The sequence below is a fragment of the Miscanthus floridulus genome, chromosome 6, assembly GCF_019320115.1.
Source record: "Miscanthus floridulus cultivar M001 chromosome 6, ASM1932011v1, whole genome shotgun sequence".
Classification (NCBI taxonomy): domain Eukaryota; kingdom Viridiplantae; phylum Streptophyta; class Magnoliopsida; order Poales; family Poaceae; genus Miscanthus; species Miscanthus floridulus.
Genome location: NC_089585.1, coordinates 117,020,004 through 117,090,855, shown reverse-complemented (window position 1 = coordinate 117,090,855; position 70,852 = coordinate 117,020,004). Strand labels below are relative to the sequence as shown.

The 70,852-nt window shown below is 48.9% G+C and overlaps 4 protein-coding genes and 1 pseudogene across 7 annotated transcripts in view; 2 read left to right on the top strand and 3 right to left on the bottom strand.

Annotated features, from left to right (window-relative positions):
- Positions 1–25,631: 25,631 nt before the first annotated feature.
- Positions 25,632–29,269, top strand: LOC136459224 (uncharacterized). The gene is made up of 2 exons (XM_066459104.1): positions 25,632–26,033; positions 27,549–29,269. Exons 1-2 carry the CDS (start codon positions 25,970–25,972, stop codon positions 28,511–28,513), a joined length of 1,029 nt encoding a protein of 342 aa, XP_066315201.1. The 5' UTR covers positions 25,632–25,969; the 3' UTR covers positions 28,514–29,269.
- A 3,775-nt stretch (positions 29,270–33,044) lies between these two features.
- On the top strand, positions 33,045–42,148 carry LOC136461080 (probable methyltransferase TCM_000168; annotated as a pseudogene).
- Positions 42,149–43,581: 1,433 nt separating this feature from the next.
- Positions 43,582–44,451, bottom strand: LOC136459223 (ABC transporter B family member 15-like). The gene is made up of 3 exons (XM_066459103.1): positions 44,303–44,451; positions 43,797–44,143; positions 43,582–43,721 (listed from the first exon to the last, which is right to left on the bottom strand). Exons 1-3 carry the CDS (start codon positions 44,438–44,440, stop codon positions 43,637–43,639), a joined length of 570 nt encoding a protein of 189 aa, XP_066315200.1. The 5' UTR covers positions 44,441–44,451; the 3' UTR covers positions 43,582–43,636.
- Positions 44,452–46,074: 1,623 nt separating this feature from the next.
- LOC136456703 (DNA-(apurinic or apyrimidinic site) endonuclease, chloroplastic-like) lies at positions 46,075–63,106 on the bottom strand. Of its 3 annotated transcripts, none has more exons than XM_066456644.1 (8): positions 63,012–63,106; positions 61,154–61,580; positions 60,910–61,017; positions 60,609–60,746; positions 48,254–48,301; positions 47,978–48,058; positions 46,754–46,907; positions 46,075–46,493 (listed from the first exon to the last, which is right to left on the bottom strand). In XM_066456644.1, exons 2-8 carry the CDS (start codon positions 61,535–61,537, stop codon positions 46,372–46,374), a joined length of 1,035 nt encoding a protein of 344 aa, XP_066312741.1. In that variant the 5' UTR covers positions 61,538–61,580; positions 63,012–63,106; the 3' UTR covers positions 46,075–46,371. The 3 variants fall into 3 exon arrangements, with proteins under 3 accessions (XP_066312741.1, XP_066312739.1, XP_066312740.1); XM_066456642.1 differs by having other exon boundaries at positions 62,996–63,049; XM_066456643.1 differs by lacking the exon at positions 63,012–63,106 and adding an exon at positions 61,941–62,073.
- A 5,367-nt stretch (positions 63,107–68,473) lies between these two features.
- The window catches only part of LOC136456702 (DNA-(apurinic or apyrimidinic site) endonuclease, chloroplastic-like), a 6,005-nt gene continuing 3,626 nt past the window's right edge, over positions 68,474–70,852 (bottom strand). For both annotated transcript variants that reach the window (XM_066456640.1, XM_066456641.1), the window contains 5 exons: positions 70,845–70,852; positions 70,716–70,763; positions 69,762–69,842; positions 69,151–69,310; positions 68,474–68,925 (listed from right to left, as the gene is read on the bottom strand). The exon at positions 70,845–70,852 is cut by the window's right edge and continues 130 nt beyond it. In XM_066456640.1, the coding sequence (XP_066312737.1) occupies positions 68,804–68,925; positions 69,151–69,310; positions 69,762–69,842; positions 70,716–70,763; positions 70,845–70,852 (419 nt within the window). In that variant the 3' untranslated portion in view covers positions 68,474–68,803. The remainder of the gene's footprint in view (positions 68,926–69,150; positions 69,311–69,761; positions 69,843–70,715; positions 70,764–70,844) is intronic.

Sequence of the window (70,852 nt, the reverse complement as noted above, 5' to 3'; positions counted from 1 at the left end):
CACACACGAGTGGAGCTTCTATTTATAAGGCAGCCTGAAAAACGAACCGTTATGAGCTTCTGCGGGGTGACCGGATGCTCCGGTCAGTTCAACCCATGAACCAATGAAAATATATTGACCGGACGCTGGCAAGGTCTGGTCACCATTGACCGGACGCGTCCGGTCGCATTAAACCCTTACTGGAACCTTACCGGACTCGATCGGACGCTGAACCCTCAGGGTCCGGTCAGTACTGACCGGACACGTCCGGTCATAGATTCCCTTCTCTGGAACCTTACTAGAGTCGACCGGACGCTGCCTTTTAGCGTCCGGTCACTTAACCTCTCTAGCGTCCGGTCGCATCGAACACAGTCTATTGATCAAATGAACTGACCGGACCCTACGGCCAGCGTCCGGTCGCACCGGGGCCAGCGTTCGGTCAGCATTTGACCCTTCATTCACTTCCAACTCTCAATAATGTGTGAATGAAGTTTGCTCCAAAGGATCTTAGGCATTCATAGGAGCTACCTAGAGCTAGTTTTAACAAGTGTGCACCACACCTAACTCACTAGACTCAACTAGGTCAAGCTACCCATCCATACCCCCCTTAATAGTACGGCCAAAGGAAAAACAAAGTCCTAAACTACTCTAAGTGTCTCTCCAACTCCAATCGACACTTAGAACTAGTCATCCTTAACCTTGTCATCCATCCTTTGAAAACCAAAATGATTTCCATCGTAGGGGCATGACAACTTTGATTGCCCAATCAATCTCCATTACCATGACCTAACTAATTGCATCTGCAAAACACATGTTAGTCATAGTAATCTTGTATTGTCATTAATCACCGAAACCCAACTAGGGGCCTAGATGCTTTCAAGCTTGCTCCACGTACCCGTCAGCACCACACGTTCCTTGGAGAGTTTGGGATACCTACACTCTTGTGGAGAGTGCTCAGCTATGTAGGCTATCCTGATGAAATAGAGCCCCACTATTTCTAGACAAATGAGCAGTTGGGGGAAGGTCTCTTGGTTACTGTGGAGGCCGTTGTTCATCCCTGAGGTGATGGTTCTGAGTGGACTGGTTGGCGTTATGAGTCAACTGGCAGGACCACTGAAGAAGCAGCTGACAGGGCAGCCTTTGGGATACTGAGGGATATCATGGATTGTTTTCCTCAGGAGTTGGCAGGCACCATAGTTGGAGTCTTTCTGAGGGGCAACCCCTCCACTAACTCGTGGTAGCAAGCAAGAGGAAGATCTCTGGAGATTGGTGCAGCAGAAGGACAGAACAGTGATAACCCTGCTATGAGCGCCATGTTCACAGTGATGAAGGCTTTCGATGGAGTAGAAGGTAGCCTAAGACATGTGTCAGGTGCTCTTGGTTAGGCCCACGATGACCAACGTCAGCTTCAGAGGGATCACGACACCGAGATTGAGAGGCTCTATGCAGAGATGGCTCAGTTGACTCGTTAGAGGGATCAGGCAACCTAGAGGACTAGAGTCTATGAGGGAGACGTACGTGCACTGAGAGAGCAGGTTGAGCATCTGACCACCGCCAACAGGAATGCTGAGCGCATGTTGATCCATGTGCTCCACCAGAGGAATGAAGCCTGGTCTGCAGAAGATGTTTTGAGAGCTCGACAGGTTGAGCTGGAGCAGCAGCTGGCCAATGCAGAAGAGTACAACGACAACCTATATGAGGAGGTTCATCAGCTGAATAACTAGCTCCACCCTTATGTTCCTCCTAGAGCAGCAGAGATGGACCTAGATGAGGACGAGGATCCCGAAGAGCCTGAGGCACCAGCTGATGATGACAACGATGATGTGGATAGTGACAATGTCGACATCTCTGACTTAGACAACGACCACGATGAGTAGGCTAGTAGTTGTTGCGCTAGCTACTAGGGTTTTGTTTGCGATGACCTTTTGCATGGTTGGCATGTCTGGCATGTAATAATGAGTAGAAAGACTAAGACCTTGAGGTAATGTTGGAAAACTTGGATGTGTTTGTGGCAATAGCTGAACGTCAAAAGTCCAGTGTATGTATGCTGGCAATTTGGTTGTAATGGGCACGATGTGTGCGCTTAAGTAATCTAATTAATGATGTTGTGTCAATTGGAATGACTTATTGTGCCCCTATTTTATTGTATGAATTTATTCTCTCTAGTGAATTCAGTACGGCATAATTTTTCATTCACCTGCAATTTCTACAACATCGCCTAATAATTACTATTGCTGAAATATGCAGATGCCGAACACTCACCGTACCGTGTATGACACTGCTGAGGCAGGTGGCAGTGCCACTGGGAATGAGAACCGTGATCCACCACCACCACCTCCTCCTCCACCATACACCGCGGAACAGTTCTTCGCACAGTTCCTTGGAAGTCAACGCAACATGGAGGGCATGCAACAGAACATGGAAGCTGCATTGTGCCACATTGCTGACAACACCCGCTGTGGGTTAAACCCAGGTGGACATGAAGCGAATTAGTATAGCAGTTTCAAGGACTTTATGGACACCAGACCACCAATTTTCAAAGAAGCGGCAGAGCCATTGGATGCAGAAGAGTGGATAAACACCATGGAAGATAAGTTTTATGTTCTAAGGATGACCGAAGTGTTGAAGACTGAGTATGCAGCTCATCAGCTATAAGGCCCTACAGGAATATGGTGGAAGCACCACCGTACCACTTTTCCCCCAATGCCCACATTACTTGGAGGGAATTCACTGAGGCTTTTCGTGGAGTTTACATTCCACCTGGTTTGACAGAAATGAAGTTTAGAGAATTTCTAGCACTGAATCAAGGCACCAAGACTATGACATAGTATCTACATGCATTCAACAATCTAAGTCGCTATGCCTCTGACATGGTGAATACCGATGCCAAAAAGATCGCTAGTTTTAAGAGAGGTCTGAATCCCAAGATGATGAAGCATGTGGGTACCAACACGAGAACTGGTTTCAATGACTTTGTTAGTGACTGCTTAAAGCAAGAAAAGAACAACAATGTATATGCTATATCCAAGACTCACAAGAGGGCTTTTAAGTCAGGTCTGTCCCAGCCAAGGGCCCCGATGGCAAATTGTTCTACGTATCATCCGCCTGCCCCTGGTGCAAGGTTTAGGCCACCCTAGCGGAGGAATTAGAATGCCTAGCAACCTTAGAGGAACCAGAAGCCATTCAAGATGGCGGTGCCACAAGCCAAGACCGAACAAGGCAGTTCATCTGGAGCTGCTACTCAAGTAAAAGGATCGTGTTTCAACTGCAATCAACCTGGGCACTTTGCGAAGTTTTGCCCATATCCCAAGAAGCAGTAGAATCAGCACCAAGCTCGTGTGCACCACACCACCATTGATGACATCCCGGAAGGAGAGCCCATGACAGCCGGTATGTTTTCTATCAACAATCGTCCTATAGTCGTTTTGTTTGATTCTGGATCATCTCATTCATTCATAAGTCAAGCATTTGCAAGAAAGTATGAGCAAAAGATAGTTGAATTGGAATGTGTTTATCAAATAAGTTCAGCTAGGGCTGATCTGTTAACTAATCAGATAATCCAGGGGGTAACCCTGAGTATAGCAGACAGGCAGTATAAGCTTAACTTGATAGTTATGTCAGGGCTAGTTCTGGATGTGATTATGGGAATGAACTGGATGAATAAGATGGGAGTAGTAATTGATGTTGGAGGAAGAAGCATTTCTCTCAAGGAACCTGTTGGAGAAGGTACATTTCAAGTAACCTTACCTCGGAGAATAGATCTGGCCAGTACAACTTGTGCAGTCCAAACTACTCTTCTAGCCAAGATTCCAACTTGTGCAGTCCAAACTACTCTTCTAGCCAAGATTCTAGTAGTGTGCGAGTTTCTGGACGTGTTTCTAGATGAGTTACCCGGTCTCCTACCGGACAGAGATGTTGAGTTTGCCATTGAGTTAATCCCTGGAACACCACCGATCTCAAGAAGGCCTTATCGAATGCCTCCAAATGAATTAGCCGAGTTGAAGAAACAACTCTAAGATCTATTGACTAAGGGTTTAATTCGTCCAAGTTCATTGGAATGGGGATGTCCCGCACTGTTCATGAAGAAGAAGATGGATAACTCCTTACCGATGTGCGTGGACTACCGGCCACTGAATACGGTGACAATTAAAAACAAGTATCCTCTACCTCGAATTGATATCTTGTTTGATCAATTGTCAAAAGCCAAGGTGTTCTCCAAGATAGATTTGAGATCAGGGTACCATCAGATCAAGATTAGACCACAAGATATACCCAAAACTGCGTTCTCCACCAGATATGGTTTGTATGAGTATCTTGTCATGTCCTTTGGTTTGACAAATGCTCCTACATACTTTATGTATCTTATGAATTCGGTCTTTATGCCAGAGTTGGATAAGTTCGTGATTGTGTTCATTGATGACATTCTAGTATACTCAGAGAACAAACAGGATCATGCAGAGCATCTAAGAATTGTCTTGACTAGACTTAGAGATCACCAGCTGTATGCTAAGTTTAGTAAATATGAGTTCTGGCTAAAGACAGTTCCTTTTCTCGGTCATGTGTTATCTAAGAATGGAATCTCAATGGATCCTAGTAAGGTACAAGAGGTTATGGATTGGAAGGCACCAAGCACAGTTCATGAGGTTCAGAGTTTTCTTGGATTAGCCGGTTACTATCGTTGTTTTATACTGGACTTCTCGAAGATTGCCAAGCCAATGACAAGTTTGCTACAAAAGGATCATAAGTTCGTTTGGACAGAGGAGTGTGAGGCAGCTTTCTGCACCTTGCAGAATTTGCTAACCACTGCTCCTGTTCTGGCGCAACCGGATATAGAGAAGTTGTTTGATGTGTTTTGCGATGCATCAAGGAATGGTTTAGGATGTGTTCTGATGCAAGATGGAAGGGTCATTGCTTATGCCTCATGTCAGTTGAGGAAGCATGAGGTTAACTATCCTATGCATGATTTAGAGCTTGCGGCCGTTGTGCATGCTCTAAAGATTTGGAGACACTACTTGCTTGGAAATGTGTGCAATATCTTTACAGATCATAAGAGTCTCAAGTACATATTTACTCAGTCTAAGTTGAATATGCGATAGAGAAGATGGTTAGAGCTGATAAAGGATTATAATCTAAATGTGCACTATCATCCAGGAAAGGCAAATGCAGTAGCAGATGCCTTAAGTAGGAAGTCACATTCTCTTGCTGTGCAACCATTATTTGAAGATGGGTTCAATTTGTTGCATCCTGCTGTGTTGCATAATATTCAAGTTAGTTGTACCTTGGAGAGCAAGATCATTGAGGGTCAGAAAACAGATAAGGGAATATTCCATATCAAGGAGAAAATGAAGAAAGAACCGACCAAGCACTTTAGAGTGGATGAACGAGGAGTGTTATGGTTTAAGGACCGTCTAGTTGTACCTAAAGATCAAGAGCTCAAGAACAAATTGATGGATGAAGCTCATCACTCTAAGTTGTCTATCCATCCTAGAAGTAGCAAAATGTACCAAGAATTGAGACCTCGTTATTGGTGGACGAAGATGAAGAAGGAGATTGCAGCGTATGTTGCTCGTTGCGACATGTGTTGTAGAGTGAAAGCTCTTCACATGAGACCCGCAGGAATGTTGCAACCTTTGTCAGTACCAGATTGGAAATGGGATGATATAAGTATGGATTTTATCACCGGTCTTCCCACCACACCAAAGGGGAATGATTCGATTTGGGTGATTGTAGACCGCCTTACCAAATCAGCTCACTTTTTACCAGTCAAGAACGCTTTTCGACCCCCTCAGTATGCTGAGAAGTACATTGCAGAGATTGTCCGATTACATGGTATACCAAAGACTATCATGTCTGACCGTGGGTCATACTTTACTACTCATTTTTGGGAGCATCTTCATAAAGGTTTGGGTACTAGCTTGGTTCGTAGTACAGCTTACCACCCATAGACAGATAGGCAGATAGAGTGAGTTAATGCTATTCTTAAAGATATGCTTAGAGCTTGTGTGTTATCATCTAAGGGTTCATGGGAATCATGGTTACCTTTGGTAGAGTTCGCTTACAACAACAGTTACCAAGAGAGTATCAAGATGGCTCCATTTGAAGCATTGCATGGCAGGAAATGTAGGACACCGTTGAATTGGGTTAAGCCTAGAGAGAGAAGGTTTTACGAAATCAATTTTGTTGACGAGGCTGAGAAAAAGGTCCGTATTATCCAACAAAATAGGAAAGCAGCACAGTTATGTCAGAAGGGTTATGCCGATAAGAGAAGGAGACCGCTTGAGTTTGAGGTAGGTGACTATGTTTATCTGAAGGTTACTCTAATGAAGAAAGTACAACGGTTTGGAGTAAAGAGAAAGCTCGCTCCTAGATTTGTCGGACCGTATAAAATACTAGAAAAGAAGGGTCCAGTGGCTTACAAGTTACAGTTACCAGAAGCGATGGGTTCGATCTTTCCCGTCTTCCATGTATCATAGTTGAAGAAGTGCTTGCGTGTTCCGGAAGAGAGAATAGAACCTCAGGGCATTCGGATCAAATCAAACTTGGAATACCGTGAGCAACCGGTTCGAGTTTTGGACACTAAGGACCGAGTCACTCGGAATAAAGTGGTGAGAACATATAAGATATAGTGGAGTCATCACGATGATGGTGATGTGACGTGGGAAATAGGAGAATATCTGCAAAACGCTTATAAGGATTTTTATAACAAATGGTTCGTAACTCAAAATCTCAGGACGAGATTCTTATAAGGGGGGAGGGCTGTAACACCTCGGTGTTAAGCATGCATTAACCTTTTGCAAATCATGAGCATAATCATTATTATGCATTCATAAGCATGACATGAAATATAGAATTGAAACATACTAATGAAACATGTATGTTGCATAGTTTTGTTTTAATAGATCGGATGCTATGTTTGTTTTGCCATGTGTGTATCTTGGTTGATCACTTAGACCACTTAGAAGTAATTAGGATGCAATTTGGAGCAAGGTGTATATTCAAAGTTTTCTCAAATTTTGCTTTTAAAAATAATCTTCTAAAATAGGGTTTTTGTGATACTTTTGTATAGGGTTTTATTTAATTCTTGTATTTGTTGTTATCTTAGAAAATATCTAGTAAATAGAATAATTATTAGAAAAATATGGTTCTAGTTTTGTTAATCTCCTTTAGTGATGTACTTTGTAGGAAAAATATACATCATGCATGTTCTGTAGAAAAATATTGATGTGTAGTTCAAGTGCCTTTAATTGATGATTTTTGTTATTTTGATAGAGAGCAAAAATTGTATAAAGCATGTGTATGATAATTTTTGTGCAGTGATTGTTTACTGTGTAGAACATATGAAAAATATTAAATCTGTTGTTGGAAACTTTTCATAACACAAAGTATTTTCATGCTCATATTTATGCCATTGCTTGTCATTTTTGTGTAGGCTATTTTACTTATCCAAATGCCATGAAAATTTTATGGTAGTCTACTTAGAGTAGTACTATGCTACTATAATTTTCTCAGATTTTTCTGTGCTACCAAAATAGGTGTTGCTGTTCAAACCTAGTTTCAATTAGGGTTTAATTAACCTTTTTAATGCATGTTTAGTTAATAATGTTTGCTTTGGTGTATCTTTGAAGCATCTTAGCTTGCTGTGGTGACTTGGCATGTTAGTACAGTGGTTGTAGTAGTAGTATAGTAGTATATGTTCTTGGATGATGTTGGCTACCTTGTAGAAGAGCTTTACTTCTACTATGTCCAATAAAGTTAAACATGTTCATCTACATTTCATGCATCATGATCATTACATGTCATCTCTCCGATGCACCTATGCATGAGCACTTATACATCTGTATCATACAGGATCACAGGAGGAGTTGCTAGTAGCAGTTCAGAAGAGCAGACCAGGACAGATCCACAAGAAATCTAGGCGCAGGAGGTGCCAGAGGAAGAGGAGCAAGGAGAGGACTTGCCCGAGTGCGTGGATCATCAACCTAGTTCATTCGAACGAGGCAAGCCCTGGAGCATTCTAAGTCTCCTACTTTATAAAAGCAAATTCTTTCTGTATATGAGTTTATATATTGTTGCATTAAGTTGTAGGAGTTGATTGAAACCGTTGATGCATTTATTACTATCTTTGCCTACCTTATTACCTTTTTACCCTGTTAGGTCGGGATCGAATAACTGCTTAGCCTTGCTTAGACCGGTAGCGATCGGTGATTTCTGGTCACCTACATTTATAGGTGATTACTTGAAGAATTTAGCTATGGAAAGAATGATATCCTAGAATTAACCATGTGTGATGGATAATTGGAGACCGGACGGAAAAGTTGGAGGCAACCAGACAGGGTTTTGGGGTGCTGTTAATTTTCCGTCTGTGTCGATTAAGGACCGATCGTTGCTCATCCCTCTTGTCATGTTGAACATATGCCTCACATTTAGCTAGCCGAATAAAGAACCTTTCGACCGTGAAGCTAGTGACACTATTCGAGCTGGGATAAACTCGGATTGACAGACTGGTGCTAAAGGGGGTATGACGGGGACGCAAAGAGTGAGCCCAAGGTGCGTCCTAGCTATCGGGCGGTCCCTGGGTAGTACGGTCCATGACTGTTATCCCGCGGCTACTTGGAAAGTGTCATTAGTGATCTGTAGCTCACTTGATCAGTGAGTGTGGTTTGTGTGAGGAATAAATCACCAGCTGGTTAGGAATCGAATCGAATCGCCATCGCTCCTGGATAGTGAGCACTTGACTCGAGCTACAACATCGTAGTAATTATGATGGAACACTTATGGTTATCTGGATGGTATGGGATATGCTAAATCTAAGTTGGTAACTAGATGTTATTGGTTAATCAAGTGATTGCTATAGTATAGGTGCTTACCTAGATGGATAGGTCATAATAAAGATGATGCAAAGTACTTAAAATGATTTCTTCATGATAGCTTATGCTTTTCGCAAAAGAGTCAGCTAGCCCACTAAAGAAAGTCTTGCATAATCCTTGGTGTCGCTTTATTTTGGTTTAAGATGAGTAAGTCTAGCTGAGTACCTTCTCGTACTCAGGGCGTTGTTCCTATTGTTGTTGCAGATGGTCAAATGTATTATGGCTATTGCATTAACTGTCTGTACTCGACGATGGGCGACAACTAGGACCAAGGGCAATGGTCACTCCGTATCTCTCATCTGAAGCTTTTGTTGGAGATGACTACCTACTGGTACTGTATCTGAACCAAAAGTGTGTGTGTGGCTTTAAAACTATTTGCTTCCGCTATTTCAGTTTGAACTTGGGTTGTAATAACTTTATGTTCTAAACTCCGATGTATCCAACTGTCATTGCGAACTTTATATAACATGTGATAGTGATTGCTAAACTTGTACGATCTTGGTTTGTATGTCGATTGGTTTGAAATCCTTCGTGGTTTCACGGACTACCGGGTTATACGGGCTTAAGTTTGCTAAATTATCTGCTTCGGCGGAAGATTTCCTTACTTAATCTCGTATAATTGGTCGGTTCTGTTACAGGCTCCACCTCACCCGACTTTAAGGCCACGGGCTCCGCCTCGCCCGACCCTTGGGTTTGTGCTCTGTCTCGCCTGACCCTTCGGTTTGCCCTGCGCCACGTCCGACCCTTCGGTTTGCGCTCTGCCTCGCCCGACCCCAAGGCCACAGGCTCCGCCTCGCCTGACCCTTAGGTTTGCGCTCTGCCTCGCCCAACCCTTGGGTTTGCACTCTGCCTTGCTCGACCTATGGGGGAGGACTCCGCCTCTCTAGACCCTAAAGTCGCGGACTCCGTCTTGCTCGATGGAGACCCATGCTGCCACCAACCACTTTAGGTCCTAGCGTATGGGCCTAGGTCAAAGCTCTGACACAAGGGAAGAGACTGGCACATGCGCGATGTAACCTGTGGGCACGGGGGGCTATACTGGAGGGTTCACATCAAGAACAGCGTCGAGCATACCGGTGCTATTCTACCTAACCCCCGTACGAACACTAGTAGACGCATCAGCTCACCACGACATCCACTACGACGAAATGGAACACCATGACCGGCAGACGACGCTTGCGCATGGCGCTAGTGGTGGACGGGGCCACGACGTGGAGCTATCTCTGTTGACATCCTACAGGGTCGATGGGACCCACATGAAGGATAAGAAGGACCTGGCGGTCTTGAGGGCCGTCCTCTCCCTCTTGTTTCTTCTCTTTTCCTCCGCTGTAACCCGTGCTTTCCCTTGGTCTATAAAAGAGAAAAGCAAGGCATCCCATGGAGGGGGACTAGCATTAGATCGATCTAGGCTAGACCCGATCGAACCATCATGAACCCATCAAACCTTGAACCGATCAGAACACAATAGAAGTACATGACTGAGCAGCAATCGAGCTCTCGGCACCCGTTCACTCTTTCCACCGGAGACCTAGGACTTGTCCCTCTCTCGCCCATTTGTAACCCCTACTACAAACTTTCGGTGCTAGTAACATGAGCAACAGCGACGAAATGGACGTAGGGACATTCTGCCCGAACCAGTATAAACCTCATGTCCTCTAAGCACACCATCCAAGCCAGACACACAATACTAGAAATTTACTCACTGGTGGCAACTCGAAACACCGATAGTTGGTGCGTAAGGTAGGGGCCTTTTACGTGTTTCGACATCCACACCAAGCCTCAGATGGCTAGTCACAACGTCAGCTAGGTCTTGGGCGTGCACGTGCGCTTCAGGGACCTAGACTTCATCGTCACGATGAGGGAGAGTTGGTTCTAGCTCTCGCCATCATCCAACCTCTCTACTCCACTGGCCTCGATGCGATCGACGAGGCGCTTGAGGAGCGTAGGTCCACGCATCGGAGGCCCGTGCCCCCGGGAGCGACTAGCTCCTTGGCTTTGACTACAGGAGGTTAGAGCACTAGCTCGGTGCCTTCTTGGGACCCCGACCATCCTGGGAGGACCTGCGCCACCTCATCTTCTCCTTCGCTAACGTCATGGCGTAGCTTGCTGGAGGAGAGCCGCTCTCTCTAGAATACCTCATCCAGAGCGCCTCGACAGCGCTCCTGTTTGGTCTCCGCAACACCGCAGAGATCGTTGGCCACCTTGTGGCACAAATGCACCTCGACTATGGATCATCAAGGGTCAGGGCGTATGACGAACAGGGAGCCAAGGCATCCCTCAAAGATGCCATGGACTAGTAAGATGAAGCACGTGATGTCACCCTCCTTCACTCAGCCAAGTATCAGCAAGTGTTGCGTCGGTACCACAACCATCGAGTGTGGGGTCGGGCCTTCAACGTCGGGGACCTGGTGCTCCGCCTCATCCAGAGCAACAAGAACTGCCATAAGCTCTCTCCGTCGTAGGAGGGACCATACATCATTGCGAAGGTGCTCCGACCAGGCGCCTGCAAGCTCAAGACTATCGATGACAAAGTCTTCGTTAATGCCTAGAACATTAAGTAGCTATATCGCTTTTACCTTTAATAAACGCACACTTTCTCTTATTAGTTTCGCTTTCAAACTCCCTAATCTTTAGTGACATCTAACCCCAGCAATGGTGAGGGGTCAGGCCTCGCTCGGGGGCTAATAAGAGCATATCTATCCGGTAGATAGTCTCTACGTTTGACCCTTTCTCACATTACGACCCAGAAGCGAGGGTCACGAAAACGAACAGAGTAAAACTGGTCGGACTACGAGAAACCTATGCCTCGGCGGCTACGGCGTCTTTGCTCACCAGAGTGATCAGAGTTTTTTTTGCACCCCAGGCTTTTTGGCCTTAGCCACGAAAAGAGTCTGTACGCATTTAAGAGTCTATCTGCTTGGCAAACATTCTCTGTGCCCGACCCTCTCTCACGTTGAGGCCTAGAAGCTAGGGTTGCAGAAAAGAACGCTCAGTAAAACTAGTCGGACTGCAAGAAACCTACGCCTCGGCGGCTACAATGTTTTTGCTCATCAGCGCGATCAGAGTTTGTTCACCCGCACCCTAGGCTTTATGGCCTTAACGATAGAAGGGGTCAAAACACACTAACCTTTTTTATACGAAAAGGGGAGAAGGGCTAAAAATCTATTAGGCCATAATGAAATTTAAGAGCTTGTCCACTTATTATAAGTTCACCGCATGGCTCATCTGCCTAACTAAATTCTTGGGGGGATGATCTCATCCTCTATCTCCATAGGAAAGCCCTATGTCAGCGGGTCACACAAGTCGATCGGATGGCTTGGCTGCTACCGAGAGATGAGTAAGGAGCAGTAGAATGCCCCATGCGGGTTATCCCTACTCCATCACGGACAACGAACTCGGATTCCACTCGAACATATCTGATAAGAGCTCCCCGAACCCATCACTCATGCCATCGAGGTAAGTCCTATGCCAGCGGGTCACCCAAGTCAATTGGACGGTTTGGGCCTCTGCCGAGAGACGGGTCACCCCTAATTTACGCACGTTCTCCCTTATTAATTTCGCTATCGAGCCCCTGACCCCAGCAACGGCAGGGGGTCAGGCCTCACTCGGGGGCTAGCAAGAGGGTCTATTCGGTAGACATTCTCAATGCCCGACCCCTTTTCTCACACTAAAACCTAGAGGCAAGGTGTACGGAAACAAACTCTGAGTAAATCTGATCGAACCACAAGAAACGTTTGCCCTAGCGGCTACGACATTTTTGCTCACCAGCGTTATCAGAGTTTTTATCCCCACACCCTAAGCTTTACCCTTCGCCTTCCTAGGAAGGGTTCGGAGGGGCCCACCTACAGAATCTCCATCAAGAAGAGGCCAGTAGGTCACCCAAGTTGATCGGATGGGTCAGGCCGCTGCCGAGAGACGGGTAAGGAGCAGTGGGATGCCCCATATAGGTTATGCCAACTCCATCACAAACGATAGATCTAGACCCCATACGGACATATCCGGTAAGAGCTCCCCGAACCCGTCACTCGAGCCATCAAGGTAACTTTACCAACCCCAAATTTTCTTTTTCAGTGCATGATCATTCATTCATCCATTCTCATGCATGCATTCATACATTCATTCATTCATTCATACATACATTCATTCATACATTCATCCAAACATTCATCCCATACATCCAAGCATCGCATATGCAATTATTGCATCACAACGCTTCACGTCGTGTCACGAAGCGGTAGTCGTCTCATTCAATATGAGCGGTGACCGACCAAGGTTCAAAGGTCGGCCCGCGAAGGACTCGAGGCTACCTCGCATCAAACAGAGCCAGGGGAGAAAAATGTAGATGAGCCCCAGCGGCCCTTGCTTGACCCCGCTCAGAAGTGGATAGGGAAATCTCAACCTTTCTCGTTCGATCCTAACCTCGAGCCAAGCCCACAGAATCTCCATCGAGGAGAGGCCAGCGGGGCACCTGAGTCGCTCTTTGGAGCGACACGAGCATCTATAGGGAAGTGGTTTAAGCAGCAGTGGAATGCCACATGAGGGCTATGCCAACCCTATCAGCGAACGATGGACTTGGATTCCACTCGGACATGTCCGTTAGCGAGTTCACCGAGCGCGACACTTGAGCCATCAAGGCAAGTGTCATTAGCTCAGCCCCTCTAGTTGCAGAAACCATGGACAGGGTGATGCATGAAACACGGCCAACCCCTATCGAGCCCAATGGGGCTCTGGGGTTGAGCCACCCAACCCTAACTCAGGAATCCAACTGACCAAGGTTCGAAGGCTGACTCACGAAGGGCTCAAGGCCGCCTTGCATTGAATAGAGCCAGGGGAGAAAAACATAGATGAGCCCCATTGGCCCTTGCCTGACCCCACTCAGAAGCGGATTGGGACATCTTGACCTTTCTCATTCGATCCTAACCTTGAGCCAAGCCCATAGAATCTCCATCGAGGAGAGGCCAGCGGGCCACCCGAGTTGCTCTCCGGACTGACATAGGCATCTATCGAGAGGTGGGTTAAGGAGTAGGGGAATGCCACATGAGGGCTATGCCAACCCCATCAACGAATGATAGACCTAGATTCCACTTAGACATGTCTGTTAGCGAGCTCGCCGAGCGTGACACTCGAGCCATCGAGACAAGTGTCATTAGCTTAGCCCCTTCGGTTGTAGAAACTATAAACAGGGTGATGCATGAAACATGGCTGACCCCTACTAACCCAATAGGGCTAGGGGGCTCGAGCCACCTAACCCTAACTTGAGAATTGAACTGACCGGGGTTAGAAGGCTAGCATGCGAAGGGCTCGAGGCCGCCTCATGTGGAACGGAGCTAGGGGAGAAAACATAGATGAGCCCTAGCGGCTTTTGCCCGACCCGCTTAGAAGCAGACAGGGTTATCTCAACCTTCTCGTTCGATCCTAACCTCGAGCCAATCCCACAGAATCTCCATCGAGGGAAGGCCAGCGGGCCACTTGAGTCGCCCTCTGGAGCGACACGGGCATCTGTCGGGAGATAGGTTAAGGAGTAGTGGAATGCCACATGAGGGCTATGCCAAGCCTATCACGAACGATGGACCCAGATTCCACTCAAACATGCCCATTAGCGAGCTCACCAAGCGCGTCACTCGAGCCATCGAGGCAAGTGACATTAGCTTAGCCCCTCTGATTGTGGAAACCGCGGACAGGGTAACGATCATAAAGACGAGCCGACCCTCAACCGGACCCCCACTATGCGTGGGGGCTTAAGGAAAGTTGGAATCGCAAGGAGACCGAATACATGGTCGTAGAACGCTAACTCAGATCCTAGGGAGGGGGTATGCGTGAAAACTAAGACTAGTTACGCTATCCTCTCCTCGATCTTCAGTGACACCCATCCCCTACAACGGCATGGGGTCGGGTATTACTCGGGGGCTGATAAGAGTATATATACACCCTTTCTAAAACAATCGTCGTACCTGACCCCTTTCTCATGTTAAAACCCTTGTGGCAAGGTTCACGAAAACAAACAACTGAGTAAGGCTGGTCGAACTACAAGAAACCAACACCCCAGCGGCTACGGCACTCTTGCTTACCAGCACGATCAGAATTTCCCTCCTACACCTCGAACTCTATGGTCTTAACAAATAGAAGGGTCGGAACGCATTAACCCCTTTTCACACATAAAAAGGGAGAAAAAACAAATTTGTTCACACCGAAACAAAAGAACAGATTTGATCAAACGAAATGACAAGTTTGTTTAAATGATACAGAAGGGTCGGAACTTGTCTGCTTGTTCCAAGAATGACAGCCCAACCTATCTAACTAACTAGCCCCTCCGGGGGAGAACTATGTCTTCTATCTAGTCCGCCAGGTCCAACAAAAGGGGAGCCACCGCCGTCTCCATCTCCTCTAGCTCATGGACTTCATAGCCTAGTGCATAACCATGGCTCATTGCCTCTAGATCGATGTTGTCCCCACAAAGAGAACGAGCAATCACGAAGTACTGATTAACCTTGATTCGAAGGGCACTCCTCTCAAGCTGGCACACCTAAGCCGTGATCTCAACGGCTCAATCCACGAGCGAGCTGGTCCCCTTCGACCGCACCACCTGAAGGTCATCGTAGACCACTCCAAGGGCGGAAGTTAGGATACCGAGCTCATCACTCTCCGCCTAAAGATTCCTTCTCACCTCGGCGAGGTCCACAACTAGCCCCGTAGAAATGCTCTTGGCCTCCAACTTTTGGGTCATCGTGCTTTCGAGCTCGGCCTGGAGTGAGCCGACCTTCTGCTGCACGTCGTCGCGCTCTTGGTAGGCCTAGTCATGCTCTCGGAAAGCTTGCTTATGCTCCTCATGAGCCGCGACATGTTTTGAGCGAAGCCTCTCCTTGGTTTGGAGCAGTTCATCCTGCACCTTGCGCAGTCGAGTGACCGCCATGGCCTCTAGGCTTGTCCTCTTCTCTAGGGTCATGAGCTTCTCCTTGGCCCCCAGCTTTAGTTCCCTTTCCTTCTCAACCTTGGCTAGAAGGTCAAGGATCCGCTAGCGGGTCTCGGCGTCCTTCTGGAGCAACTCATCCTGCTCCTTCCTAACCCTGGTGGCTTCCTTGTCGTCCTTCTGTGACCTCACTGACAGGGCCTTGAACGTCTTCTCAGCCTCATCAGCATCTCAATGGGCCTCGACCACCCATGACCGAAGATTGTCCGCCTCCTCGGTGAGGGGAGTTAGCTCAGCCACCCTCTATTGGGCGGCGATAAGCTAAGCTATTACCTCCCCATGTAGCCACGCCTCCTTGATGAGGTGGTCCTAGGCCTCCTTCTACTAATGAAGGAATTGAGATTTCCCCTAGCTGCGAGCTATGTGGGACTGCAGGAAGACGATGCTTAGGATACAAAAAGCATATAGAGAAGGATAAGGGCAAAAAGTAGGACCAAACAATACTCGGTAGGAGGGAACGATGATGTCACACAATGCGCCCATGGCATGGTTCAGGGCCTCGAGCATGGACGCGATCCCTACGTCCAGGCTCTCCCGCTCCATGCTCTCGGCGGCGGTGTCAAGGGTGAAAAGCATCGACGCTGGAACCTCTAGAATCGTCCACCAGAGCAGGGGCTCACCCCGTGTAGGCGAGCCACTACCCACCGATGTTAGGGCTAGGGACGACTCTCCATCGGCTCCAAGCGCCACCGGTCCCTCTCATCATGATGTCCTCATCGGGGCGCCCCCTCCGACGACATAAGGGGTCAGCGGTGCGGACACCGACCCCTCTCCTAGCACCATGACTCCTAGGGACCCCTCGGACACGTCCCCCTCCATCCAGCCCGAGCCAGGCACTGTCACTTGGGCCGTAAATGGCACGGGTGGCTCCGATGCCTCAGGCAGCGCTACGGTTGCGTTCGGCTATGACCCATCTGTCATGGCCGCTGCCACCTCCATCTATGTTGGCAGGGTCATGACCGGCTGCATCGCGCCCATCACTGTCGGTGACACAAGCGCGGTCAGTAGCCCCGTCTGCCCTGTTGTCGGCAGCGGTATCGCGGCCATCGTCGGCTACTCCACGACCTCTACAAGCGCCCCTTGAGCCCCCATGTCCATCTGTCCCGCCGAGGGCACAGGCGCCACCATAGGCAGCACCTGATCGGGGGCAACATAGCCACACTAACGTTGCTCCCGCCCATAATAGGTGCGACACCAGTCGATAGCTACCGTCTCAATTGGAGGGAGATGCTCTTCTTCGGCACCAGCGCCAAAGGATTACGCTGCCTGCCAACGCTGCAAGGGACAAAAAGCATAAGTCACGATGAAATCTGAGCAAAATAGAAAAAATAGAGGAACTGATAACTCATCTCAGCGTGTCGGGCGACAGATGCGTTTGGGGGGTGAACCCCCCCGACCTTTGCTCTGCCTCATCGAAATGAGCCCATTTCAGGCTCGCCCCCTCCTCCTGGGCAAAGGGGCTCGCTCCTCTTGGCTCTTGGGGCACGACGGTGGAGCCACCCGCCTTCGCTGGCACCTCGGGTGCAACGGCAAAGCCGTCCACCTCTGTTGGCTCCTGGGATAGGCCGATGGTATGGACCACCTCCATTGGCTCCCAAGATGTACCCTCCCCTCCATGGAATAGGAAGGGTCCCAACGCATGTAAGGATGAACTGATACCTGTTAGCACATCCTCGTTCTCTAGGTTGTCCCACTCAATGTCGTCGGCTACCTCATCGTCATCATAATCATCACCATCATCATCACAATCAATGTCCTCCCCTTGTTCCTATGCCTGTAGCTTCCACTGCTTCTTCCTTTTCTTGTCCTCCTTCGCCTTCCTCAGTCGCTTGCCCTCAGGGTGATTTGTCGTCCTCATGGCCGAATCCCTCGGCTGGTCCTGCCCCTCTCAAAGTTAGTATCAAGGGGTCAGGAAATTGATTGAAGAGAAGGCAAGAGAAAGAAAAACTTACGAAGACGACGTGGCCTAGATCTAGCCACATCATAGGATGCCCCAGCACTAGGTAAATGAAATCGAGGGGGCACCTACATCGTCCCACGAAGGCTCCATCACCTCTTTGATGCGTTGCGTGATCTCGGAGTTAGGGAGTGTCCCCTCGGCGAGCGTCGTTCCATCGAATGACGTCTCAGGCACCATCGCATATAGCGGGAGCGCACGCATCATCAACGGTGCCACCCTCCTTGCGTGGTAGGCCCCTATGATGCCTGACCCCTTCATGCCACTCTCCTTCAGGATATGGATGGCGGTGATGTGGTCTCGGATCTTCTTCTTGTCCTTCTCTAGGGTGCCCCACTTCCTCCACGGCTCCGGGGCCTCTTCGATCAGGCGCCGATGAACTCTAGCAGAGGGGCAGTGGCGTCGTTCTTGAGGTAGAACCACTAGGAGTGCCACCCCTTATTCGACATTGAGAGCCACATGGATGGGTACTCGCTGACCCAATTGTTCCAAAGTTGGATACTAGCGTACCCCATTGGCATATGCAGCTCTTGCCTGTCACTTTTCTCCCTCTTCTTCTGGAGGGTGACAATGAAGAAGTACCTCCACAAGTCAAAGTGGGGCTGATCCCTAGGAATCCCTAGCATAGGGTGACGAACGCCGCCATGTGCTGGATCTCGTTGGGATTGAGATGCTGCAGCTCGATCTTGTAGTAGTGTAGCAGCCCCAAAGAAATCTATTGGTGGGGTCATGAACCCACACTCGTGGAAGTGGGTGAACAATACAACATAGCCATCAGGCGGCGACGGCAAGTCCTCGCCAGGTAGCAGCAACTCCCCGGCCGAGGTCCGCGCATGGAGAAGACCGCGACGGACGAGGCCCTCCATACACTAGAAGGTGATGTCGAAACAGCACCACATATCCATTGGAGGTGGGGTGGATGGATGTAGGCTCAATGGCGACAGAGATGCGAAGGCAGGAAACCTAAGTGATTGGCAGCGGCGGTCGTGGCTATGGAGGCAAAGAGGCAAAGTATGAAATCCGAGGGGCAAACCCTTTGGTTTTATAGGGGCGACGGGTGCGAGGAAACCAACCACCCGCCTTGATCTTCGTGCCTGCCATGATCTGCCACCACGTCTCACCACGAGGTGCGCGCATGCAACGTCTATCCGCTCCCTCGGAAAACTCATCGGATGTTTCGCCTTCCTGAACAGACCACGACCCGTCGTAGGTAAAAGAGATACGGAGCTAAAAACACTACTACAACCCATCTAGGCCTAGGAGCTTGAAGGTTGGCCCACCAATGGGTTTGACAACCGCTCTGGGCACCTTTAGGGTAAGGGGTGGAAAGGGATGGGCCCACTAGCGGCCAGTACCTGGGCGTACGAGCACTGTGGGTAGCCCGGCTCACTTTCGAGTCTCGGCCAGATACGATCCATGGTTTTTCCTTGAAGAAAGGCAAAGAGCTATTAGGACCGGTTGAACAGACCCAAGAACTATATGGATTGACCGCTGAGAATCTAGAGTCGATCACCAGCTGACCCAAGCTGGATCCCTGTGAACGGGATGCTGGGGCCCCATTCGAACTAACCCATTAACAACTCACCGAGCACCATGGCTCTTCCATAGTGGAAAATCATGGCACGGCTCAACCCCTCTGGTTGTGAAAACCGTGGATGGGGTGACGGTCCTAAAGATGAGTCGACCCTTGACCAGACCCCCGTTATGCGCGGGGGCTCGAGGAAAGTTGGACTCGCACAAAGACTGAACACACGATCGTAGAACAACAGACCCCTATAGGGGTCAAAATAAGGAAAACCTTTTTTCGACCACCTGTAAGGAAAATAGACCCTAGATTTTGGTGTTTGATGATCAACACAACTAAATTGGACTAATGAATTTGCAAGTGATTGCTTTGTAGTTCAATAGGGTGTAAGACGTGACTTAGGCGAAGGTGATGTGATGATCCAATGATCAACACCATAAGCAAGACCCTAGAAGCATAAGAGAAGATTCAAGATATCAAGCAAAGTCCAAGCACGGAGATAGAAACCAAGCCGGACATAAGATCGCGAAGAAACGAGCTCACAATGGTGACCAGACGCTGGTCTTACAGCGACCGGATGCTTCGATCAAGAGGCATGGCAGTAGCAGGCATCAGCAGCAGCGACCGGATGCTAAACAGTAAAGTGACCAGACGCACCGATGGCGTTGTTCATCATCACCGACAACACACTCAGTACTGACCTGACGCTGGCAGCAAATTGACCGAACGCAAGACTGTAGCATCCGATCGAGTACAGAAAGGTTCCAGAGCAGAAAAATTGCGACCGAACATGTCCAGTGGCATGCGACCGGACGCTACCAGTGTCTGATAAGTTGATCACGGCTCTAACAGTCGGGACGATCGGACACGTCCGATCAGGATGACCTAAGCGTTCGGTGAGTAGCAGAAAAGTAGGATTTCATCCCCAACGGCTACTTGCTCAGTGAGGCTTATAAATGGACTCCCAACCAGCCATTTGAGAAGTGTGGAGTTGAGAAAACATATCTAGGGTGTTGATACACCATTTTAGTGATCTCCTCTTGTATAGTGCTTAGTGATTCATTAGGTGATTAGCGTAGGTGCTTTGCGAAGTGCTTAGGTTGATTAGACCACCGCTTATGCGCTTGCTCTAGGTTTAGGCCTAGTGTTTAGTGAGGTTTGCATACCCTTACCACTCGGTGCTTGTGCGCACCATTGTTGTAAATTGGAGGGGCTTGTAGTCTTACGAGATCACACCAACCGCATTTATGGTGTGGCCGCCACCGTGTACCGAAGGAAACAAGGCCCGCGACGGTTTGACTATAAGCTTGATAGTGAAGAAGGTGGGGAGCGGTCCGGGAGAGGCACACCGGAGACCCACTTGCGCATGGGGAAGGCCTAGGGCTATCCACAAAGTTACCCGACCAAGAGCTTGGCCCTTGCGAGGGATTCCTTGTGAGAGGCTCCAACGAGGACTAGGGGAAAGCTTGCACGCTTCTCGATACCTCGATAAAAATACCAGAGTCATTGACGGGAGTTTGCATATCGCTACCTTGCTCTTTAGCTTTCGCATTTACATTGTTTGCATAACTCCTTTTTGTGGTAGATATAGCAACACACTAGTACAACCGTAGTTGCATATTTAGATAGTTTATCTTTTACATATGTTTTGCTAAGGTTAGAAATAGAGGCCATAATTTAGAGTTAGAATTTTAAGTTGCCTAATTTATCCCCCTCTTAGGCGTCATAGTCACCTTCACCACCAAATCTCACGGCTATACCCCCGAGGGGTCCGATCTCGATGAAAGGGAGTCACCATCCTCAGGTCGCGCCGTGGGTGACAAAAGAAGGCAAAGGCCATCAGAGTCCTTCCGTTCGAAAAAGCCTTCGAAGGAGTATTCTACTCCTTCATAGGCTCAGGGGCTACTATCGGGGATCAATACTAGGGTACCCGAAGAGGAGCAGCCAATGACCATCAATATTGATTCATCCGAGCAGTCAAGAGCATGACTATAGCTCCAACCGACTCCCAGGCGTGCAAGCTTCGCCTCGCCCGACCTCTGGGTTTGTGCTTCGCCTTGCCCGGCCTCTAGGGAAGGGCTTCGCCTCACCCGACCCCAAGGCCACGGGCTCCGCCTTGTCCGACCCTTGAGTTTGCACTCCACCTTGTCCGACCCTTGGGTTTGCGCTCTGTCTCGCCCTACCCCAAGGCCGCGGGCTCTACCTCACCCAACCCTTGGGTTTGCACTCCACCTCGCCCGACCCTTGGGTTTGCGCTCCGCCTCGCCTGACCCAAGGCCGCGGACTGTGTCTCGCCCGACAAAGACCCATGCCATCACCAACCACTCCAGGTCCAAGCATATGGGCTTGGTTCAAAGTTCTGACACTAGGGAAGAGATTGGCACACCCCGATGTAACCTATGGCCACGGGGGGCCATACTGAAGAGTTCACATCAAGGACAACGTCGAGCGTACCGGTGCTGTTCTGCCTAACCCCTATATGAACACTAGCAGGCGCGTCAGCTTACCACGACATCCGCTGTGACGAAATGGAATGCCATGACTAGTAGACGACGCCTGCGTGTGGCGACAGTGGTAGACGGGGCCATGACGTAGAGCTGTCCCTGTTGACATCTACAAGGTGGGCGGGACCTGCATGAAGGATAAGAAGGACCCGGTGGTCCTGAGGGCCATCCTCTCCCTCTTGTTTCTTCTTTTTTCCTCCGCTGTAACCCGTGCTTTCTCTTGATCTATAAAAGGAAAAGCAGGACGTCCCATGGAGGATGAGTGTCATCGGATCGATCCAGGCCAGACCCGATCTAACCATCACGAACCCATCGAACCTCAAACTGATCAGAACACAACACAAGCACATGGCTGAGCAGCGACCGAGCTGTCGGCACCCGTTCACTCTTTCCACCAGAGATTTGAGACCTATCTCTCTCTCGCCCATTTGTAACCCCTACTATAAACTTTCGATGCTAGTAACACGAGCAGCAGCGACGAAATGGACGTAGGGACATTCTGACCGAACTAGTATAAACCTCGTGTCCTCTAAACACATCATCCGAGCCAGTCTGAGCCAGACACGCAATAATAAAAATTTAATCGTTGATGGTAACTCGAAACACCGACACTAACTATTAGCGGTTAATGGCTGAAACATGATCTAAAGAAGATGTCAAAACAGATCCGTCAAACGTAAAGATGGCAATGGGGACCCACGACCCGATACCCAACAGGTATTTACTTCATTAGGGTCTAAATATGGACTAAACACACTACCCACGGGTACGTAAATGGACCAAACCCTTCACCCATCGGGTACGCGGGTATGGGTATGTTCTAGCAATTCCCGTACCCGTTTACCCATGGGTGAAAAATACCCGGCCCAAAACTAAATAAGCCCACTAGCCCATGTAAAACCCTAGGTTCACCCGCCGGTCCGGCCTGGCGACTTGGCCGCTGGAGCCCTCGACCGCTCGAGGGAGGCTCGACGCCTGGCCTCCTGTCGCCGAAAAAATAGGCGCGTGAGTAAAGCGTGTCATTACCTCATCTCGACGCTGGTAGCCTAGCACCGCAATCACCACTCGCCAAAAAAAAACGCCACCGCCAATGAAAAAAAACTATGCCGCCCACCCGCCCCTCGTGACCTCGTCTCGGTGTCTCGCGTATTCGCATCGCATCAAAGCACCAGGAACTCGCCACGCCATGCCGGCGATGGAGCAACTCGAGCAAGAACGGTGATTGCCCTGTTCCCCTTCCCCTAATCCCCTTCATATCATATTCTTTGCACTTGCAAGCGCAGCACTACAGAGGTGCTCGGCCCTCCACGCTCTGCGCCGCGCTTTTTTGCCTCTTTCCCCTCGCACTAACCAACTCCTTCACTCCGGCGTCAAGGGATTTCGTGGAGGTCCTGGAGGATGGTGACCACCTGAAGCCGCCGGATCCTGAGCTCGTCGATGCCATGAACACTCTGAAGCTGCAAGATCCAGAGGTCCAAGTTGAAGTCGCCGCCGGTGCTCTTGCAGCGGATCCAAAGAACGACATCGGCGCCGCCAGTACTCCTGCATCTAAGCCCAAGAATAGGAACAGCACCGCTCATACATCCAAGTCCAAGAACACCACCACCAAGGAGAAGAAAAGGACCGGAGTTACTGTGGCCGTGGAGAGGATGAAGCAAAAGGACGGCCGACCCCCTCTTTCTCTAGCTTCACTCGGGAAGGTGCTGCTGCTGCTCCTTCCGGCCGCCGCTCCTCTTCTACAGCCACATCTTCGGGTGGAGGTGGTGCAGTAACTAATACTCGGTCTCCTGGTACTAGCCATAAGTTGCTGCAGCCACCGACGTAAGTAAACCCAAGAACAATAGTGCTAGTGCCGGATTGTATTTATTCTGACCATATGCTTCTTCTAGTTTAAATGAACCAAAACATATCCTGCCATGTCTGTCAAACCCACCATATCACCATGTCTTTAATTTTAGGTTTTGTTTATTGGCATGCCTAAATTTTTTATTTCATCTTGACATACAGAAATATTTTACTATGGACATCATGACGATGCATGCATATAGGCAATATATCATTGCATCCAGTTAGTATACCGCTAAAATAACTTTATTTTTTCCTATTTTTAGTGACATAGCTATCCTAGCTCATCAGTTGTACTGCCGTGTTGTGCAATTACCAATTCTCCTATTGCCATATGTAAGCAGTTCAAATAGAACAAATTGATAGATTTTGCTTGTTTTCCATGTCCTGACATATCTGTTATGTTTGATATTTTTTATAGCATGTCTTTTTTATTAACATTCATTCTTATTATGTCATACAGATTGAAAAAAATGAGTACTAGCAGTGAAGGTGAATGCTCACAAACTGCGGTTCAGATCTCAGAGCCTATTGAAATAGAAGATGATGAAGATCCTATTGAAGAAGATAAGGTTGCTGAAATCATAGATCTGTTAACTGAATTGATGATGAATACCATGTGGAACAAGACTGTGACAATAGCGAATCAGCTGCAACTCCAACTGAAGACATGGAGTTCGTATCTTCATTTAGTGCAAGAGTTGCTAGTACAAGGCCATCTGCTGTGCGATTCAAATCATAACTAGATCGCTACTTAGAAGATGAATTGGTATCTTTGGAAACTAAGGGTTTCAAGGTGCTGGATTGGTGGAAGGTGGCTGGAGTACGTTATCTAACCTTGAGAAGGATAGCAAAGGATATTTATGCAATTCCTATCACTACAGTGGCATCTGAATCTGCATTCAACACTAGTGGGAGAGTACTTAGTGAGCATCGCAGTAGGCTGACTTCAAAAATGATAGAGGCTCTTATGTGCTCACAAGATTGGTTGCAGAACAAGTACAAAAGTATGTCAATTCTCTTGTTTTGTAGTTTGATTCTCTTTACTTTGATTTTATCTAATTGTTGGTTTTCCTTTTTAGTTGAGAACAAGGAAAAAGAAGCTGCCACCTTCTGGTCTTGCCTCCAAGACATTCAAGAGGGTCTACAGGAATTTGAACTTTGAGCAAAGCAAATTGTCTCCAACTCGAAGGAAACCAACACATCAACAAGACATCAATCGACCATCATGTTTGTTGAATTGTTGTCCTATATATGTTCACTGCAATAAACTTAGAGATTTATTTATGTACCCCTTTTGGCTATGTAATATAATGATTTATGACAGAATGACTTTGTGTGATGGTGTAATGTGATTGCTGGTTGCCGAAGATATTATTATATGCTATTATTTGTCTAATTTTATGTGTTCTGGTTAGTGGTGGTTGCTGTTGAATTGTTGATTTTTATGTGTGTGAATAAATTATTGGCGGGTATGGGTGATCCGCTGGAAATGATTTATCCCGCCGGATATGGGTCTAAGAAAAATCCCCTACCCATAACGAGTATGGGTATTCTAATGATACCAAATTTTTATGACGATAATAGGTGAGTGGCATATCCGATGGGATTTACCCATTGCATCCTTAGGCCTCGTTTAGATGCTGAAAAAATTTCAACCCGATGAATAGTACCACTTTCGTCTTATTTGACAAATATTATCCAATCGTGGACCAACTAGGCTCAAAAGATTCATCTCGTGATTTCCAAGTAAACTGTCTAATTAGTTATTTTTTTTACCTACATTTAATACTCCATACAAGCGGCTAAAAATTGATGTGATGGAGAGAGAGTGAAAAAACTTGGAATTTTGGTTGCATCTAAACAAGGCCTTAGTCAAACGGAGGCGGACGGAAGCAGCACATGGAGAAAATCCCAGCGCCAGAGCTATCGGCGGCGGTACACGCCCGCCTGCTGCGGCAAAAATGTGCGGACGCACAATAAAAATCCCAGCTTTTCCTGCTCTTTTAATAATCTCCCACTGCCCCTCGGCGTCGGCGCCGGCCGCGAGCGAAACCAACGACGCCACCCAAACCGGCAAACCGCCTCCTCCCCTTCCTCCCGCGGGCCTTTCGCCGCTCGCCTGAGGCCTGACTCGTTCGCGTTCCCACTCCACGCCGACTTAACCGGGCGCGCCGTATCCGGTGGGCGGCAGCCTGCGCCTTTCGGGTCGCGTCCGCGCACGCTGGGGGTGGAGGCTGGAGGGGAGGGTCCGGGCGCCTTTTCTCGCGTGTTCCGCCGAGGGTTGGGCTGAGGGAGGAGAGGAGAGGTCCGCAGCGGCCGTCCATGGCGGAGAGGCGGCCGATCTACACGGAGCCCGGCAAGCCCCGGCGGCCGCCGCGCTCTCAGGGTACGTTCCTCGATCGCTGCCCGTCCTGTTTACACAGTCTTAGCATGCGTTCTGGTTTGGACTGGGTTAGATTGGTTGCGCCCTTCCTCGGCTTCTGATTTTGTCGAGTGGTTTCTTCTGGATTTTCACGGTTCACATGTAAATTGTGTCCGGGGTTGGGTAGCGAATCCGAAATCCTCCTCTTCCTTCTGGTCCGAGTGTCCCTGCCGAAATGCCAATGCTGGCGAGCAGCGACAGTCCGCGTACAATTGGCTCTCGTGTGACGGTGTCAGTATTTGATGCCGTTTCTGGTGATGCGTTCGTGTGGGTGGCACCGGCGGCTTGCTACCCTCTCTCTTGAAAATGACGTGCGAGGGTACCAACCGTCTTCAGGGAACTCACATCGAAACTCGAAAGAACCTAGTCATTCCATTTACGTGTGCCACCTGCACCGCCTTCAATCCAGAAAAACTAACCTGTATGTTTTTTCGCGTGGGAATGAAATATTTTCCTAATTCCATGGTAGTAATCTTGATCAGTTTATGCGCTTGATCACTACATGTTCTGTAAAGGAGAACCTATTCCATTTTAGCAAGAATGCTTATGACATAATTGCGCACTTTACTAGCGATTTTGGAGACCATTTGGTGAATGATATTGAAAGGGCTTGGTGAGTATTTAAACCGGACAATGGTCAACGGTCATCTGTACACCTACACCCCCTGCCAAAGCTTTAGGAAATACTTTTAAATATTAAACAATAAACAATAATTTTCTTGCCTGACATTGAAATTCAGGAAAGGTGTTAAGTTTGATGTGTTATGATTTTTGTACACATCTATGTTAGTTATTATTAAAAAGGGCGTACTCAGTGCAGAGAGCTCCCGCTCTATGCGAGGTTTGGGGAAGGGTGTTAGTGGCAAGCCTTACCCTCGCCTGTGCAATGCGAGGAGACCGCGACTCGAATCCGGGATCTTCCGGTCACAGGCGGTAAGACTGTACCGCTTGCACTAGACCCGCCCTTTAGTTATTATTCATGCTTAAATTCATGGAAGTTAACACTTCTGAGCCAAATTAATTGGTAAAAGTTTCTTTGCTTACTTTCATATCTATGACTGACCTAAGCTGAACCTGTACTCAGTTTTCCATATAACCCGTAATCCCTACTTGATACTTTACAATTAAGGACTACATAATTGTTATGTTTTTTTTATCCTAAATTTGTCTTTTTCAATATTTTGCTAGCATTTAAACGAAGTATCCCTTGATTTTTCGTATTATGCAGACTAATTACTGCTAGCCCTTTCTCTGACAGCTACTTATTTTGTTCTTTATCTGCTGTTGCCCCATTCGTATTGTAGTGTTTCTTTTTATCAATCTTCTTGTTGTAGTGTTTCTTCTGAATTCTGATTGGTATTCATACAGAGAAAACCACCAGTATTGTGGTGATATAAGTCTAGGAGCAAACAGAGGTTCTTTTTCTCCGCATAGATTAGTTTTATTTACTCACTAAATACAGTTTATGTGTTATTTCAGGCAGTGGAAATTTTTCAGTTCCGTTGTGGGAAAAGAAATTTTGCACTGATGCTTGTGCTATCCCCTGGGCTAAACTGTGTGAGACCAAGAGATTGATGTCTCTGTACAAAAGTGTGGTTGATTGGGATGACTCAGCTGCATTAGAAGCCTTCAATGATGCAAAGGCGCGCTTCTGTGCTGTATATCATGGTCAACGTTATGATATCCCTTTGCCTGACCCAAACATGTTTATCGATATAGTCAACCCAGATGAATATGTTGATCCTGAATTGGTGGCTGATCTGGAGAAATCACGTCGTCGTGTTCCCAGAAAAGATAATGGTGTTCCTGATGTCTGGGACTCTTTTATTTTCTCAGACAAGCCAGTTCCAGTTACAGGATGGGGTGACACGGAGACCAGCTTCACTCATGGCCAGCAGCTCTCTGCAAACTGGGACAATCAGTTAAAACACTCAGTTGAAGCAAATAAGCTGATGTTGGCAAATTGGGATTATTCTGTCAAGCAACCTGCTCAAACAATTGATCAGCAAAACTCAGGGAACTGGGAAGTGTATGAGGAACAGCAGGATCAAACCAGCAGCTGGGGGGAGCAGACGAATCCTTGCATTACCAACTGGATCATGAGGGATGGCTCCCAAGATGCTTGGAAGCATGATTACAGCTGGGCTCCTGCAGCTATTCAGACTGATCCATGGGACAACCATCAAGGTAGCTATGAGGTGCCTGACAGCCAGGGTGTGTCATATGGACACTGGACTCACTGGAGAAGGAGAAACAATGACTTGGGTAGAAGAAACACCAGGAATAGAGGAGGCCCCATCAGCTCAAAGCCAATGAAATCAAAGTACCAAACGGATGAACACAATGGTGCAAACAATGGTCGGAGGAACTGCCGAGTAAGGAATGATATGCATTATTACTCCTATGAGCAAGCTGATTATACCAAGCAGTCACTAGCTATGTGAGTAAGAAGCTAGGGGGCTATGTGAGTAAGAAGCTAAGGGGCTTACGGCATTGAGAGAAGACGGCAAGTGCCCCTCTCTGCCGCCCACTACGCTTTGGAGGTGTCAGCAGTTTTACACCAACAATAGTAATGGTGGACTGGGATGCACAGTGGAATCCTAAGCCAAGGATAGTAACGTGAAGAGAGGCAGAGGAAGATCGAAGTTGACTTGGGTAGAGGCAATAAAAGGAGATTTGAAAGGATGAAATATACCCAAAGACTTAGCCTTAGATAGGAGTGCTTGGAAGACAGCTATTCACGTGCCTGAACCTTGATCGCTTCTGCTGGGTTTCAACTCTAGCCTACTCTAACTTGTTTGGGACTTAAAGGCTTTGTTGTTGTGTTGTTGTTGTTGTAATAGTAATGGTGGACATCTTCAGATGAGGTAGATTAGAGTTAGTACATCATCTGTAGGTTATGTTCCCCCTACCAGTAGATCATCTGTTGGTTATGTTCCCCCTACCCCTAGTCCCCTTAAGCTGCTGTAGGTAGTACTAATTATCAGCCATTTGTTTGTATATATATCTGTCTCGATATCTGTAGTTTGCAGATGACCCGCCCACTACGCTTAGTTTTGGTTTATTGGCTACTTGCAGCTTCAGTGTTGCAGCAGTGAGAATAAGGATGGTGCTACTTTAATTTACATCTTCTGTGGTTATAAGAACAAATGTTTTGACTCATTTGTATGTTGATGTCGAATGTCACGACTAGAAGCTTATATCCTCTACATGGCTACATTGCTTTCTGGTATTGTGATTTTCTCCTTGTACCAATTTCCTGTGGCTCTGTGTTCTGAAGAAACGGCCATGTTCAACGCCTGCAGATTGTGTAGTTCAATTGAGAAGCTGCTAGTCGTATTTAAGTATATAAGATGCTGTGTCCCTTGGTTTGGCACATGCTATGCTTGCTTATAATGCCAGCTACCAACCTTTTCCTATCGGTTTGAGTCTTTTTCTCGAACACCGATCGGTTTGAGTTGAATTAGTCGTTTGCAAGGTATTGGGAGAGCATTGTTTCGAGAGGCACGTGTAATGGTGTGTCTCTGTGAATAGTTGCTACACACAAGTTGGACGAAGACATGTTTTATGTCATGTTTGTAGAGATTGACGAGATTTACAACTTTGTAACTAACAAATTTGTTATCTGGAATTCGTGACAATATATGGAATTGCTATCATTCAGATGCCAAATAAAAAAACAGATGCAAGCTGGTCTTTTTTTTTTAAAAGTAAAGGTAGGAGCTCTGCCACTAAGGAAAAGTGGTTTATGTACAAGAGCGAACATGGTGCCAAACACACCGGTCATAGGACCAAACACAAATAGCCACCGCTCACACACTTGTTGTTTTACCCCGCAATACACATGGTCCTACGCCTTTGAACAATATCTTCCTTGGCCAATGAGGCAACTTGTGCTGACGTTTTGTGCTCATTTTTTAAAATCCTCTTGTTCCTTTCATTCCACAGGTTTCACACAATGTAGATAAACACTCCATTAAATGTTCTGCATTCTTGCTTTGGCACCTTGGTCGCCGCATCCTCCCACCAATCGGCGAGGCACTAGGGATCTTGTTGGGGCAGCTGCACATCAAAATTTTTCCAGGATAACACCTGGCTCCGGACGGCTCTAGCAAAGGGACATAGCAGGGATAGATGCAGCCCTGTCTCCAAAGGTCCATTACACAAGACACAGTGTTCTTGATGTGGCTAGACTCTCTTTTGCATGTTGTCGGCCATGAGGATTTTGTCATTTATTAGTATCCATGCATGCACTTTGCATTTATTTTCAGCCCTTGCTCTTCAAATGAGATCAGCCTGGAACTTGTGATGCAAACCACGGAACTGTATCGTGTACGCTAAACGCGTGGACTAGTTTCCGTCAGCTGTCCATCTCCAAACTATGGAGTCTTGCACTTCGGGCGTCAGCTGCACATCCTGAAGCCTGATCCAAAGGGCGACAACCGACAAATTCTTGTATCTGCACAGAAGTTGTGATTCGTGTCCTGAGGGATCGGATCCGGCTACCATTTTGTAGCTCCTGGCAAACCGTCCTGTTCTTACGACGCACTAACTCGAAAAGGTGGGGCGCTAGGTATCTTGAAGCTCGAAAAGGTGGGGCGCTAGGTATCTTGAAGCTTCAGCCTCTAGCCAATTATGGTGCCAGAAACGTGCCTTGTTACCATTCCCAATTGTTATCGTGGTTGAGGCGTTGAAGAGCAGTTGGTCTCGGTCATTGCACGGCAGTTCCGTCCCCGTCCAAGGTTTTGAGTCATACACCCACTCCTACCACAACCAACGTAGGCGCAAGGCTGTTCCTAATCTTTCCAAATCGGGCACCCCCAACCCTCCCAATTCCTTTGGCCTGCAGACTGTCGGCCAATTTACCGGGCAATGTCCTCCATTAGTGTTCTCCTCCCCTTTCCAAAGAAAAGATCTTATGAGTTTGTCAATTTTCTTTCTTGCCCATACCGCCAGTGGGAATACAGTGAGGTGATAGGTAGGCATTGAGGATAGCACCGAGGTGACCAAAGGAAGTCTGCCCGCTCTGTTGAGCAATCTACCTTTCCAGCCAGGTAGCCTCTGCCCAATGCGTTCGATGAGAGGTTGCACATGGACCTTTTGCAGGGATCTCGTGTGGAGCTACAATCCTAAGTAGCGGCACGGGAAGGATTCTCTTGTCCCTGCAAATGAGGCTAACACATGGTCTGGATCGATGTCCTGGCATCTGATCGGGTGGACTGAGCTCTTTTGCAGGTTTATGTGTAAGCCTGAGACCCTGCCAAATTCCTGGAGGATCGTCGTGATGGAGTCCATGTCTTCCTTGATTGGGTTAGTGAATATAGCCGCATCATCAGCATACATGGAGGTTCTCCACCTGGCCGTAGGTAGAGGAAGAGCAGTAAGAACGCCTTGCTGTGTTGCCATGTCTAGTAGGCGTTGAAGGGGGTCCATACCGAGTATGAACAGCATGGGGGATAAAGGGTCACCCTGCCGAACCCATCTGATATGGTTGAAAGCTTGACCCTGGTGTCCATTTAGCAGCACTCTCGATGGTGCCGTGCGGAAAAGGATCGAAACCCACTCCCGCCAGCGTGGTCCGAAACCTAAGGCCTGCAATACCTTGAGGCGGTAGTTCCAGCTCACCGTGTCAAAAGCCTTTTGTATGTCAAGTTTGAGGTACAGTGCCGGCAGCTTCATCTTTTGCAATGTCCGCACTGTGTTATAGAAAGTTGTCACATCTATGATTAACATACAAAGGATGGTTAATTAGCACTGGTTTGTATGCACGACAGGCTTTGTTGTTAACCGTGTTATTTGATTGCTAATAACGTGTTGCCCTTGCAACTTGATTAGCTCTATATAATTGCTTGCAGCCGGCCGTTGACTAATGGCTCTTACAAGGACGTGGTTCAGGTTCTCTAGTTGAATGCTCTGCAGGTTGTTAACTCAATGCATGAATCTGCAGCTTCGGTCCACTACAATTGTGATAATGAAATAAAATTCATCCACAGGGTCAGATAAACTAATATGGCATCACTAAGTAATACATATAGTAGAGCAGTAGTTGACAAGAATGCGTATAAACTAGACTCCCACACATTGGTTCTTCAGCACAAAGTTCTTGGCAGCTGCGAGACTGTTCTTCGTTGGTGAAGAACTCGAACAGATGGATGCCCAACAAACTCTCCGTCGTCGGTCACCGTCCGCTGTAGCACGCGTCTAGCGGCAAAGTGTGCCTCTCGGGTCCTTAATGCCACCCCTCTAGCACAGAAGGTGCTTGTGTCCAAGTGGAAACTCACCGCCTCACAGCCGTCGGATAACCAGGTAGTGGCAGACTTCCAGTGGTCATTTCAGGGCCTGCTCGACTCCACAAAAAGGGCCGCATTTCGCGCGCTTATGAAATTCGACATGGCGGGGTTCGAGGAGGCTTGCCAGTCTCGTTGGCACCTGCCCAATTGGTTTGCATAACTTTCATGTAATATAATTTAAGTTAGGTTTATTCGGGTCCTGTTGGCTTCCATCCTTCCACTGTAATCTATAGATTACTTGGGGATGTTGTAATCAGTCAAACTCTGCTTATGCTTAATGAAATACGTGTCACAAGGACACGCTCAGGAAAAAAAGAATCCAGTAGAAGGAGAAACAAGCTATGCTCGTAACTCCACATTTCAGGTGCGTCTTAGTCGACAGAACTTGTTTGTTAATACAAAATCTTAAGGTTAGAGGTCAGTTAATATGGCATCACTAAGTAGAACTGGGTAAGATATTCTTCAACTTGATCGATTTCTTAAGGTTAGAGGTTAATTAGCTCATCTAGGTTCTCCCTTTTCAAAAGTCAGCGTTATTTCGAATTCCCTGGTTGATAACAAACAGTTTAACTTCGACCTGTTCGTAAACTGATTTAGACAGAACAAGCCATTAACTCGCTGATTTTGATAAGCAAAAGATGGAACAGAAAAACTTAACAACTCGTGTGCACAGAGTGCAGAGCAGATGAGATTGAAGCCGCAGATAGAAGAGCCCATCATGAAACTGTGTGGCAACTCCACACCCCTTCCCAGAAGCGATGGTGATTGCGGACCTTGGCTGCTCTTGTGGCCGAATTTTTTACTATTTGGCCCTTTTTTCGAAAGTTTCTCTCAAATAGACCCCTGGCGGAAAGAATTCCAGAAATGGACCCTTGGCTCGGCGCCAGAGTGACTGGCGCCGAGGTCCTGGGCACGGCCCCCAGGACCTCGGCGCCAGTCACTCTGGCGCCGAGCCCCCTAAATATCTACCGGCCAGTCCTTCTTCTCCATCTTGCCCTAGCCGCCCCTGCCCGCGCCGTCGCCGCGCCCACGCCGTGCGCGCCACGCCACGCCGCGCCGAGCCCGTGCCGTGCCTGCCTGCGGCCTCGCCTGCCCGCACCCGCCCGCTCCACGGCCGAGCCCGCCCGCGCCGCTGTTGCTTCGCCTGCCCGCGCCGCTGCTGCTCCGACGGCTGAGTCCGCGCCGCGCCGACACCTCCGCTCCCTCGCCCGAGCCCGCACCGCACCGCCGTGCCCTCGCGCTGTTCCCCGTTGGTTGGCTGCAGCGCCGAGCCACCACGCCCTCCACTGCCGTCCTCGCCTTTGTCTCCACCGGTGGCCTCGGCCTCGCCCCGCCTTGCCCCCTCCACCGCCGGCCTCGCCCCGCCTTGCCGACGTCCGCCGCCACCCTCGCCTCGCCCCGCCTCCCGCGCCCGTCGAGCCGGTCTCGCCGCGCGGAGCGCCGGGCACCCCGCGACCGCCGCGCGCCACCTCTATCGTTGGCCGCGCCACCGCAGGCCTGGATCTTCGCCTTGACCTACGCCTATCGTCCGTCGACCCAGAAAGATAAAAAATATGAATATGCAATATACCTATTTAGTTGGTGTTTGTTATTTACTAGTTATACTGTGATGACTTAGTTAGTTGATTTAGTGAGATATATATGTAGATATATAGAAACATAGATACATTAGTAAATAGATATAGTTAGATAGCTACTTAGATATGTAGTTATATTTGTAGTTAACTACATATGATCTAGCTATTTAGTGAGTACACTATAAATATATACGTAGTTATTATCATGATTACTTAGTTTGTAGTTAGAAAGTACTTGTTAGGTACTATCTATCGTCTAATTTGTACTAAAGGACATGTGTTTCGTTACGTTTTTGAAATAGATGGACAACCTAGTGACCATATATCATGGAGGCACGGTTGAAAGCGATCGTTATGGATATGTTGAGTTTCTTGACATGCAAAGCGTGCCTGTGCTATTCAATGATAGGCCATCATTTAGTGATATGGTTGCAAGGGCTCGGGAGGAGCTGCATTGCTTTGGAGATGATGATATTGCAGTTGATGGTGTACTGCACCAAGGTTGTCCTCCGAACATCTTTAGGCGAATGATCTCAATTGGTTGTGTGGATCAGTGGGACAACTATGTGAGATCGGCTATGAAGAGCCAGCTGCAATGTTTGGACGTGGTTGTTCGTCGGGTGTTAGTTGATCCAATCCCTCATGGGTTTACCCCAGCAATGGATCATCCGGCACACATCGACCCTCCCGTTCCGGAACCTTACCTGCATATGCAGATTGCGCCTACGGTTCCTAATGCTCAATCTGCCCCCAATGCGTTATTTGGAGATGGTTGTCATACTCATGTTTTCATGGTAGATCCTCCTTATGAGATCCCTTTGACACAGAATCATCCGAGTACGTGTCTTAACCGTATGGTTTTTGGGAGCTTATCCCGTTCCTTACATCTATTTATTTTATTCTTTCCTCATTTCTGTAATGACGTTGCATGAGACATTCTTGAGAATATGGATGTGCCCCATGTTGCTGCGCAAGTGCACTTTTCAGATGGATTTCATGGCTCCAATAATGTTGAAATTATGAATGATTCGGAGCCATATGAGATGGCTAGGGCTCTTGATTCTGATGATGATCGTCCTGTTGGAGAGTTGACAGAGAGTGATGTTGAGATGATGAGGCGTATCTTTCCCGACCGCCGTGATCCTAGAGTTCATGAGTTTTGTGATCTTGCTCATTCTGATTTGGCGTTTGCAGAAGGACATGATGATGAGCTCCTAGAAGCTCCTGAGGCTAGTCCTAACATGGTAATTGAGGAGGGGAGGGTGTTCAGTGACCTCCTTGCTTTGAAGAGGTGGTTGTAGGCTTTTGCAGTGATACGAAAGAGGCCTTACAGGGTATTGCATTCATATGTGGAGCATCGTTACATAGTTGTGTGTGACAAGGAACGCTGTGGATCTACGGCGAACCCGTCACTTGGTGGATGCGTATACCTGTTACAGCTATGGATGTGGGCTCGTTTTCCAATTGGTCGTCCAGAGGTACTGGCTCGTCGTGAGTGGTTCCAAGGTCAGCCTCCAAGTCGCCAGCCGACGTGGGCGTACCTTTGGGACCAGGTTAGGGTTTCGCACATGAGGATAGACCGAGCGTACATTGAGTACACGAACGAGCTAGATTCGCTGACGGTGTCTAGTGTAAGTAAATTTTATTTTCCATGCTGCTTTTAAAAGGATTAGTATACCATCTAACATCTTATTTGGACATGATGCAGGTGGAGTGGGAGCCGTATGGTGGAGAGGACGCACTTCCTTTTCAGCTGAGCAACATATGTGGGGCCGACGACTACTTCTATAGGATGAGGTGCCCTCTAATCTACTTCTATGCTGTCGAGTACCACCTGCCAGATAGGGTTGCACGCTAATTTGGTATCCACTGTAGCCTATGCCTCTGTTCTCGACTGGCGTTGACTTACACAAGTAAGTGTTTTGATATTTCAAATGTCTCATGATGATGGTCCATTTCTTATAATATGGTGCCACGTACATGGATTAATGTAACGATGACATACGTGCAGGTTGGATCGTTAGAGGAACAAGAAGATTTTTGACTGGGAGAGGCACCACCAGTCCTACATTGAGGAATGGGAGGAGATGCACGACAACCTGGACGACAACAACGAGCCACACACGAACCGTGAGTTCAGGCGGTACCAAGCTTGGTACCAGCGTTCGACAAGGTGCAGGCTCAGGCTACAGTGGACCAAAATTGACTACGCCGACATCGAGTCCTCCGACGATGAAGACACGACGTACGACCGGTCCACTCGTGCAGGAAGGCAGATGGAGGCAGTACAATGCATTAGGCGTTCTTGGACCGACATTAGGAGTTATCTATTGTAGTTATTGCAACCTTCGAGCCGTATAACCCTTATAATAAGTTACATTCTTGTACAAAAGAAAACAAAACTAAATGATATCTGTTCAGAAGTCTTATTATTGAAAACTTTGTTGTAGGGCAATACACTGAGAAGCTCAGTTGAAGAGATCGAGCGCGTTCGGCCTAGAGTCAATGATGACTACATACTTGGCTTCCTAGATGTAAGATTAAAAATATTCTTTCAAACAAATCATTAATACGTTATATTCTTTCAGTTAACATAGTTTTGTACAACAGAGGCTGTCACGTCGTCTACGCCGTGCGGCTGGTCGTTGTGGTTGTAGGACAAACACGACGCATGACGTGTACGATCCTTCCGCAGGAAGAGGAGCCTTGGGTTCCTCTAGTCAAGCAGCTACAGGGGATGAGGAGGAGGACGAGGAGGCCACCGACGACGATGACATGGACACGAGGCACGATGAGCTTGGGCCCTCTCAGCTCCATGATGCTCCATCGACTCATCCTACACCGCCTCTAGGCACTAGGCGACGCCGTCCACGTGACCCTTACACTCCAGGCACCAGCGCTCTGGGTCACAAGGGTAGGGGCAAGAGTAGGAGACAGTGAGGGACGTGGTAGGTGTTACTATAAACTATTGTGAATTTTGTATTTACTTTTCTTTAACTATTCGGGACTGTATGGACATTGTGGACTATTTGGACTTTGCATGACATATTATGTTGGTTGTGATATTCGTTGTGGTTGCATTATGCTTGTTGGATGATTAAATGTTTAGAATATATATTGATGTCTCTGTTTGTAACTGTGGATGCTTCTAATACAAGACCGTATCTTGTGAATTTTTTGCATGAACCTTTAATCATACTACACTTGTACAAAGGCACAAATGTAGTACATAGATTAACTATAAATTTATTACGTTTATAATCCAGGAATATTTGTACATACGCTGTGTAGAAGAATCTAGGATTACCATGCAACAGTGAACGAATCTATGCTTTTTAGACAATAAACATAGACTTTTCAGATACACGGACATCATCATTGATATAGACCTTTCAGATGCACGGACAACATGCAAGGAAGCACAACTAAACTCTATCTCCACCATCAATCTTATGACTGTTTGATCCAAGGGCTAAGGTGAAGAGGCACACGGATCGCTGATATGGCACATTGACAGGCCTCCATTCTTCCTCTCAACCTATAAATAACCACTCACTCTCTCTCATTCACACAAACAATAAGGAAGAAGAGCACTCCTCAGCATTTGTTTTCGTTGTAGTACCAATGTCTAGAGGGTCATCCAGAGGGAGAGGAAAGGGGAAGAAAACTACCTGGGGGTGGGAGGGTCCTCTTGGTCCCGATTTCTTTGAGGAAGCTCTTTATGAGAGGTTCCTAGTTGAGAGCAAAAGTGATTTCACCAAAGAGGCACCACTAACAGGATACGATGAAAGGAAAGAAGAGTGGCCAAAATGCATGCATGGTGAGGACTGCCTAGTGCAGATGTTCACCGAGGGAATAGATGGAGGTCGTCGTTTCTTCAAATGCCCACGAGCATGGGTAATTGCTATTACTATTTGTTTCTTCAATATGTTTATCTTGTATATCACTTACACGACATACTTTTTGTAGTCTTCCTTGGCCGAAGAAAACTATGGGTTCAGTAGGTGGGTCGATCCTCGACCTATTTATCCGCATGCGAAGTACATCTACTACCTACAAGACCGTATCTTCGATCTAGAAAGGGAAGTTAGCAGCGGTTACAAGGATGATGAACAGGACGACAACAACAATGGTGCCGATTCATAGGAGACACTCTACAATGATCCATATTACACTTGCCCTAACCACAAGAAAAAAGGGGTCTCCCCCATCACCCCCGCCACCACCACCACCAACAACGGGAGGCTACTTGGAGAAGGTGCAACACAATTTGCTATGTAGCCACACTACTAGGATGACTTTATCTTTTTCTTGTGGAGAACCCCAGGTTGAATTACCTAAGGCATGTTAGGTTTAATTATCGAAGGCATGGTTTAATTACCTAAGGCATGTTAGATATAGTCAAAGAAAACTATGTACCCAGGTTCGGTACATGTAGTCACATGCCATTTAATGTGTTTCGTGTGTTGATTTCTATAATGTCGTATGTCATTAACTGTTTTTTGCAGCACGTGTTCAAATGGAAATACGTCCGTATCATTAAGCGGAATATTAAGACCATTGATAATGAAAACAACCACATAATAAAAAGTTCGATACTATGTCACATTACACAACATATTAACAGTACAACTAAGTGTCGATAGTAGACAAAGGGGCAAATGCACTTCCAAATCCTCAATCTGAAACGTACTGAGTAAGCAACTCATCATCCGAATACTAGTCCTCTACTACAACCCTGTTGATGTGGCTAGGCTCAACTGCGTTGCTCTGAACTGCCTGTCGCTTGTAGTAAGCGGCCTCCGCTTCATCTGCGGCCGCTGCGGCCTGAGTGAAGAATGCGTCATCATCCTCCTCTGCCTGTAAGCCCGCCTCTGCTAGAGCGATGAGCTCGCTTAGTCTGCCAGTGTCATCGTCAGCCTCTTGCGCCTGAATGCCCGCCTCTGCTAGAGAGATGAGCTCGCTCAGTCTGCCAGTGTCGTCCTCAGCCTCTTACGCCTGTATGCCCGCCTCTGCTAGAGCAATGAGCTCACTCAGTCTGCCAATGTCGTCCTCATCCTCGTTTCCATCATCACATAGCACAATCGGTGATTGAACGGTGCGACCAGCTCGTGATCTATGGCCATCTAACTTCTTCTCCTTATACCTTGCACGAGCCACCTCTACAGCATGTTCCCCGCTGCAACCAATCCCTTGATGTATAAAATGCAATCAGTTAGCAACTCGATAATATTATATTTAAAACCAGGCAACGAAAAAAAGGTTTTTAAACACTCACTGGCACATAATGTAGCAACATGCTCGTTCAAGACCTGCATCTGTACTCTTGTCTCCTCCCTTGCCTCATTCCTTGCCCTCTCCTCCTCTAACGTCGTCCGCCTCTCCAATCCCCATTTGTTAAGCCCAACATCGATCAGGTTACACATATCGTGTTGTCTAGCAAACTCACGCATCTTTTCTTTGTGATGTTTAACGAATAGGTTGACGTAGTCAGGTCCATATCCCCTCTTCCGTGCAATTACTTGCCTCTTCTTCAGTTCATCCAAGAACTTAGCTTGACCATCATAACATTCCCAACTGTATTTCCTAGTGCTCTGTTCAAAACAAATATTATATCATATATGTCTTAGCAAAACAAACAAAATACGATTTCATGTTTACCAGAAAAATAATAAACCTCATCATACTCAATCATATGGCCGCAATAATGACATATTCCAAGCTCCGAAGGGACTAGGCCATAGTTGGATTTTACACCACATTCGCACATGACAGGAGGTGCTTTGTAGATTATCCATTCTTTCTTCTTTTCCTTAACCCTCCGTGGTTCTTCCGGCCATTGGTTCTTAGGACCATACAACCACTCCTTGAAATGACACTTCACCATTGAATACACCTAAATAATGAGACATTAGTACATAAACACATATAGCTCAAGATTTTAACACATACACTTTGCATTTACTTCATGCTTGTTTGGACACACAAACTCCAACGTATTCTCAGGGTTTATCACAGCTCGATCTCTGCAATCGCATAGAGGAGGTTCCTCGAGTCGTCTAACTACGGCTAGGTGCTTCTCCTTAGCCGTCATTGCCGGAGGGTTAGGGGGGTGGAACCCACCGCTTGAAGTGCTCATGTGGATGTCTCCCTCTAAACCAATAGTCGAAAAAGAGGTACCTAGGATCAAACTTGTCTGCACCATCGATTCACTGAAAGAAAAAGCATTTCTCATGGTCCTACCCAACGAGATTCCAATAAAATATTAGTACCATACTTAAACAAATAAAGAAAAAGGATAGTACAAACAATTTCTTACATTAAACCGACTACATGTGTAGAAGCAACGCGCGGCTGTGTCCGAATGTTTCGATTGAAAAACATAGGCCGGGAAACCACAGTCACAGTTAGGGACAGGAAGGTCATGAGGAACGGGGGCATCTTTGCTAGACGCGTCGGGGTATAATTCTCGAGGACGACCCCGTTTTCGCCAAAACTCCTCCCGAAATATTTCTTGCATCTAACAAATAGGATGTAATTTAGCAAACATAAATAAAAACATCACAACAAAATATCAATGAGAACCATAACTACAATACAATCAATTTCGTTCTAAGAACCAAAAGCAGTTAACATTATACCCTAAACCTAGGGGTTTTCATTTCATCCACAACAATAAACCCATAACATAACTACATGCGGCTTGGTTTGCTAACTTTTTTCACGCCTTGAAATGAACCTACGGTTGTATAATACATATATTGAGGGATACAATGAAACCCTAAGTGATGACGATTCTTAGGTTAAAAAATCCGACTAATATGTACCGAATCGATGCGAGAAAAACAAGAAGGTGAGCGAGTATACCTTGCTCTCGAAGATCTACGGATCAAATCAAGGTTTTCAAGGTCCAATATGTCGATTCGTGAGGTAGGGTGAAGTGGCGAGAAAAAAACCCGAGGAGAAATAAGAGGAAGAACGCTCGGGGAAGAAGTGCAGGCTGGGTTAAATGCAGGTGGCTCGGCGCCATTCACTATGGCGCCGAGCTCGGCGCCATTCACTCTGGCGCCGAGCCCCTGGCAGGCCATTTTCTCGTGCCCAGGACCTCAGCGCTAGTCACTCTGGCACCGAGCCAAGGGTCCATTTCTAGAATTCTTTCCGTCAGGGGTCTATTTGAGAAAAACTTTCGAAAAAAAGACCAAATAGTAAAAAATTCGACTCTCGTGGCCCCAGCGCACTCACCTTGGTCTCTGCTGCTGTCGATGCCATTCATCGCCAGTGTCTTGAACTCCAACAGCCACGGCCTGAGCTGAGCCTGCTCCTCAACGATCTTCCCAGGCTCCCAGCAATGATTTCAACACTACAGTCAAGCACTTGGTAGCGTTCCAAGAAAGGAAAAACATTGACAAGGGTGAGCACGGTTTCTCACCATTTGTCATGACTAGTATTGTGCCTGGGTCCTTCTATGGAAGACTGTTCACTACTGGATCGGTGCATCTTGTCCTCTCATCAAATAGCTTGCACTGGCTTTCAAAGCTAGTATCCACATATTCTCTGTTCCGTTACGGTAGTATCAACTACTTTTATTTAAGCTTAATGTTTAAGACGCGGTAACTGGTAGGTACCTGTAGACCTACTGAAGAATGGCATTCCGATGTACCATAGCGACGAGCAACTATGGCGGAAAACACGGCCCGTTGTGCTTGATCCTTATGCCCAGCAATTTAGAAAGGACCTTCTTTTGTTCTTGGAGTGCAGGGCGTAGGAGATGGTTCCTGGAGGAAGGTTGATTGTTTCCTTGACTGGAACACAATCTCCGGCTTCTGCCAGCGATGGATCAGCTCAACAAATATGGGAGTTCATAGCCCGTATTTTAGACGACATGGCATCAAGGGTATGAATTTGCTGGTTTATATATCCTATAAAGGTTTTTTGGACCTCGCTACAGGAAATTCAACTCAATGTTTTATTATTCCTGAGTTTCTTGCTGCAGGGTGTGCTTGATAAGCAAAAATTGAAGGCTTTCTACATACCATTATATTCGCCGTCTGAGAAAGAAGTAAAGGAGATAATAAAAGAGCAGGGATCTTTCTCCATTAATGAACTTCAAGTGCATGACAGTATAGCTGGTGTGAACAAAGCAGTGATCAGCCCCAAGATGATGGCATATGCGCTTAGGGCTGGCATTGAGCCAATAATACTGAACCAATAATCCCTGTTCGTTTGAACTTATCAGCCGGCTTATCAGCTAGAATCTATAATATTTTTCTTTCACAACAAAACAGTTTTAGCCGGCTTATCAGCCGGCTTATCTATCGGTCGAACAGAGCCCGATGAATTTGTCAACACAGCAGAGAAGTTCAACAGTCAAGCTCTCTTACAAAATGAACTTACCAAGAATCCTAGGGTTTTCCTTGCTCTTTCTCTTGAAAGGCAGAGTTGATGACTAATTCAACAGTTTTCCATTTGTGTTGATTTCAAGATTTACTTATCTGGCTTCAAAAATTGAGGGGGTTATTATATATTTATTTCTGTTGTTTTCACATGTTAATAATAATGACTTCATTATACAAACAGGCTTTCAGTAAAAAATTGTGCGTTGTCGTGGCACAGAGAATTATGCCAATTTTTTACTACTAGCTTAAAGTTTTGGGTTAAACTATTAATGGAACTAAGATACGCTTTGTTTGCAATGCCAAAGCTGTGCACTCGTTTGTCTTTATGATGTTATTATCTTATACAGCATGCAAAAAGCGTTAAATATGACAGTAAAAAACGTTAAATATGAACATGGGAAAAACCCTTGTGAAACTTCACAAACATGATAGGGAAGCGATGTAATCTATGTGCCCAGCAGTTACACAATAATTTTAGAGTTAAATGCACCAGAGATCCATTAACTTGTGAGGAAGTTTCAGTTGAGTCCATCAACTTCCAAAGTGACTTTTTAGGTCCATAAACTTTTAAAATGATTCACTGCAGTCCATATCTATTTATTTAACCTTAAATTCAAAGCACATTTGTAGAAAACTCCTTCCCACACGCATGCAGGTGCATGCATGGCCCTCATCCGCGTGCCTTCCTCCCCGCGCAGCAGCTCCTCCACGGCCGCGGCCACCCCGGCGCGCGTCATGCCCGCCTCGAACGGAGCTTGCCTGCTGGGTTGGCGGCGTCGGACAAGAACTCGACGTCGTTGCAGCACGACGGCGGCGGCGGCTTCAAGGACAGCGACGCGACGTTCGTGGCGGATCAGGCAGAGGGCACCGCGACGGCCACGCCGGCGGCGACGGCGACGGCCAGCATTGGGAAGCAGGTGATCGAGGCCCTGGAGAGGGGCAACCGGGCGCTGGCGCAGCATCTGGAGGAGCACAGGCGCAGCTGGGACGCCGACAGGGAGCAACGGGCAGCTCTCCTCCGCGCCATGGACAGGGTCGCCGACGCCGTCTGCAGGATCGACGATAAGCTCTGAGGGTCCGGGACGCCGACGCGAGCTGCATGGGATGCTTCGGTTGCCTTCGCCGTGGACTCAATGAAGAATGACAAATACAAGACATGCATGCGTAGATGCATTCAGAATTTCAGATAGCAGTGCACATGAAGCAAGGACGATATATATATACAATGTTTCTCAATGGAGCTGGAGCCCGTCAGTTCAGGCTTCCGTGGTGGTATGGTAGTAACAGTGAAGTCACTCCATCCTTCACTGCATTTCGACAGACAGTCTCCATCTCCATCTCCACACGTTCAGTGTCCGTTGTCCCACTGGATCTCCATCTCCATCTTCACTGCATGTAGTTATCTGATTTTTGAGAATGAACAAGGCATATATATATGAGGACATGAAGGACCAGACGGCGTACATGATGCCCAGGCTCCCGATGACGGCGCCCTTGATGAGCCCCTGCTTGATGCCGAGCGCCGTGCTCCGGGCCAGGGCGCGCCCGAACCGCTCCAGCGTCTGCCGCTCCCCGCGGTACGACACCACGGTGCGGATGGACGACACCGCCTGCTCGGCGACGCCGCCGGCCTCCTCGTACGCCGCGCGCGCCTCCCCCGCCGCGGCGGCCATGCGTTTGCCCAGGACCACACTCGGGGCCACGAAGAGGAGCGTGAACGGGAGGCCCGCCAGCGCGAGCCGCCACGCGAAGACGAAGGACACGACCAGCGCGCCGAAGAAGAGCGTCATGTTCGCCAGGACGTTGGGCAGCTGCAACATGGACGAGGAGAGATTAAGCGGCCTGGCCCGGCATCGGCGTGCATGCAAGTGCAGGGCGCAAGGAGAGATGGCCCGGACGTGTCGAAGAACTCCACCTGCCCATGCCGGAAAATGTGACAGGGGAACGTACGTTGGTGGCTGAGAACTTACCTTGTCGACGGCGCTGGAGCTGAAGGCGCTGTCGGCGGTCCCGGCGCCGCCGTAGCTGTTGACGATGTCGCCGAGCACGAGCATGGAGAGCGGCTGCATCATGCCGTCGCCGAAGCTGCCCAGCACGCCCAGCTCCATGAGGCACCGGTCCGTGTCGGCGTAGCGGACCAGCTCCAGAACTGTGGCCTTCTCCCTGGTTGCACGTCGTCGCGCATGCCGTGCGCGAGCGACGGCGCCGGGTGGAACGTGCTGACGTTGACGACCAGCATGTCGACGTCACGGGGGCCGAGGCCGAGGCTCGTCTGCCTGGCCCTGGCGAACAGCTCCGCCACGGTGGCGTGGAAGAAGGCGTCCATCTCGTCGAGGCAGTCCTGGTGGGTGGGGTTGTGCTCGCGGCCGGCGATGACGGCCTCGGCTTTGGACGTCCATGACCGCAGCGCCAGGAGCTGGTCGTCCACGTCCGCCAGCAGCGGGTGTGTGTGGCACGGCACGCTCGCCGAACGCACGTGCCCCGCCACTGCTAGCGGAATCGCTGATCTCGCCGGCGGCGGCACGGTCATCGTCGTCGGCGCCATCGATATCGTCGTCGTCACGTATACATCGATCTGTACGTACGTCCGTCCATCTTGAAGAAGCCCCTGAGCGAGGCCAAGTGTGGCACTGGCCGCAGCTCGTCGGCGACGGCGGCGAGCAGCAACAGCAAGCAGCTGCAGCGGGGCGGGTCGTCGTCGTCATCGTCGGGCGGGTCGTCTTTCAGGGCCGGCATCGTCGACGGCGGCGAGCAGCAAGCAGCTGCAGCGGGGCGGCAGAGCACAGGGGCGCCGGAGCATGCAGCAAGCAGGAGCATGCGCCGGAGCAAGCAGCAAGCAGGAAGCAAGCAGCAAGCAGGCCATGGCATGGCATCGCGGCGAGTGGTCGGAACTTTACGTGCCTTTCCAGATCTCGACGTCCTCCGTCAGCTTCTGGTACACCGGCGTGGCGGACCAGACGAAGAAACAGCCGGGGCGCAGGACGCGGTTCAGCTCCAGGAGGAGAGCGCCACCTGCACGGGGACACGGCAATCTCGGCATCGTCAGCAAGGGATCTCGGACAAGGAGGACGCACAGTGGAATGGGGACGGCGGCGTTCGAGGCGGGCATGACGCGCGCCGGGGTGGCCGCGGCCGTGGAGGAGCTGCTGCGCGGGGAGGAAGGCGCGCGGATGAGGGCCATGCATGCACCTTCATGCGTGTGGGAAGGGGTTTTCTACAAATGTGCTTTGAATTTAAGGTTAAATAAATAGGTATGGACTGCAGTGAATCATTTTAAAAATTTATGGATCCAAAAAACCACTTTGGAAGTTGATGGACTTAACTGAAACTTCCTCACAAGTTAATAGATCTCTGGTGCATTTAACTCATAATTTTAATAGCAACTCCATGTGGAGCATAATGCATCAGAGGATGTCGGGAAACAGGGATATGTCGAGGTCGTAGTTTTTTTTCTTTTTTTGGTCGTGTGTTCTCTTCTTTGTTGAAGTGTGAGCTAAGTGCTCTTGTATCCTTTTAGCTATGTATACCCTTCATGGGTATAGAGGCCATACTAATGAATCCATCATATTATATCTAAAAAATGTGGACTAAGAGTAACGCCATGTGGAGCAAAATGCAGAGTTATCAGTTATGTGGACTAAGCTGACCCTTTGTCTGGTGGTCATGAATACGGGTAAATGCAAGTAGACATATATGCATAGGAGAACAAATATAGTAGAACAAAGATAGTTCCTTCGCAAAACACTCTAAATTCAAGATGCCAAATTGGGAATGTAAAACAGTGAAGTTATTCGGTGGGATGTATTCACGAGGTATAAGAACATCAGCTAATTGCTCTAGGCTATATTTTAACTTCACGAACACAACGTGAATAGGCGATCCACTACCTCCACAGACCACAAGAGACCACGCGAAGTACCACCACCTGAGTTTGAATAGTTTTCAGCCTACATAAAATCTTTCTACAAAGTCTTTTTATTTAGGACGATGCTTAAACTTCATGCTTCAGTTGTCAAGTAGCTGAGAGATGCATCGGTGCCTACAACTTCAGCACAAGGCCAATTGGACTGTGATCGCTGAGCGATACATCTGGCAGAGTGTAGGAATCATGGACCTTGTCGGCAATAGACTCTGACGCAAGAAAGTAATCCAGTCTCCAGCCTATTCATATTTAGATCAAAAGGTGAAAACAGATCATTATATATTTCCAGCAAAGAACAAAAAAGCCTACGTAAAGAGGAGATAGTTCTATTACTACAACTAGTAGCCTGTTCAAAATAATAATAATTACGATTGATAGTGTCACCCAAAATAATGAGGCCAGGGGACTGCTCCGTCGTTGTAATTTAGTTGAAATGCAAAGACAACCAAATTTGAGAAATTAAGTTGCTGGATAATCACCCCAACACACTACACGATACCTTTGTTGGTAATGCGCTGGTTTTCACCCCAGAAAGTGTAGGCCACAGCATTCGGGTGTTGTTTACGGAATGTATCAATAAGGCCTTTGCTAGTGAAGTTCTCCTCAAATGACTCCCTCTCTTCAATTGTGAAACCTGCAGCCTCGGTTTTTGCCTAAAAAAACAGATTTGAAATGAGTTATCCACCTAAAGGCCGTGGCAAGGGACTGGTACAACAAGAAAGAAAACTGGGAAGTAAATGGGAACTCAAATAGACTGTTTTATGCACAGATATTATCCTAGAGCAAACAGGAGACTTCCTTGTTTAACTTTTAGCAACAGTGTATATTCAATATCAAGCTATGGAGAACTGACAAGTTCAAGGCTATGTTTTGATGTCAGGTTCTGGATATGCCGTTTTGTAGTATATCTTTTAGAGTTTTCTGTTATGTGTTTATTCTTTTGTCTTTGCTGAAAAAGATTATAAGCTTTGTGTACCTATGATTCTATGAAACATGGTACTGGCATGCTCATGGACAGATCTCAAAGTATTTCCTAGCACCGATATAAAAAAAGTATTTCCTAGCACATTAGAAAAGTTATACTGTAACCCTGACAAGGGAAGATGCCAATAAACACAATTTGTATTTCTGCCGGGCCGGAGAAGGACGCTTGTAACATAAACTTCTGCTTCGTTCTTAATACAAATGATACGCAATGCTCTTGCGTATTCGAGAAAAAAAGTTTCTCCGAAATTTTCTCAGAATGAGGAACCATACATGTCAGAGGACAAAAAACAATTAAGAGAACAATGCTCACAAGTCACAAGGATTTGAAAGGCAATTATGTTTCATATCTAATTGTTCTTTTAGTAGATAACAATATTTAAACACGACACGCTAGAACATCCTAAACAAAAACCTGCTTCTAACTACAGCATGGTATACCTGCCTATCATGTTCTCTAGAGGATATAACAGCTCTTAAGTGAAAGTATGTACTAAAAAACAGGAGGCATATCTCCTCAGAAAGGGGAAAAAAACATCTGCAATTCCCCTTAATTTTTTTTTGTGACTTCCCCTTAAAAAATGGCACCTATAACAATGTACATATATTATATAGATCCCCAAAAAAGTTCCATTGGTCTTTTATGGTATTCTGTCATTGAGAACCATGAAAAGAGAACAGTAGCATGTGCAAACGTTTGGACAATGTTTCTAAGGAAAGGGTGAGCAAGTACACTTACTTGAGGATTGTGAATGTCAATACTTTCACGAGCACAGTTTAGATCCCCAGCAACAATTACTGGTTTGGAACATTCCAGTTTCTGCAGACCAAAAGCTCATCTCAGTTGCACTTTGCAAAGTTATATCTCAAGGGACAAATTGAGAAGTTGGAGTACAAGCCATGGTGTAGAACAACACAGAATAAGAATAAAAAGCACAGTACAGCTCCTCAATTGACATAAAAAATAACAATGGGTCATACTAAATAAGGACATTGGAAAGTTAAGTGGATGCACCTTTATGAAGTCGCTAAAGCATGGATCCCAATCATTGACCCTGTAATTCTGAAGACCAAGAGGCGACAAAACAAAATTAGATATGTGTCGGGGACCTAATACCAGGGTACCCCAGAAGGTGGAACCGATGACCACTGAACGTGAAAAACTTCTGGACGCATAAGGGCTCCATGTCATCCCTTGTTCGAGTGACAGGAGTTCGGTTCCGCCTCGCCCGACACCTTCGGGACGGGCTCGGTCTCGCCCGAGGGCCGAGGGATAAACTCCGTCTCGCCTGACGTCTTGAGGGCGGGCTCGGTCTCGCCCGAGGGCTGAGGGATGAATTCCGTCTCGCCCGACCCCGGAGGGGCGGGGTCAGCCTCACCCGACGCCTTTGTGGGATAACCCTGCCTCGCCCCAAAAGCTCAAGGCTAATCTCCGTCTCGCCCGACGCCTATAGGGCGGGCTCGGTCTCGCCCGAAGGCAAAGGGATGGATTCCGCCTCGCCCGATCCCAGAGGGATAGGTTAGGTCTCGCCCAAGAGATAGGGATTGGTCTCCGCCTCACCCGACGGCCCAGAACGAGCCTCGCCCTGATCGATATCTATCCCTCATAATGATGGGTACAGGACGAGACAAGACGTTCGGGTCAACCATGGCTCCAACGACCATACCCTGCGCCCTGGCAGGAAAAGGACTGCCAGGGAACGACAGGACTGATGCTTTAGACCCTTCCGGGCGCCGCAGAGCCCAAAAGGTATTACAAGTGCGTGCATCTCGCCCTGTAGAGTTGTAGGCGCCGCCTTCAGCTCTGGGACACGGAACCCGACGAAGATATACGACAACCGCTACGCTCCAGGAAAGGATTTGCTATCTCCACGAACGACGGATATTCCGTCACCACGCTGTGGACCCGGGGGAGCGGCGCCCGCTTCCCGACCCCTCAGGCCCACCTAGTCAGAAGGCCTTAGCCACGGCGCTACATCGACCCCCGACCCCGCGTTCCTCCAACGAGGACTCATGAGAACCAGAAGGCGTGTAGAGCAAGGCTAGGGGAGGCTCATAAGTCAAAACCACTGTACTGCAGCCCATACCCTGCGCTAACCTGATATCCTACAGAGACATCGACAACATTGTAAGCACTTATCTTCCTTCGCACTGAAGGACCTGACCGGGTAGACATGAGCCACAAGACTAAGTAGAGTACGCGTCCTAGAGCCCTCACCCTTGTAAAGCCAGCCCCTTCATCTATAAAAGGGGATGCGCTTCCTCCATCGAGGGGGGACGGAAAAGTAGGACCGAACAATAGAACGCACTCATACACACATTCAAGCGGCTACGAAGCTCTTGACGACCTTTCAATCCCTCCATCAGAGACTTGGGACCAGTCCCTCTCTCGACAGTTTGTACCCCTTACTACAGACCGTTCACGGTGCTAATAACACAAGTAGCAGCAAACTGGACGTAGGGACGTTCTGCCCGAACCAGTATAAATCTTGTGTCCTTTAGCGCACCATCCGAGCCTAACGCGCATTACTATAAATTTACTTGCAGGTGCTTGTACGAAACACCGACAGTTGGCGCGCCAGGTAGGGGCTTTGCGCGTTCCAAATCAGGTCTCGGATGGCCACCCACGCAATCACCTGGGCCCCGGGCGCACCCGTGCGTTTCGGCGACCTGGATTTCATCATCACACTAGGAGGAGAGCTGGCGCTGACTCACTCAGCCGCCCCATCTCCCCCTTCGATCAACCTCAGCCGTCTCAGGCTTAGGGGCCCACCGGGCAACTCCCGGGGAGTCCCGTCACCCAAGGAGGTCTCTCACAACGCCACCATGTGTCCGGAAGGGTCCGTATGGAGCGCCCCGATAGCGTTTCCGTTCGGTCTCCGCAACGTTGCGGCAACCGCTGGCCTCCTTCTGGCGCTACGTGTGGTTCAACCACCCACGGACATCGAGTTCATGGGGGCGATTGAGCGGGATACGGAGACCCTCTACGAGCTTCTCAACGAGGAACCTGTATCGCTCTCCAGCTCAGATTCCAGTAGGGGGAGCCACCACCCTTCCCGGGAATGCTACATGACGCAGACCCCCGAGGGTCACGTCGAAAGCGCCTCCAAGGAAGAGGCCACCCCTACAAACAATCCTGACAGCAGATCCGAGGAAGAGGGGATAGCCCCATCTCACCTAAGGATGGAGCAGCTAAGGGCTCGTCAGCAAGAGATCGATGAGGCCAGGCAAGGGCTCGCACGGGAATACGCGGACATCAATCGCGAGATTGAACGCCGCAAAGACGGGGGGCGCGCACGCGCCACAGCCCGCACCGTACATCAAAGGATCCTCACCGACGATGGGGCCTTTCCTCACTTTGCTCGAGCCAGCCAGAACATCGCCGCAGCAACTGCCTTGCTGCATGGCCTCCCGGAGGCCACGATGTCCGAGGATCGACGCGCTTATTGGGAGATTCGCACGTTGCTCGAGCGTGCAGCAGCGCAGCAGGCGGAAAGTTCGTTGTCTCGACGACGCGAACCCGACACCAGCCAGCGCACGCCCTCAGTGCGTCCCACCAAGGACGCATCCGTACACCAAACACCGCCAGCCGGTGGGCAGCCCTCCGTCGTCCCTGTACATCAACGCCTCGGTCGTGGCCGCGACGTACGCAGCATCATCAACGCCCGGAGACGTGCCCACAGCGACGAGGGAGAAGCAGCGCGCCACGGCTATCATCCCCGACGTGGCGGGCGCTACGACAGCAACGAGGACCGAAGCCCGAGCCCTGTCCTGCCAGGCCCTCAGGCCTTTGGCCGGCACATCCTCAACGCTGCGTTCCCTCTAAGGTATCGACCACCTACGAACATTCCTAAATATTCTGGCGAAACAAATCCCGGGCTTTGGCTCGAAGACTATCGGCTTGCATGTCAGGCCGGTGGTGCGAGTGATGATAACTTCATTATTCGCAATCTCCCGCTGTTCTTGGCCGACTCGGCACGAGCATGGCTGGAGCACCTACCGTCCAATGCTATTCAGAGCTGGGCGGATCTGACTGAGATCTTCGTGGGTAATTTCCAGGGCACGTACAAACGCCCTGGAAACCCATGGGACCTCAAGAACTGCCGTCAGAAGGCCGATGAAACCCTCCGCGGGTACATCCGGCGCTTTTCCCGACAGTGCAATGAGCTCCCGAACGTCGCCGACGCCGACGTGATAGGAGCCTTTCTGTCCGGGACGACCTGCGAATCCCTGGTCCACAAGCTAGGACGCAGGGGCCCGCGAACTACCAAGGAACTTCTGGACATCGCCACCAGTCACGCCTCTGGAGAAGAGGCGGTCGGAGCCATCTTTGATCGCTCCGACGGAAAGACAAGGCGGGACGAGGACGCCAGCGAAGGCGCCTCCAACCGTCCCGCCAAAAGGAAAAATAAGAAGCAACGGCGCGACAACTCACTCGTGGCCGCTGCCGACCGCAAAGGTGGCCGGAAGCTCGTGGAGGGCACTCCGAACCACTTCGAGAAAATGCTCGAGGGGCCATGCCCAAACCACGCCTTCCCGGCCAAGCACCTATACAAGGAATGCGGCCTTATGCGCAAATACTTGGCCGAGGGCCTGAACAAGGAGGAGCAGGGGTCGAGCTAAGTACCAACAAGCGTTACGGCGGTACCACAGCCGACGGGTGCGGGGTCGAGCCTTCAACGTCGGAGACCTCGTCCTCCGTCTTGTGCAGAGCAACAAGGATCGCCACAAACTCTCCCCGCCCTGGGAAGGGCCCTACATCGTCGCAGAAATACTTCGCCTAGGCACCTACCGGTTGAAAACCATCAAAGGCGAGGTCTTCACCAATGCCTGGAACATTGAGCAGCTACGTCGTTTCTATCCTTAAAATAAGCTTACACTTTTCCTTATCAGTTTTTGTCTTAACAGAACCCCGATCCTTAGTGACTTCCGACCCCTGCAAATCGCGAGGGGTCAGACCTCACTCGGGGGCTGGCATGTGATCATAACATATGTCATGTGTAATACAAGTATTACGTTTGTAAAAAATCCCTGTGTTATACTTACAAACATTCTCTAAGTTTTCCATTCGCCTCGTAAACGAGTCTCGAGGGCTAAGATCCTGGGAACCAATTCTGAATACAACTGGTAGGACTGCGAGACACCCACGCCCCAGCGGCTGCAACCTCTTTGCTCACCAGTTCAATCAAAATTAGTTCCCAGGATGTTCCTAGCTTCCTGTGACTTAGACCATGAGAAGAGTTGGAAAGCGTTAAAATGACTTGCCATAAGCAAAGGATGTAATTTTGTTCATTTTTTGCACAAATTCACCACTTACAAAGCGATGTCATTACAAAAAAGGAACAATATACTCTGAGGACTGTTTACTCAGGGGCTTCCCCACAACGTTATTTCATTACAGTCTCGGTTCAGCTCTACCACAAGTACTACTGCGGTCGTCGCGCCACGCTCTCCATCGGTGACGTCCGGGGCGTGTACACGGGCCAGCTCGTCTACTGCGGTCGCCGTGCCACGCTCTCCATCGGCGACATCTTCGCTGGATCCTCGAAGGCGCCACCATCTGCGACGCCTCCGCCGGAGCGTCCGGGGACTACGCCATCGTCGTCAGCCGCAACCCCGGCAGCAACGCCACCACCATGGCGTCTGGGGACTATGCCATCATCCCCAGCCATAACCCTGACAACGGCGTATGGGTAGGAAACGCCTCCTGCCAAGGGAGGAGCGCGGCGAACGACGGCGCAGTCAACGACGTACGACGCCCACCGACGCCTTTTTTCCTTCAGCAGCAGCGACTCCTCAGCAAGGGCCGCGCGCACCATCTCATCTATGTTGGATAACCTCCGGCTCGACATCACGCACCAGACTCACGAGCAAGTTTGTAAGTTCTCTATCTCTCTCTGGCATTACTCTTCCTCACTCAGGAACCACCGCGACGCACGGACGCGTTTGGCGGAAAGGAAGAAGAAGGAGAGATAGCGGCTCGGAGGTAGAGGGGGAGGTGGGATGAGAACTCCTCTCCCCCTCCCTATTTAAAGAGGAAGCGCTGTAACTAAGGAAAGGCGAAAGGTCGGACGAAAAACCCTCTCCCTTCCCCTTTTTTAATACGCAATCAATGCTGATTGATATCTGAGGGGACGCGCCAGAGGTGACGGGACGAACCCCGATCTACGAGGCGTCCCTCTTTGGTCAAACTGAACACTGCCTGGGTATGGCTCGCCACTGACCCGCTCCGGACGCGGCGATTAAGGCACCCACATAGGCAGACAACTTTTTCGCCTCCCCATGCAGGACCACGGACGACCCGGCGACGGGACCTTTCAGATCTCCTGGGTCAGCCATTCGGCCCAGAAGACACGACGAACGAACGACCAAAGAAAGATAAGCCTCTCAGCTTTCTCACTTTATGCGTTAAAATTTGTTCGCAAGATTCCGACCCCGTCAAATAGCAGGGACGCGAGCATCACTCGGGGGCTGTCGAGGATGACTACCAATCTAGACATCCTCTCCACCCGACCCCTCCGTACGCTTGAAACTAAGGGCGCGACATACAGGCACAAAGCTTTGAGTAAAACTGGACGAACTAGCAAACCCTACGCCCCGATTGCTACGGTGTTTCTATTCACCAGAAAAATCATGCTCAACGCCCCTCGCGTCTCTAGTTTCGACGTCTGCCTTCCCAAAGAGGGGATCGGAGGGGTCCGCCTACAGAATCTTCCCCAAAGGAGAAGCTGTCAGGTTGCCCAAGTTAATCGAACAGCTCGGATTGTCATCGAGACATGAAAACAAAGAATAGCAATTCTTACGCAGGTTTTTCCAACCTCGTCACAAACGTTAGGGCCCGAACCCATCTGGTAGGAGCTTTTCCGCCACTCATACCACCAAGGTAACGTCACCGCCTTTACTTTCAATTAAATCTTGCATTCAAAACATTTCATATGCAAAAAATTGCATCCCAACGATTCGTGTCGCACCACGAAACGGCTGTCGCCTCATTTCGATATAGGCAACCATAGGCTGAGGTTCGAAGGTCGGCCCGCAAAGGGCTCGAGGCCGCCTCACGCCGAACAGAGCCAGGGAGAGATAACCGAGACAAGCCCCAGCGGCCCTGCCCGACTCCGCTCAGAAGCGAACCAGGACGTCTCGACCTTCTCTCGTTCGATTCTAACCTCGAGCCAAACCCACAGAATCTCCATCGAGGAGAGGCCATCGGGCCCCCTGGGCTTATCGAACGACTCAGGCATCTGCCGGGAGGTGGGTTAAGAAGTTGTGGAGTGCCACCAGAGGGCTCTGCCGACCCCATCAGCAAATGATGGACCCGGATTCCGCACGAACGTACCCGTTAGCGAGCTCGTTGAGCGCGGTACTCAAGCCGTCGAGGCAAGTGTCGTTCTCTCAGCCCCTCCGATTGCGAAAACTAAGGACGGGGTAACACGCAAATAACGGCCGACCCCTATCAGACCCTAACAAGGCTCGGGGGCTCGGGCCAAACAATGCAGGGACAAAGGCCCCACCTTGCCGAGCCCATAAAGTCCCCAATTGGGATTTCTGTTGGAAGACAGGGCGGGGATTATTGCGATGACACCCATTGTCACCAAAACCACGATTCCGGTCTCCAGTAACACCCGACCCCAGCAGGTGCGGGGGTCGGACCTTACTCGGGGGCTGTTAAGGTACGGCTACCTCCTCAATCTCCTCGCATTATAATCAGCGGCATAATTCAGGGGAACATATTGGTAAGACCGTAAAAAATGAAATCGCAAAAAATCAAACAAAACGAAATTAAGACGCAAAAGCACGAAAGGCCTCCAGACTCGAAAAGTACCGACACTTGTCCACATATTACATATAAGCTGTTCTCAAAATTGTTCGATTAATTACTCCCGCGAAGGGAGAACCATTTCTTTCAGACTGTCTGCCAGGTTCTTCGCAAGGGGAGCGACCATCTTCTCCATTTTCTCCAGCTCTTCATCCTCGTAGGTGGATGGAAAGCCTTCGCTCATCACCTTCAGGTTTATTTCCTTCTCATAATGGGCGTGGGCGACGGTGAAGGCCTGGGTAATCCCAGCGTGAAAGGCACTCTCCTCAAGTTGGCCCACCCGAGCCGTGATACCTCCGACATGGGCCGCGAGCGGGCTGGTCTCCATCGGCTCTGTCACATTCAGGGCATTAAGGACCACCCCGACCGCAGCTTGTAGAAGATCGTGCTCATCGCTCTCAACCTGAAGGGCCCTTCGCGTATAGGCAGCCTCTTTCTCCAGCTTGGTGGCGATGTTCTCAGCACTCAACTTTCCTTTCACCGCGTCATCAAGCTCCGCCCGGAGAGAGCGGACCACCTCGACGTCCTCGTCCACCTTTTGCTGGAGGGCTGTGGCCCTACTCTCGGCCTTCCGCCAAAGGTCTTGCTCCATCTCCAGCTCCTTCAGGACTTCGCCGGCCTTCTCATTGGCCGCGGCATTCCTCTGCAGCAGCTCGTCTCGCTCTTTTTTGAGTCTGGCAATCTCCTCTCCATCCAGCTTAGACCTCGCCGACAGGTCCTCGAACATCCCGTGCGCCTCCTCCGCATCCTGACGCGCCTGGGCCTCCCGCTCCTGGACAGTAGCAAGCTGGGCAGCCAAGTCTGCTCGCAGCCGGGCCTCCTCGGAAAGGCGATCCCTCTCCGCCTTCTGTTCGCGGAGGAATTGGGATTTATCCCGGCTACGAGCAACAAGAATCTGAGGAGGAAGAAGACTGATATCAGGAATACGAGAACACAAAAACACATGAAGAAAGAAGAAAGTCCAGAAAATACCTGAGTGGTAGGGATAACGATCTCACGGAGGGCTCCTCTGGCCTAGTCCAGGGCGTTCAGCATGGTCGAGATCCTGATGTCAAGACCCTCCCGCTCCATGCTCTCGGAATGATCATCGAGCGAGAAAAGAGCCGATGTCGGGTCCTGAGCAGCCATCCACTGGAGCGGCGGCTCCCCCCGCGCAGGGGAGCGGCTTCCTCCCGATAAAAGGGTCGGTGGCGGCTCCCTCCTGACCCTGTGCGGCACCACCGCCGCACTCGAGGACCCTCCGGCTAGACCCTCCTCCGTCTAGACCGCTTCGGGTGCCACGGGCGGATCCACATGGGCGCCTGGCGACGCGGATTGCACCACGCCCTCGGGTGCCACCACGACCGCGTCCGGCTGATCCTGGCTTGGCGCAGTCACGACCACCTTCACCGGTGGTATGCGGTCCTCGGCCGGCTATTCCACGTCCGCCACGGAAGAGACCGCTCGCTCAGTAACCTCCACGGGCGTGGGAGCCACCATGGACGCCATCGGTTTGGCCAACGCGGCCCCGACATCGGCACCACTCCTGCCCGAAATAGGGGTGACTCCAGGCGACGCCGTCTGTCCCGCTTGAAGGGCGAGACTCTTCTTGGGTGCCAGCCCCAGGGGGTGACCCGTCCGCAAGAACCTGCGCAAAGGTAATAACCATTAAGTCAAAATAAAAATGGAAAAAGGATGAAAACAGAGGAATCAACAGCTTACGTTGACGTCCTCGGCCGGTGGAAGCGTTTTGGGGATGGATCCCCAGACCCCTGCCCTGACTCATCTGGGCGGGACCATTTCATGCCTGCCCCCTGCTCCGAGGTAGGGGGGTTCATCTCGTCGGGCGCGGCACCGGAGTCGCTCCTCTCCATCGTCTCGTCGGGCGTGGCACCGGAGCTGTCCCCCTCCATCGTCTCACAGGGTGCAGCACCAGAGCTGCTCCCCTCCATCGTCGCCTTGGGGATGGCAGCGACAGGCCTGCCCTCCCCCATCCACCGGTCCTCGGCCGGCATGCCGTGCGAAGCGGCAGACTCGCTGGCCTCCACTGACCTCATCGATCCACTTCCCTCCGCGTGGAAAGGGAAGGGCCCCTGCACGGATGGGTGGCCACTCGTCAGCGTGTCCTCGTCCTCCAGGACGCCCCAATCCACGCCGATGGCTACCTCGTCATCGTCGTCATCATCATCATCGTCGTCGTCGTCACTACTCACGTCCTCTCCCCGATCCCGTGCCTCCTACTTCAGTCGTTTCGCCTTCTTCATCTCTTCCCTTGCCTTCTTGTCCCGCTCGGTCGCGAGTCGATTCGCCGCTGCCACGACCTTGTCCTTCGGCAGTGGAACCGGGCTGTCCTTAAAGACCAGCACCCTCGGCTGGTTCCAACGTCATAAAACAAGTGTTAAAAAAATGGAGATCCAGGAAAAAAGAAAAGAGCATGGGAGAGGAGGGCTTACGAATTCAAAGAACCCAGGCTCCGGCCGCATTGGGGGGTGTCCGGGCACCGGATACACAATGTCGAGGACTCTGCCCGCAGAATCCTTCGTCGGCTCCGTCGCCTCCTTGATACGCTGTGCCACTTCCGAGTAAGGGAGCGCCTCGTCAACAAGCACCGTCCCTTTGTACGACATCCCGGGCATCATCCGATGCAGAGGAAGCACGCGCGCCATCAGGGGTGCCACCCTCCTAGCATGGTAGGCACCGATGATCCCTGTCCCCTTTACACCCCGGCCCTCCAGGGCTTGGAGGGCGGAAAGGAGATCGGTGATGTGTTTCTTGTCTTTGGACTGGACGCCCTAGCCCCATGACTCCGGAACGTCCACAATAAGACGCCCGGTATACTTCGGTAGGGTGGCACTTGCATCATCCTTAACATAAAACCACTGCGAGTGCCATCCCTTGTTGGATGTCGCCAGACGCATGTATGGGTAACCCTTCGACCGTGTATGGCGCAGATGAATACTGGCACATCCCATCGGCGCGTTCACTTCTTTCCCCCCAATCTTCCTCTTCGACAGACTAATGCTAAAGAAATACCGCCACAGATCAAAATGGGGATCGATCCCCAGGAAACCCTCGCACAGGGCAACGAACGCCGCCATATGCTGAATCCCATTGGGAGTGAGATGCTGCAGCTCTACCTCATAGTAATCTAATAGCCCCCGAAGGAATCTATGCGCAGGTACCTCGAATCCCCGCTCATGGAAGATGGCAAAGGAGACGACATACCCTTCAGGCGGCACCGGCTCACCCTCGTCGCCGAGGAGTAACCACTCCTGGACGGCGGATAATGGGCGGAGAAGGCCACGGCGGACGAGGCCCTCTAGACGCCGGGAAGTGATGCTTGATCTGCCCCACAACTCCATTGAAGCAGTAGGGGGGAAGGGCAGGCGCGAGCTTAACGGCGGCTGGAACACGAACGCAGGCCGGTCGATGGTGGCGAAGCGGGCGCGAGAGGCTGGGAAGATTGGCGGCGGATGTTTCAGAACGCAAAGGAAGGGGAGCGAAACACGGAACCCTGGGGGCGAACCCCGCGGTTTTATAGGGGGCGACGGACGCGAGAAGGGCAACTGTCCGCCTCGATCTCCGGGCCTGCCACGCGCGCCTCCACGTCACGTCGCGGGACACGCGCCCGCAGTCCCTATCCTCTCATCCCAAAAAATCTCGGCGGACGGTTCGCCTTTCCCAAGCGAATCCGGACTCTCTACCCACCGGGGAAGCGCAAGCCACAAAGGCCTGTTCTTTTCTCTTTGGCCCACCTAGGGCCCAGCAACTCATCGGCCGGCCCAACTAAGAAGGAATCCACGAACAATCCGCCACCAAGGGCAGAAGCACCAGTTAGGAAGGCCACGAATCAGTCCCCAGCGAACGGGACGCCACGACCCACTCGGAAAAACACCCAGTTGATGAAAAACTAAGTCCTTCAGCCTTACCCGCGAAGGGGCCGATACAACCCCCCGGGCGACTCTACTCGAGTCACCCAGGGGCTCGGGGGCTACACCCATCGGGTGCGCTCGCGCGCACCCTCCGACAAATTAGCTTCAACGAAATCAAAAACACCCTCCAGGCGGTTCTACCCGAATCACCTGGAGTCTCGGGGGCTACTGTCAGGGACCTAATACCAGGGTACCTCAGAAGGTGGAACCGATGACCACCGAACGTGAAAAACTTCTGGACGCATAAGGGCTCCATGTCATCCCTTGTTCGAGTGACAGGAGTTCGGTTCCGCCTCGCCCGACACCTTCGGGACGGGCTCGGTCTCGCCCGAGGGCTGAGGGATGAATTCCGTCTCGCCCGACCCCGGAGGGGCGGGGTCAGCCTCACCCGACGCCTTTGTGGGATAACCCTGCCTCGCCCCAAAAGCTCAAGGCTAATCTCCGTCTCGCCCGACGCCTATAGGGCGGGCTCGGTCTCGCCCGAAGGCAAAGGGATGGATTCCGCCTCGCCCGATCCCAGAGGGATAGGTTAGGTCTCGCCCAAGAGATAGGGATTGGTCTCCGCCTCACCCGACGGCCCAGAACGAGCCTCGCCCTGATCGATATCTATCCCTCATAATGATGGGTACAGGACGAGACAAGACGTTCGGGTCAACCATGGCTCCAACGACCATACCCTGCGCCCTGGCAGGAAAAGGACTGCCAGGGAACGACAGGACTGATGCTTTAGACCCTTCCGGGCGCCGCAGAGCCCAAAAGGTATTACAGGTGCGTGCATCTCGCCCTGTAGAGTTGTAGGCGCCGCCTTCAGCTCTGGGACACGGAACCCGACGAAGATATACGACAACCGCTACGCTCCAGGAAAGGATTTGCTATCTCCACGAACGACGGATATTCCGTCACCATGCTATGGACCCGGGGAGCGGCGCCCGCTTCCCGACCCCTCAGGCCCACCTAGTCAGAAGGCCTTAGCCACGGCGCTACATCGACCCCCGACCCCGCGTTCCTCCAACGAGGACTCATGGGAACCAGAAGGCGTGCAGAGCAAGGCTAGGGGAGGCTCATAAGTCAAAACCAATGTACTGCAGCCCATACCCTGCGCTAACCTGACATCCTACAGAGACATCAACAACATTGTAAGCACTTATCTTCCTTCGCACTGAAGGACCTGACCGGGTAGACATGAGTCACAAGACTAAGTAGAGTACGCGTCCTAGAGCCCTCACCCTTGTAAAGCCAGCCCCTTCATCTATAAAAGGGGATGCGCTTCCTCCATCGAGGGGGGACGGAAAAGTAGGACTGAACAATAGAACGCACTCATACACACATTCAAGCGGCTACGAAGCTCTTGACGACCTTTCAATCCCTCCATCAGAGACTTGGGACCAGTCCCTCTCTCGACAGTTTGTACCCCTTACTACAGACCGTTCACGGTGCTAATAACACAAGCAGCAGCAAACTGGACGTAGGGACGTTCCGCCCGAACCAGTATAAATCTTGTGTCCTTTAGCGCATCATCCGAGCCTAACGCGCATTACTATAAATTTACTTGCCGGTGCTTGTACGAAACACCGACAATATGCTAAGCAATTGCAGCGCAACATAAATGAACACTAACAATATAAAGGAATAATAGATTTTACCAGTCTACGTAAACCACGGCCAGAATTTGGGATATAGGCATTGACCAAGTAAAAATCATCAAACTCCAAGGTAATAAGCCTGCCTTCCTGATCATGCTCTGGTATGCCAAGCCCGTATTGGACTGAGATTGGTTGTACCTGTTAATGCATAGGGAAGAACACGGAAAGTGAGGTTAGATATACTATGTATCAACTGAAGGTATTCGGATCAAAAGATTTATTGCATTGCAGCTTCCCACTGACTTTTAGTCAGTACAAAAGGGAGGTGCTGCGCATTAACCACAGCAAGAAGAGAACATACCCGTGATATCACAGCAGTTCCTGAATAACCAAGCCTTGCAACACTGCATGACCAATAGGTGTAATCATATTCAGGTACCAGGTTCTTAAAAAGGTCAACATTGCGCTCCTGAAAAGAGAACGAAAACCCCATTGGATATATTGGATTATGGAGGAACCCCATGTATTTAAATCAAAGCAACCCACTGCCCAGGATGAAGCTGTACATAAGAGGGAGTAGTAATGGAAACACCAAAACAACTTACCTCCAAGTGTGTCTCTTGAAGGCATAAGACGTCAAAGTTCTCTCTGCCAACCAATTCATCTGCAGAAAACCCTGACTGTACCATAGTTTGCAGTCCATTAACGTTCCAGGACAGAATCTTCATAGAATTGGTATCAGTGCTAAGTGGCGGAGGCCTCATTGTCCTTGGATTATAAGCAACCCATTGTGGTCGTCTCTCTTGGTGGGTAAAGCGAGTCCAGGGCTCAGACTTCCGGGCAGGGTAACCACGCTGAGAAGATGTGGAGCTCATGTTCGCCCCAGACCTCTGGGCTGGGTAACCACCACGCTGAGAAGATGTGGTGCTCATGTTCGCCGCAGACCCCCTCCGGGCAGGGTAACCACGCTGAGAAGATGTGGAGCTCATGTTCGCCGCAATGCGCTTGATTCCAGGAACCAGGTAGACACGACTGCAGAAACAGGAGTTCAGGACCTTGGAATTAACAAGGCACACAGATAAAAACAAGAATGTAGGTGACAGTTGATCAGGAAACATTGTAAATCTGACATCAAGCGATTCAATCTAAGCAGAAGAATCCCGAAGCAAAAGGCAAACTTCATATACAGAACAAAGGTGTGCATCTGCTACCCAGTACCCAATCCCCATTGACCAAATACAACCCCATAGTGGTGAGGCCGCGGGCAAAGGCGGCGGCGCTGCCCAGACGTTGCAGACAGGGCAGCGCGGCGAGATGGCTGCCACGGAACATGCGCAGGCCTGCGGCGTGCATGGCCATGGTCATGGTTGCGGGCACAGGCGCGAGTCCTACCGCGGGCGTCTGCGCGAGAGAGTCCCGCGGCGGGTGTTCGCGCGCGCAGGGTCGCGAGCGGCGGGAGTGGCGGGCGGCGGAGCAGGCGGTGGCGGTCCCGGGCCGGAGGGAGAGGAAGGCACGGGCACGGCCGCACGGGAGGCAGGGTGACCGGGGACGGGCGAGGCAAGTAGCACAGCCGATCGGGCTCTATATATAGGTAGGGGGAATTCCACGTGTCCCATAAAAAAATCGCAATGCCCTGTATATCCTTGGAAAAGTTCAGCGGTTTTCAGCGTCACTGTTTCAACTATTTTGTGCCTTCCATACCACTGTCGTCAGTTTAGGCTCTAACACCGTCAAACTGCAGGTGTGAAAAGTCGAAAATACCCTTAAGTCTAAATATGTCATTAATTTTTTTTGAGCATCTTAACGACTTGAAATGAAAAAACTCAAAACTAAAAAGTTGTATATCTCGTCGAGATCTATAATTTTCATTTAATTTCGCAAAAAAATATGATTTGATATGATTAATATATCTTAGAAAAATCATATCTTTTTTTTACAAAATTAAATGAAAATAATTTTTATATGAAAATTATAGATCTCGACGAAATCTACAACTTTCTAGTTTTGAGTTTTTTTTTCATTTGAAGTCGTTAAGATGCTCAAAAAAAATTAATGACATATTTAGACTTAATGGTATTTTCGACTTTTCACACCTACAGTTTAACGGCGTTAGAGCCCAAATTGACGGCAGTGGCATGGAGGGCACAAAAAAGTTGGAGCAGTGGCGCTGAAGACCGCTGAACTTTTCCAGAGACACACAGAGCATTGCGATCTTTTTTAATGGCACACAAGAAATTCCTCCATATAGGTACCAGGCTAATCTAGGTTCAGCTGATTTCAGCTTATTCTCTCTCACATAACACTATTAAATCAATCCTAATCAGCCGAACCTGTATCAGCCGAACAGGGCCTAAATCCATCGCCATCGTTTCCCATCTAGAATTCACAGAACTTGGGAAGGAAGCAAGCAATCTCAGAGATTAGAGAGAGAGAGAGGAGAGACGCACAGGAGGAGATTGGTACCCGTCTTGCCGATGATGCCGTCGAGCAGGTGATTTCTTTCTGGTTTTTCAAAACCCGCAGGGCTTAACGCCTTCTTAACCTATGGGGGATCTTGGCGAAAGTGGCTCGCGGATATGTGTCGGTCTCGGTCTCGGTCTCGGCGCGTCTCTTTCGCCGGAGGCCCGGAACCGACTCAAGTTTGTTTGTTTTTTTCCCCCCAAAATCTGTTAAGAGCCGAGAGGGGCCTGCCTTGCTGGGTACTCTTTGAGATCTGTTCAACAAGAAGTACACGCCTCAATGCCATGTCGGTTAGCGGCATCCTCTGATTTGTCTCTGTTTGGTGGACCCGTGTCAAAAAAGTGCTGCTTAATAATTTCTTATATATGACAAAAAAAAAAGACCTGCATTTTGATGTTCAGGTAAACGTTCACGATTTTGCAGTGTCCCTGAGCTTATATGCACAACATAATTCATTAATTGTGACGCTGAGCTAGTTTTACCAAGCACATGCCACAGGTAGTCAGCCTGTTCGCTAGCCCATATACGATCGTGGATTATAAGCTGGAATAGTACTTTTCTCTTACACCAAACCAGTCAGCCGAACAGGCTGAGTATTTCTTTCAAGTCCTAGGTTACGTCCCAGAACCGCTAGTGTCCGGATGTTCGATCTAAGCTGCGCCTGCTTCGTGTGGGGGCCCACGCCGCTCCGTTTCCTGCACATGTGTGCCCACACGGGTCGCGTCTCGATCTGTGCCCGCTCTTGTTTCCCATGCCTGCCGCTCGTGCCCCTCCGCTTCCACACGCATGCACGCGGGCCAAGCAGTCGCAAGCAGGTGGCTGTGGCGGGTGGGTCCCACTACAATATTCAAACACCAGATCTACTTTTGCAACATTCAAATGAAACATTTGCAGCATACGTCTAAAACAGATGAAATATTTGAGACATAAAGTTGAAAGACTATTGCAACATGTGCAACATCCTGATCTACTTTTGAAACATTCAGATGCAACACTTGCAATGCAACGTATAAAAGAAGACAGATGAAACACCTAAGACATGCGTCTGAAACACTTGCAACATACATGTACAAAAAAACAGATGAAACATTGGAGATAGAGACTTATAACATACGTGTACAACCACTGCAACATATGCAACATCCCGATCTATTTTTTAACATGCGCATGAAACAATTGAAACATACATCTAAACCAACTAAAGCACTTGAAACATAACCTTGCAACATGTCTGAAAAACATCCAGAAACACAACATCGCGCCATGCGGCCGTGACCTACCTGGTGGGGAACTATGGTGGCGTAGGCCTCCCCTTCCTGCTGATGGCGCGAGGAGGATGGGGGCCTAGGCGCAGGCCTCCCCGGCTTCCCCTTCCGCGACGGGCGAGGTGGATCAGCACGGCGCTGGATGGTGGCGCTCCCGATCTCTAGCGTGAGCTGTCGCCGCTCCGGTGAAGAAGGCCGTGGCGGGTCCGGTGCAAGCTATCGCCGCTCCGGTGGAGAAGGCTATGGTGGGTCTGGCACGAGCTATCGTGTAACACCCCTAGTGTTACGATCTCGTTTAGCACCGCGATTTAGGCCTAAATAAAATTTTCTAAAAAACGAGTTCTCGGAATTTTTGGATTTAAAATATACTTGATGCGATAAGTGAATCCTGTGTGACTCAGTTTTGTGGACTCAAATAAACGCCTAAGATAAATTACGCAGTGCGTAGAAATATTTAGGAATGTCCAACGACGATTCTAGAGAACGGTTTGTTCGGTTAGATTAAGCATGAAAATCAACTTTTATAAATAAAATAAAACCCATTAATAAAATAGAACGATACATATATATAAACTCACGGGTTTATTTTGTTAAGCATGAACTGACGAGAAAGAGAGCGTAGCAGCTTCGTTTATTTTTTTTCGGCGTGCAACGTACTCGCCTGGCATTACTTTTGTTTACTGTCTCGTTCTCATGTTCTCTGGCTTTTGCTTTGCTTCTCTCTCTGACTTGATTACTTTTGTCTATATTTGCCGAGCCGCTCCTTGTTTTCCCTCCCTCACTGCTTGTCTCTGTTTCTCTGATTGCCTGCCTGCTTGTCTTTGCGGCCGCGGTCTTGTCCGTGCCAACCGGCGCGCCCTGCCAGCCACGTTGGGCCTGGGCGTCCTGCCGCCGTGTTTAAAAAGTAACCGAGCCCGCACGCGTCTCCTTGCTTGTTTGTCTTGAGCTAGTCTGCGAATGATCTTATTCTTCTTCCTTCTTAATTTAATTAGCACACATACACTCTTTATTGCTGATCAGCCCCGATGACACGATAAAGACACACTCGAGTCCAAGTCCATCATGAATCAACTAGCCCAGTTGACACGTCGAAAGACCAAAGACCACTCAAGTCCATCGCCTGAAATCCAAACTCGGTTCACTGCGTCTTGCACGGCGGGCACTACAACACCGCAGAATCACTGTAGCACCATGGAAAACACTGTTCACCACAGAAAAACACTGTTCATCCAAGCATCCCGTCGTGCACAAGCAGCGCTTTATGACCTTTAAGTAAGCTAGTTAGCCACTAACCTTACGACGCGTCGCTGTCGCGCCTACGCTTCTCCAGTTCATTCACAGTAGCCATGCCTAACCTTCTCGTCGTCCTCCTTATACTCCTCTTGCTTAATTCCATCCCCGCGTCTCCTACCTTTAAAAAGGATACGCCGAGTAGCCGAGCCTCTGCTCTCCATAGCTCTAGCTCTCTTCTCACTCTCTCAACTTTCTTGCTCTGTCTGCAAGTTGCATGCGGGTCGGAGTTGACCTTTACTCACCGGGTGAGGTGAGCAGCTCATGAGCATCCCCTCGCTCTCCTCTCTTTCCCCGTGACCTTCTCCTTGCTCCTCTCCTTTCAACCCGAGTTGCCCACAAGCTCCACGAGCTCGGCCATGGTGTTCATGCATGAAGCAAGAAGAACGCTCATAGCTTTCTCTCTCTCCCATCCCATGCATGTGTATATGACGCGTGGTCCCTGAGCAACAACACATGCAAAAGAACCATGCCAAACACCCACGTGAAGACCAAAGAATATTCTCTAATCACGCATTAGTCTTTTTCCGCATGATTAAATTGCGGCCACCTCGCACAACCAAATGCCAAATTCGATTCCATCGATTCTTCTTCTTAAATTCATCTAAAATCAAACTCTATCTCTCATATAAATTTCACGATTTTTAGAGCTCATTTGAATTTATGTGAATATTTATTTGTGTTTGTTTGCCTGTTTCGATCATTGCGTGCTTTTAACTGACGAAGTGAACGAGCCAGAGAACGAGTATGTTGGAGGCCAGTACCGTGAGTTCGAGGCCATACCCGAGATCCCGGACTGCCAGCAGGAGTTTGCCGAGGACGTCGATGGAGGAACGATGAGGGATCGTGGGATCAACTGGAGTAGCTGAAAGATGATGCTATGGTGATCATATCACGAAGATGGAATGCTAACTTTTGGTTATATTTTACCCAGACAAGCCCCGGTGCATAACCTCTACTTTTCTGCAGTTTAAATTTTATTTGTGCATTAAGTTTTAAAGAGTTGAATGAAACCCACTTGCATATATATAGCTTTATCCTATGAGTCTTACTAGTATGACAGGATCATGTAGATTGCTATGCTACAGGACTATGATAGAAGTCGAGTGATTGTCTGTCACTCGCGAGAGATAGGAAATATATTACTGAATTATTATCACTTGGAAAATATAAATGGTGGAAAGGTAAAATGGTGACTGGGCAGGGATATGGTTTGGGTATTGGTGGGTGTAAGAGTTTGTGTCGCCGTGGATGCGGGACATGGCTTGGTTACATTGCTTTCTCTGTCTGTGTTAATTAAGGACCGGTCGTTGCATAAGGCTCTAAGCAAGTCACAGACTTATTATTCCGAGCACATACTTGGGTATGGGCGCTTGGAAGACTTGTTGCTCTCTTGTCGCAGATCCGGCTCTTTCCGGACCGACTGTCAGGATTTTATTTTGGTGGAGGAGGTCCTTGCACCGTACTGAGTCCGGGACTCAGGGGCGGGGGCTTGGAGTCCCAGTTTGGACGGGGACCTAGACACCCGGGATAGGAGAGTGATGGGTTGGTCCTGCTTGTGCCTGGGGTACAAGCGGGGCGTGTGTTTTCGGGGTACCCAGCTGGGGGCATTGATTCGCGAATCACCGGGAAATCTGGTACGGCTTGTCTATGGTTTAGCATCGTCGTAAGAACTGAAAGATGCAAGATGAAAAAAGAAAATCTGATTGCTTACCACCTGCTTGAAAGTAGCACAGGTGCTTACATAGAATGGTTAGTTAATGAACCAATGCGGCTATTAATAAAAATCGAATATAAGGACACACGCTTAGTAATGCTTCCTGCTAATGCAATAAACCCACAAGCCAGATAGCCTTGCATATTTTTGGAGTCTTTTCTTTTCTCCTGTCGGGTAAGTCTTGCTAAGTATAATTGAGTACTCAGGGTTTTATTCCCCCTATTGTAGATGACAGGTTGATGCTAGAGCTAACCCTTGTGTGTGGATACCTCCTGGTGGGCTCAGCGAGGATTACTTTACGCTGCGATCGTAGTTGTTATTTATAACTCTCACCAAATGCTTTTATAAATGAAAGTTTCATAATCCGTTGTCGTAGTTCATATATCAATACTTTATCATGTCATGATTAGATACTTATTTCCGCTGTAATTCTGACCACATGTTTATATTCCGCTGCTAAATTAAATTGTTCATAACTCTGATAGTATGATTTTATTCCGCTGTTATAATAATAAATATTATACTCTGATGTACATGTAAAGTGATGTAAGAAATGATTAAGAACGATGTAAGCTTTATTCTCTCATTTGTGATCCTGATGGCAAAAATGTGGATTTTCGGGTTCTCCCCTGAGGTGTGCCCGACGGAACCGAGTAATTTAGTATTCTCCCTTGAGTGCTTAGTGTCTAATGGAAGGCGAGCACTCCTGTGAGGCATTAGATTAGACGGTTCTGCCACATATCGCTGCTCCGATGGAGAAGGCGGCCAGCGAGCTGGAGAAGGCCGTGGCGGGCCAGAGGCGCGGTGGAGAGGGGGGAAGGCGGGCAGCCGATAGACGCAATCTAGAGAGGGATAAGGCGGATGTCCGCGCTCGGGCATGGTGGAGATGCTAGCCGTCGGGCCCCCAGCTACTGTGGGGAACACTGAGGCAGCACGGCCGAGCACGTCCGCTCAAGCTGCGGTGATTTTTTTCTGAAAAATAGAGACAACATGCTACAATTAGGAACTTGTGGACGAAAGGCTATGACTATTGGGCTGGTGTTACGGACACAAACAGGAGCGTCCCGAGGATCAGACGTCTCACAGTAGCATTTCCGTTTGGGGTATTCGTGAAACTGCATGACACAGTTTTTCTAACGCCATCAGCGGCACAACACATGACACGATAGCTTAATGAGCTCAACAGGTTAAGGTCAGTGTAGTAATTTCATAACCAGACAATGAGCTTTCCCTGCTGCTCATACTGAGCTGCACAACCGCAGCACAAGATATGATCCATTGATCGGGCCGCATATTTACATTACAAAGGTGCAGCATCACTAACAGTATCCGTCCCTTCTGATGGATATTCCAATCTGCTCAGTGCATTACAAAGCCTCATTGTTTCACTAATAGTCTGATACAAAAATCGCTGATCCTGCCATGGATCTGCACAAACCAAAAACCCTCAGGAATAAGCATCGCTGTCTGAGAATTATGGCACAGGCTTCAGATTGAATGTTTGGCATAGCCTGTGATACAGCCTACAGCTTCAGTACGAGGCCAAGGGGACTGTGATCACTGGCAGAGATGTCCGGAAGAATATATGAATCGTGGACTTTTTCAGCGATTGACTCCGACACAAGAAAGTAATCCAAGCGCCAACCTTCAATCCAATGAACAAATCAAAACAGCAAGTGAAATGGTGACCGTGATCTTCAGTTATGTTGGAACAACAAATGAATATACCAATTTTGACATAGTGCATGTGCATGATAGATGTACGATTGCTCAGAAACCATGCTAAGTGGCACATAATGTCAAGGATGTGAAACAGCACATAAAGTCATAAACGCACAATACCAGGTGGCAATGGCCATATCATACATACCTTTGTTTGTCTTCCGGGCATTATGCCTGTACCCCCAGTAACTATAGGCAACAACACTAGGATGCTGTTTCCGAAACGTATCAACAAACCCTTTGGACAAAAAATTGGTCTCAAATGATTCTCTTTCCTCGTTTGTGAAGCCTGCACTTTTACGATTTCCCTGGAAAAAAAGGTATTAAAAATGGGTTTAAGACCATGTACAAAAGATAGGTGAAGCAGCTAAAGCAAAACTGGTAAGTGGTAACATTTGTTACATATTCCAATCCGACGGAGCGCACCAAGCATATACATACATAGATATGAGCAACAGGGAGTATAGGTTGCTCAAAAAAACAGCACCATGACAATGCAATTTAAGGTATCTGTTTCTCACAACTTGGGCAATAATTTGCTTCACTCTTCAAGCTTTCTAATTAAACCGGATAAGAACTCTCAGCTCTAACAACAAGGGTCTAAAACCAAGGCTAAATTTCTCTGTAATTCTACTTTATTACAAGGATCATGATGTTTGTAGCATAAAACAAATAGCCAAATATAGGACACAATTAAGTGTAAGACTACAAATTTACAATACATTCAGCATAAAAGAATTTAAACAGATGATTACTCACAGCAGGGTCATGTATATCAATATCCTGGTGCGCACAATTAAGGTCACCGGTTAGTATGACAGGCTTCGATTTCTCCAATTCCTGCACAATCATAAGAGATGTGTATGGTCATATCAGAACATAGCAGCATGAGATCTAAAAAAATAATTCGTTAGCGGTGCAACGATCACTACTGAAGCCTGTAAATGAAGGAGGTGAATTTGTGTTCGAAAAATCATGCATACCTGAGTAGGTTTTTTTTTTTTTTTTTTTTGGCACAGGACAACAGCTGTGAAGAATGTAAAAGAATACTAGGGTTTAGAACTTTAGATGGTCATTACTTTGGTAAGTAGGAAAACACAAGAATTTGATGGCCATTACTATGAAAAAGTACACTTAGGGTTTTTTAAAATCCCCTTGATTTGAAAGGGAACCTTTCAATGATTGGTAAAGGGCAAAGAAAAATAAAAGGATATTGATGATAGACAATAAAGGAAAGAGGATGTGCCCTAATAGACCCAAAATTAATGCATTAAAAATATTTAAAACTGCCATTCTAACTAAATTTGGACATCTTGATACATATTTTATGGGCCTGCCCCTAATTAGAACCTTTCTTTCAATCTTAGTTGTTACTAAGGCTTTGTTATGTGCAAATTTATACAAGGGAGACTCATCATTCAAAAGCGTGTTTGGATGAAGTGATTGCTCTAGAAATTTTTAGGTTTAGTCCAATCTGTGCTAAATCCTATGTATTTGAAATTTTGGATCCAAATCCCCCATATCAAAATAACCTAGAAAAAAAATAGAATCAGTGCAATGACAAAATGACATGAACAAAATGCACACAAAATTAGTTCTGTACTTCTGTTTCAGTAAAAGCATACTTGATGCTTGACAGAAGAAGAGGAATAGAGGATAAGTAGCAGAGCAAACTACTTCAAAATAATAATCGGAGTAAAATCAGAGACATACTTTCATGTAGTTACCAAGGGATGGATCCCACTCCGTGACCCTGTAAGTCTGCACAGAAATACATGCTCATGAACTTCAGATTGTAACCTCAGATGATTTATACTAGAAAGAAAAATACTAATTATTTACCAATCTTT

Coding starts and splice junctions, on each gene's coding strand:
- LOC136459224 (XM_066459104.1), top strand. CDS start 25,970: ATGGCGGAGAGGCGGCCGATCTACACGGAGCCCGGCAAGCCCCGGCGG. Junction 26,034..27,548: donor GCGGCCGCCGCGCTCTCAGG/GTACGTTCCTCG, acceptor GTGTTATTTCAG/GCAGTGGAAATTTTTCAGTT.
- LOC136459223 (XM_066459103.1), bottom strand. CDS start 44,440: ATGGAGCTGGGCGTGCTGGGCAGCTTCGGCGACGGCATGATGCAGCCG. Junction 44,144..44,302: donor GCTCCAGCGCCGTCGACAAG/GTAAGTTCTCAG, acceptor TCCATGTTGCAG/CTGCCCAACGTCCTGGCGAA. Junction 43,722..43,796: donor ATCGGGAGCCTGGGCATCAT/GTACGCCGTCTG, acceptor AACTACATGCAG/TGAAGATGGAGATGGAGATC.
- LOC136456703 (XM_066456644.1), bottom strand. CDS start 61,537: ATGAGCTCCACATCTTCTCAGCGTGGTTACCCTGCCCGGAGGGGGTCT. Junction 48,059..48,253: donor GCTTTAGCGACTTCATAAAG/GTGCATCCACTT, acceptor TTTGGTCTGCAG/AAACTGGAATGTTCCAAACC. Junction 46,908..47,977: donor TTGACATTCACAATCCTCAA/GTAAGTGTACTT, acceptor CTGTTTTTTTAG/GCAAAAACCGAGGCTGCAGG.